Here is a 50,564-nt window from a genome sequence, read left to right on the forward strand (position 1 = left end):
CAAGCCATCATCAATGAACAACTTGCATATTTAGAGTGATAAATCTATACCTTTATGCGTTGTGTCTTGTGTATAATCCCAAACTGTGATCTGGAATGCGAGGTCAAAATTTGAATGTCATTGAAATAAACTCATTTTCCTGAAATTCTCTTTTTGTGTCGTCGCCGCTTTGCAGGTCGGGCCGAGCACGAGCGTGCTCAGGGTCCTTCAGTGTCGGGCCGGGCTTCCTGTCGGTAGGTTAAATCCCGGGCCGGGCGCGGGTTCGAAATTGCGGCCCGTGCACAGCTCTATTCAGAAACCTAATCACATTTCCTTTTGTGAAAAAAGAGCTGTGTGCAGAGTTTAAATGGTGCAAGTATGAAGCTACAATGAAGTCAATTACCAAACACATCGAAACATCAGTTGTGATGCCTTAAAAAAGATGTACTGCAACATATAAATACTTAAGTCTCGATAAGCAGGAATACTGAAGGGGAATAAAAACAGTTTTCTTTTGTTCGGGCTCACGCACCTGCTACAAACATATTCTTTATACATAGCAATAAAACTTGAAATAACTGTTTAAGAAGCCTTTTGGTCAAAGTATAGCTAAGTATGACTGAAAGGAGTCCGCAAGAAATGCACGGAAGCAGGCATGCAGTGTGACAGCGCAGCGCGACAGGTGCGCTTTTTAATCTCGCGCGCGCACTGAAGAACATGGGTTTATGGTTTATTGGGGTTTTAACGTCGCAAAACGAGTCAGGCTATGAGGGACGCCGTAGTGAAAGGGGTTCGGAAATTTCGACCACCTGGGGTTCTTTAACGTGCACTGACATCGCACAGTACACGGGCCTCTAGAATTTAGCCTCCATCGAAATTCGACCACCCCGACCGGGATCGAACCCGCGTCTTTCGGATCAGCGGCCGAGCGCCATAGCCACTGAGCCACCGCGGCGGGTCGAAAGACATGACGGGGACACGCCGAGGAGGCAACGCTGCAGTGCACGCTGCCTCCTCGCCTCTCGGCTCCTCGCGAGCAGCCCCGTCCGCTGACGAGCGGTGGCGGGGGAAAATCTAGGGAAAACATGCCTGTCCCCAACCGGACATGACGTCATTAAATATCACGTGACCTATGACGTCACGCGTATGACGTCATATTTTTTTGACCAATCAGCGTTTCCAGCCTGCCGTCCCGCAAACGCTTGTGTTTAGCATACCCTCTCTACCGTAAGCTTGGAGCATGGCTTGGAGGAACCGTAAGTCATCGTTAGGCGAAAATGAGTGATGATGATGTCAGATGCCCCAACATTAATTACAAACAAAAATACCCATGCATTGAAAGCATTTTTTTGCAGTGAGATGCTACGTGCACTTTAATCATATTTTCATCTGCACTACTTTTCCCAGGCCTCCCGGGAGGGAGCCGGTAGAACCGGTAGAAGGTCTTTTGGAGGTGGATTTTTCTTGCCTTGAGTTGCGGACGGTTGTTGACAGATGGCGCTAGCTACTTCCAGTGTGGGTGTCATGGAGGAAGGAAAAAAAGAGGAGAGGCCGTCACGTGACATTTTGTGAAGCCGGAAACAAGCTCGGCGCCATCTTACTCCGGCGGGCTTCTGTTAACAAGCGTTTGCGGGAAGGCAGGCTGGAAACGCTGATTGGTCAAAAAAATGTGACGTCATACGCGTGACGTCAGAGGTCACGTGGTAATTAATGACGTCATGTCCGGTTAGGGACACACGTGGTTTCCCTAGATTTTCCCCGTATTCCCCATGTTTTTCAGAGCGCGCGCGAGATTAAAAAGCGCACCTGACGCGCTGCGCGCTCACACACTGCATGCCTGCTTCTGTCCGGAATGGCGTCAGTGTTTCCTAACCAGGGTGAACAACAACCCGAGCGCGATGACCGTGATTTTCATCACGACGATCATGATCGACGTTGCAGCGTCTGCGACAAAGTCTTCACTCAGCGGAAGAACATGCTTCAGCATGTGAGGAACGTCCACAAGTTGGAGACGGATGGAGCATCCTTTCACTGCGATCAATGCAGCAGCCGACTGCCAACGCTGAAAATTCTGGTTCGTCACTACTGCGTGGTGCACCGATTCCCAGCCGAAAATCTGGAACTGTCGTTTGGGAACAATGAAGGTAATGAATCATATTATGCAACGCGACGTATTTTGCCTGTAACGCCTCTGTGGTATTTTTTTTTTCTGCTTTAACGCTCTTAGCAAGCTTGTGCATATATATATATATATATATATATATATATATATATATATATATATATATATATATATATATATATGTGTGCGCAGCAGGTAAATTTACAGCTTCTTCTGCGAGCTAATTCTCGTATTTCATGCTTTTATATAGTTCATTATCCCTGATCTGTGCTGTTTTTGAACTGCTGGTGAATTATTTAAGTCACAGCTAGGTATACACGTGAGGTTCATATGCAAGCAGCACGCACAACAGGATAAAAGGGAGCTGGGAGACCACACGAGCGCTGTATCGTCTCCCTTTTGTCCTGTTTTCTGCACTACTGAAGCATATATGAACCCATATCCCGGTCCTATAGGGCACTTGATCGTAAATGCAGTCACTCGACGGTGCACTGATAAGACAGGCAGGCGCCTTCGCGTGGCGTTGCATTATAATTTTTTCTTGTAATGTACATTGTATGGATTCATACAGTTCTGGAGAATGCTCGACTGAACTCCTAGCTTTAGTTAATTAGTGCAGAAATTTCGCACAAGAGTTTCAAAATTTGGAGGTCCGCTTTCGTTTACAAGACGTTTTGGACGGCATGTCTCTATAAACTCCTATTCGCTGGGATGGTCATACCTTTCGCAGTACTTAACGGCATGTAAATTAAAAGCTTAAATTTGCTTCAAGAGCTTGAATGAATTTAAAAGCTTCTGATTTGACTGCCAATGCTTTAAATAAAACAAGACTGTTCGCTTCACTAACTTGCGCACAAGTACTGCGTGCAATCATTCGCCACATCATTCGCAATTGGTGCATTAATTAGTGCACATTTATTTACGATCCATTCACTAGCCGCTAGCGGTAAAAGTGGGTGCTCACGCGCAAGTGAAAGCCGCGCGGCCTCGTTCCAAGCGTAATACCTGCAGCCGTTTTAGTGCGAACATTAAATGCATACAGGTGCATAACTGAAGCCGGTGATGTACCTTCTTATAGATGCTTCTGCCTCGATCCTGCCGTCCTATTTTCGTTTTTTGCGAATTTTTTTGCGAAATTTGGCCCCTTATATATTTGCTGTTTACTGCGAGAAGAGCAAGTTGCTGGGCTAGTTGGTGCTGTTGCATCGTAGTGGAGCAGCACATATGTGTACGTCCTTCCTTGTTTCTTGTGTCCCGTCCTTTGCGCTGCTCCACTACGATACTGCGAGAAGCTTTTATAATACATGACAGCTGCAGGCGAAGCTTATAGTTGCGCCGCCGAGCGCAGGCACGTGTACGTGGTTTTATTTCTGCGAACATCCCGTTTGGAATGAACTCAAAAGCGCGATCGGGAGTTGGAACATTTGCCGAAACCTGTAAGTCATCTTCTCTGCAAGACTTGTTTTTCAACCGAAAGTCACGAACCCGGACGACAAATCCACATTTCTCGAGCGAATGAAAACTGCGGATGGTCATACTCGGCCTGCAGCAGAATCTAGGCAGAAAAAGAAGGGAGGACCGTCCTCCTTTGACACAGTGCTGTGGGTATACTGGGTTGTTTCTTATTGTTTTTTTTTTTTTTGGGGGGGGGGGGGGGGGGCAGTACGGCACGACGGTGTTGCTGAGCAGAAAATTTTTAAAAAGCTTAGTATGAGGTAGCTCGCTACTGCGGGCACAGGAACAAAGGGCCATTTCCTTCTCTTTTTCGTCTCCACAAAGAATGCTAGAGTGGAAACAAAACCTTTTGGTTGTAAAACAAGCCTTGCGGAGAAGCTGACTTAGATTTCTGCAAATGGTCCGTTGCTTGTCCGGCGCGCTGCGGTGCGAGTCCCGATTTTGAAAATCGAAACCCTGAAATTTTTGTGTATGGCTTGTCGCTCTTCCGTCAGTAAATGTACCTCAGCTCTGGCAGCATTAATTGCCATAAGTTGTTACATAGTCCGCACGCATATATATTCCACGAAGACTACGCGGTGAACGCATATGCTCCGCCCATAAAAAAAAAAATCCATGTGGAAGCGCCGATCACATATAACCTGGATTGTAGAAGTAAAAGAAAAAAAACCTCTTGTTTCGATGTTAAAGGAAGACTCATCACTGCCTTCAGTATCTTTGTTGTTACTTTCTCCATCGGGCGCACACGTCCGCAAGCCAGGGACATTGCAGGATTCCAATACCCAGTCGCACACTTCTGCGCGAAAGTGGGTGTTAGATAGGAACTAGGGCCGTGTAGCAAACACGCGTGCAGATATTTCACTTTCTTTTCTCTATAGAGAAAATGAAGCAGGAGCTAAAGGGCCTGACAGAGGCTTTTGCCCCAGATATATTATAGCAAAATTCAGCATTCAGTGTACACTGGTCACAAAAATAATGGGCACAATGCTCACATAAATAGACATATATATGTGGTCTAAGCAAGAATCAGCATGATATTACAAATGAATACAAGAAATGCAAAACTACTAACCATTTACAATGAATTTTACACATAGAGAATGTAAAGAATAATATAATAAGGTGTTTACATTTCGGCTTGCCAGAAACGATAACAGAGAGCAGGTATTATGACAATGAAATGGGTTTGCTTAGCAAATAATTTTTCTCAAATTTCTTAAACATACGGGTTGTTGAAATTGAACCTCGATCGGCATTTAGAAAGTCAGGAACTTGGAACAAAGAAGGGTATTCTTCTTTGTTTGTGCATAATGTACTTTGATTTAAGAAGATCTGTTCTACTGTTGTGCAATTTATTCCTATTAATATGTTGTAATAGCTTGTAGTAGCTAGTATATATTTAGGTGGCAGGAAGCATCGCACATTTAATAAAGAGCTGTTGGAAGGTTGCGTAGTTTATTTGATAGTTTTCAAATATTCTTAACATCTTTTTTTTTGCAACATGAGTAACTTTTTGTAGTTTTGCACTGTAGTTCCCCACACTCGTCCACAATATGATAACTTGGAGAAGAAAAGTGCGGAATACAATGTTTGTTTTAACCATAGAAGAAAGAATGAGTTTACTTATCCTGTATATACAGCCCTGAGTTTTTCCTAATTCTGCAGCTATTTCATTTACATTCATGTTCCAGGACATATCATTTTGGAACAATACCCTGAAGAATTTTTGGGCTGCGACCTGATGTAATCGTGTGCTTCAATACAGTATTACAAAATTAGCACTAATTGGTTTTTTTATGGGTTTAAATATAACATATTTTGTTTTACTCACATTTAATTTTAATGCATTCATATGCAACCAGTAAGAAAGGTTATTTAGGTAATCATTAACTGATTTCTCTAAATGAGGTAGAGATGCATTTGAAAAGAACAGGTTTGTGTCATCTACATACAAGACTATTTGGGGTGAAGAGGGTATTGTGGGAAGATCGTTTATTTACAGGTTAAATAACAATGGCCCTAAAATTGAACCCTGTAGAACGCCATTTACTAACTTATCATGGCGAGGACTGATTATTAAAAGACACATACTTAGAGCTGTTGTTAGGTAGCTCTTCAAGAGATTATGGACATTCCCACGTACTCCATACCTATGTAGTTTAGATAAAAGAATGTCGTGATTAACACAGTCCAATGTGTTATGCAAATCTACATTTAAGTGTATTGTGTATAAAAGATTTTCAATGTTCTTCACTATTTCTTCATATTGAGTAGTGCAAGTTCACACGACTTTTCCTTCTGGAAACCATATTGTGCATCACTCGTCATGCTACATCTATGAATAAAGCTTACTAATCTTACATTTATGATAGTTTCAAACACTTTTGAAAAAATTGGAAGCATAGACGTGGCCAGACCTGTATGTAGTTATTTACTGAATTATCACTTTCCCCCTTAATGAATAGGACACTCTCTAGCTATTTTAAGGTTTTCAGGAGATAATCCTCTCTCAAGTGTACAATTCATAATATGAGTTAAAACTGGTGAAATAATGTCTGTTACATGTTTTATGGGAGCAGCCTTAATGCTATCAAATCCAGAGGCAGAATCATTTTTCAGTTTATTATTTTGCCTACTTCATAAGACGTGAGGTGGGGGACGGTACAAACGAGGTGACCATACTTGCAATTGGTGAGGGAGGAGAGAATGAATGTCAATAATTACTGCAGACATAGTTGCCACAACTATGAAATGTTCATTTAGTGCTATCAGTGAATCATTAAGATCCAGACTATGGTCTTGATGTAACTGTCAGTCTGTTCGTATACATTTGGAGCCAGGTGATGGCAACAGATGCATAGCGCAAGTATCACAAACCTTCAAGACATAGTTGCATTGGGCGTTGAACGCTGCATATTCTGCAAGGTGTGAAGTTTCAACTTTTAGGCGTGTACAGCATGCACCCCATAGAGCGAATTATGGTACACATAATCCACAATGTTTTTCAAACAGACATGCTTGATAAGCACAGAAGCATTGTTCATTTGTCACTGATACTGAGTGCCTTCAATTTTAACACCTTTCTAAAAAATATTTCCTATAATCCACTTTTATGCAATTTACAGAGTTCCATGAATGGAAAGAACAAGAGGAAGCGAGCCAGGTGTGCAAGTTTGTAGCACTTACAGGTGAAAAAAGGCTCGCCAACGGACATACAAGAACCTACTACACTTGCAACAGGTCAGGAGTGGCACGACCAGGTCGAGGGAACAAGACTCGTGCAATGAAAAGTCAGGGAAGCTGCAAGTGTGGCAAGACATGCCTGTCTTTTATGGTCATCACGAGAGAAGAGGGCACTGTCAAGGTCTCGTACCAAAGGACGCATTATGGGCACGATGCAGACATTGCACACCTGAGCATGACTGCCCAGGAAAGGGCAAGCATTGTGGATGACCTTCTGAAAGGAGTGCCTATGAAGACAATCTTGAAGAAAATAAGAGAATCTGTGACAAGCAGGTTAACTCCTCTGCATCTGACAAATCGCATGGACTTGCACAACATCAAGCAGCAATATAATCTCACAGTTCCTGAAAGATGTCACGATAATGATGCTGTCAGTGTAAGCATATGGGTGCAAGGCACGATAAATAAGGGGCAACCTGTTGTTCGCTTGTACAAAGAGCAGGGAGTTGTTGACCCAACGAATACCTTCAGTGCCAAAGACTTTGCTCTTGCCTTAATGACGGAGCCGCAGGAAGAGCTGCTGAAGGTTTTGGGTGCAGGAACAGTGTGTGTTGATTCCACGCATGGAACAACAGGGTACCAGTTTGAATTGGTGACTCTTCTGGTGCTGGATGAATACGGAGCAGGATTGCCTATGGCTTATTTCATCTGCAGCACTATAAATGAGAGAACCTTGACAGCATTCTTTGAATCCCTGAAGTCCTCCACAGGAGCCCTGTCAGCTAGAACTTTCATGACAGATGATGCATCCGAATACTTCAAGGCCTGGTCAACAGTCATGGGCCCACCTCAACATCGACTGCTCTGCACATGGCATGTAGATAAAAACTGGAAGCGAAGAATTACTGAGAAGATAAAAGAAAAAGAACTCGCAGCAGATGTTTACCATGCTGTTCGTACGCTGCTAGAGTGCCCCAAAAAGAATGAGGTGGTTGAGCTTCTGGAGTCATTTCTGGCCAACGAAGACCCCAGGCTTCAGGAGTTTATTCACTACTTCAGAGGGAACTATGCTCACCGCCTGGAGATGTGGGCCTACAGTTTTCGAAATGGGCTCGGCATCAACACTAACATGCATCTTGAAAGGATGCACAGGACTTTAAAGCATAGTTTCCTAGAAGGTAAGAAGAATCATCGTGTTGACAAGCTCATCTCTGCACTGATGGACATGACATACACCTCTCTCATGAACAGGCTAAACCACATTGTGAAAGGAAAGAGAACGAGCAAGATGAGCCGGATCGAGAAGAATCACAGATCTGCCATGGCAATTACTGCGCCTGCCAAGAGGAATGAAGATGGAACATGGACTGTGCAATCCCAGTCCACAAAAGGCCTCGCATACAGGGTCTCAAGAGTGAAAGGTGGTGCCTGCTGTCCTCTGAAGTGCAGTGTGTGCATGGTGTGTGTGCACAGCTACTCATGCGATTGTGAAGAGCACCGAATGTGCTTGACAGTCTGCAAACACATCCACTCTGTGGTCATCGCTAGCACACCTGAAGGAAGAGATCAGGAGATCCTGGAAACTACTGAAGAAGTGTCATCAAATTCAAAGACAAGCAAGGCTTTCCACATCTTGGAAAGTGTTCAGACAGCAGAAGCCTCCACAAGCATGAAAAACTCAGAAATGATCTTGGCCAAGATGGAAGTGCTCAAAGAATATGTCGCAGAGAAGGAAATTCCTCAAGAAGTGCACAACAAGGCCAGCAAGCTTTTGGACCCTGTACTGAAGATTTATGAAGGCACTAAGAAGCAAGAAATTCCACACGCATCAAGGGAGCCGGCAAACAAGAAAATTGAACTCCAAGTCAGGTTTCATTCTACGAAGAAGTCTAGGCTGTCCGGCACAGGGTCAGGTTTTTCAAAGCCAACTGAGCTTCAGAAGGAGAGCATAAAAAAGCAAATCCTTAACAGCAACGCTGAGGCTACTGTTATAATTACATCTTCAGGACATAACTACTTATGAAAGATGGAATGAACCCTATGGCACTCTTCTGGTCAGCATATCCTACCTACAAGTTCATCTGTGCACTTATAGACATCATCCATGAAGTACGCAGCTGTGTGGTACCAGTTGGATGGTGTGTGCGTTAGAGCGCGAGAGGCACCTCCATACTGGCCATATATGCTGCAGGTAAGTATATTTTCCTTTCAGCAGCAGCTTTGTGGTACCAGTTGGATGGTGTGTGCGTTAGAGCGCGAGAGGCACCTCCATACTGGCCATATATGCTGCAGGTAAGTATATTTTCCTTTCAGCTCAGTGTCTTGCATACTGAAACAACAACAGCACAATGGTTTTGCTGTATCTGGCTGAGCCAGACCATTTTTTTCTCTCGGCAGAACCTGACTGCTAGAGAGCGCGTCTCCCAGGTGGCGGATAGGGAGGCTCTAACCAAGCACCCGAGGTGTGCAGCTTGCAAAAGGCACAATAATTGGACCTTTAGGCACAATGAGTCGTATAAGCACAGGGTGCTTGGTTAGAGTGGTGCATGCACCCGCGGACCAACAGGTGTTTCACTGCCTTATCACATTTCTCACCTGCACATGTTTTCTTTTTCCTCAGGCAACCTGAAGCAGACATGTTCTGAACAACTTTACTGGGTGACAGATGGCACTACGTGTTAATTCAGTGGTAAGTGTGTGCAGAGCTAAATGCGATGACTGTTCTCATTTGTGCGGCTGTGATGTGTTTCAGGGGACACACAACCAAAGAGAGATGTGAAGACAACATTGGTGGCCTTTCATGATTGCACTCAAGATGTCATTAGTGCCAGTTACTGAAATACTTGGAAGATCACAACATATACTGTGCCTTAAATTTCCTTTAGGTCCTAGTATATTGCAGTTTGCCTGTAATAGCATTGAAATAAAGCTGCATTTATATTGTTCATGGAACTGTGTTGTCGTCCAATCTTTTTGCAGGCATGTGCATGTACAATAAACTGTACAAAGATAACAAGGATAAAAAAGCCTTAATGCTCATCTGCTGATATGCGCATAGAGTCGAGTTTAACGAGGCATAGACACAACATTTTTGCTTGCATCTTCTTTCAAATGATTCATTAGACATTAGTATAGATTGGTCATCTCAAGGTATTTGCCTACGACCGCTAAATAACTTGTAAGAAATTCTTCTTGACGCTGTTTCGGTTCTGGCATGTAACGTCTGTTTAGGTCACGTAAAGCATGTAAAAAGAACTGCAATATAATTGCTCATACATCATTCGTTGCAATTCCAGCCATTGAAGCAGGCTGGCTGAAGCACTGTACGTCTGTGATTATGCTGAACTTTTTTCATTCCTGACGTAACCTAAACACACCTTACATGTCATGGCCATCACAGAGTAGTTGAAACCAGAACTAAAAATGCATCAAGAAGAAATCAATAATAAATTATGCAGAGTTGGAAGGGGAATACTATTAGGTGATCCGTGTATACTAATGTCCAACACATCACTGTTTCGACACATTATCTTAAATAAGAAATAACAGAAGCCAAGAATGTGTCTACACTCCTTTAAAATTAAAAGGCCAGGTTGCTGTCACCAGAAAAAGCCAACATTTCAGTGAGACAGAAGCATGTATCAAAATTCTATCACCCATGCAATACTGCTTACTGGAGCATGCTGTTTCAGCAGCTACTGGCAGCTACTGGCACTTGCTGCCTGATGTCTGATTTTACTGATGCACACTTTCAGTGTTCAAGATAATATTGATATATTATACAACTTGCTTTCAGTTGACCCGTGTTTCATTTTATGCAAGAAGGTTGTGCAGTGGCTGTGTTGTTTTCATGGTATGTCATGGCACGATTAGTTTGTTGGCTTCTAGCACTGCAATTTGATCAACCACTCTTATTTAAAAATTATGCCATGGAAGCACTCTGCCAGTTTTGACAATGCAAAATCCATGGCACACAAAGAAAGCTTTGCACAGTGGTCATTTTGCTCATTTTTATTTAATTATTTATTCATTCAAAGTACCCCCAAAGCCCTCATTGCAATGGATATTCCAAGGAGGGGGGGGGGGGGAGGGGGGGAGGGATAGCTGGAGCAGAAAAACATGACTTAAATGTAACACAGTGAAAGTAACAGAAATAAATGGGACAAATAAGAGTTTTTCAGGTACAAAGAAACTGCATTTATGCGATGTAGTAAAAGTCTAACAGAGAAATAGTAACGTCAATAATGGCAAAGATGAAGCAGAATTGCAAGCTGCAAAATAAGGTGGTGTGCTAATAAAAGAGGAAGGTTGAACATGTGGTACGGCAAAAAGGGATGTGACATGTAAAAGCCAGACAGCATAAGTGAAACAAAAGCTTACTAAGGGAAACATAAGTCATGAGAATTGTTCCTAGGATATAAAAAATACAGTTTAAATGGCAACGTCTGAGCCAACGTGACCTTAGCATCACCGCTTCCTCATTGCTGTTGTTGCTGTTGATGACTATGGGAAACATGGCACATACCCAGATGAGGGTATTGGGAAAGGTTTTGGGCAAGGTTTGGTGGCGCATGCCAAGATGAATAACATAGATAACTGCTAGGAAAACTAAGGCATGAGGCAGAGAAGTAGAATAGTGAAATGAGGGAAAACAGAAAAGATAATAGTAATAATAATAAAATAATAATTTGATAAAAAATTAATCCGTTCTGAAGTTCCAGGAAGAGGAAAAATTTTGTATACTGGTAACATGGTAACCTTCGAGCTGCAATACTGTAGTCGTGAAGGCATCCGCAAACCCTACTTAATGTGAATCCCTTGGCGCTCACACCGAATGAACGAAGAACTGGGAGTGACGCAGGGAGCCTTAACCTCAAAAGAGGGACCTCTAGAAAAGCCTTTCCCTCAAGTGCGAACTGCCGGCAAGAGAGGAGAAAATGTTCTATTGATTCAACTTCCCCGCATGCGTCACAAAGTTTGGTCATAGCGAACCAGCATCTGCATAAACACCAATTTAGGTGGGAAATTCTGCATCGGAGAAGCGTCACTGACACCACACACAGCCACGATTTACATGACCAGACATTCCATGAGTACTCAAGTGCTAATAATTCGCAGTGTTGAACAATAGACCATGGAAGCTGGCTGAGACATGGAACCGCTGGAAGTGGGAAATCTGAAACAGAATGAGGTGAGGGACGGGATATATTACAGGGGCACTGAGAGCCGACCGAGCCAACAAATCAGCCATCTCGTTGAAATAGATACCCGTAGGACCAGATACCCGGACAATGCGGACCTCTCTCAATGTGCATGGGACAAAAAAAAATAAGGAAACAATTTAAAAGACCTCCTCCTGAAGTTTGCAGAGAGCCTAAACCTGAGAGGCAATCTAATGTGCAAGGATGACAACCTGTGATAGGTACCGCTCAGTAGTATCCTGCAGAAAGGAAATCGTCCACTGAGGTCTATGTGCTCAACTTGAGCTAACTACAGCGTCAAGTAAGGCAGGGATCAATTTTTTTAAGAAATGTGATTTACAAATTTGCAACTTGCACCAATTTTTCTGAGGGGAGAGGAAAGGATCGTAAAATTTATTGGAAAGTGGTCACTAGATGTGCCCGAGTCCTCTGTTTACCATGCAGATACCCCAACCACACAAGCAGCTAACGTCAAATCGATGACTGATTGAGAAGCTCCATGCATAAAGGTGACGGCGCTGGCATTGCAGCAGTGCATGGCACTCACAGACATCCATGACCAGAGAAGCTGGCTGCAGGTGTCTGAGCGGCTACACCAGACACCACGGTGTGAATAAAAGTTCCCTGAGAGGACTACACTGTTTGTGCCGCTCAGTAAGCTGCCCAAACAGTCTCTCCTGTGCATGCCTGTAGGAAAGCAAACCTTTGCAATAGTTACTATGGCACAGTGTGGAAGGGAAATATCAACCACCAAAAGTTCACAGTCAGGAAGCATAATCTTCTGTGAGATAGAGGCCCGGTAACATACTTGTGTAGAAATCATTTCCTAATGTGCCACCCCTGTCATTACTGTCACCTCCTCTGAAAATGCAATTTTTTTTTTATTAGAAAATATATATATATATAGCCACGTTTCTTGCAAAAGCACCATATCTGGATGATGCTTATGGAGAAGTTCAAGATTTCAAAGGGAAGAAAGTATGGAGCGGCAGTTGCACTAAAATTTTAGGCCCGCCATAATCATTTGCAAATGAAGGAAGCCGCAACAGCCTCTTTCAAGCACATCAGTCTGGGGGATGACTTTGGGGGTCCTTTCTTAGCTTGCGGAACAACAGATATTAAGGTTGGAGTGGAAACTCGCCACTTCTGGGTAGGGCACATAATTGAGATGTCTGTGGCACAGGTATCAGCACAACAGACACAGCGAGGAGTGCGGATGGCAGGTGGCACCTGGGATGCATCAAGAGTTGACATGGAATGGCTAGTATTAACTCCTCAAGTTGGGACAGATGCAGTCATCGTTGCAAGAACAGATTACTGAGAAGGCACAAATCAGCCCAGAGTAAGTTGACAAAGCTTTGGTAAATTAAACTATACAGCATATGCTCAACAGACACAAAATGAGCTAGTTCTACTGTTCACATTGTCGAAGCAGTCAAATTGTACACAATATTATCACCGCACATGGCTGGCATATGAATTATTATTCTGGTCAAGGAGGCTTACGCATCTGCTCTTGAGCATCGTTTTGCTTGGACTACTTCTAACAGGTTTCGTTCATAAGCTGGTTTTGAACAGTCAGCATCATCAGCTGAGCGGTTGCAGAGGCAACAATAAGGCTCACCGCTGTCAGCCACCTCCTCCACAAATATGGCAGCAGGTTGCTGATTTACATGCTCTGCCACTGTGACCGATCCGCTACGAGTTGCTGCACTGAAAAGGGCGGGGGCTGCATAGGATCCACATGGTTCACTATCGGCAATACTTATAGTTCTGAAGGACAGGAAGACCCCGCAAAAGTCACAATAACAGATTCTCTCGGCACCCGAGAACCACCAGCCTCCCTCGTATAGTGGTAGAGAGAAAAAATTCTAACACCAGCACTTTGAAAATCCAGCCCTCTTGCTGTTGTTTTCATCCTCCAGAAGATAATGGCGAGTACCCACTTCGCGGGATTGGCCAAGACATAGGCTGTGACTGACAGGTGCTTAAAACGTTAAAAATAATAATAAAACAAAACAAAAAACAAGAATGCAAATTTCATGACTGCAATTCAACAATCAAACGCTCTGAGGTTGGTGACTGAAAATGAGAACAGGGCTAACCGTGGCACTCCCATCTTCCTTCCTTCCCTTTCAGCGCAGTTCAGATGTCCACCAAGGTATGTGAGACAGCCTTGGTGAATCTTGAGGTGAATTTTAAACATGAGTAGCCAGAAGATGGAATTCAGAAAGATTTTAGGATGGCAGCTGTTTCATGTCTGAAAGGAAAGTTTGAATGGCAGAGAGCACATTCCTGTTGTTGCACCCAAGGGTGGAAGCACCAAGAGACAGAACAACCCCAGCAGACAGGATTAGACAGAGCTGTCGTAACGTAACGGGTGCTCTAGCAGGTGCCTCCGTAAAGAAAAGCAGCGGCAGGTCAACAGGAAGTCATCTATTGTATCGGGTTCCATGCAGCGCAGGCACAATGAGGAGACCGAGAGACCAGACCTATGTTGGTAGAAATTTAAATGAGGCACACAACAACGTAGTCATGTGAAAGAAACCTCAAGCTTGTGCGATCGCCATCCTTTACCGCACCCCGGGGAGAGAAGGTGATGGAAGTAGGGAGAGAAAGTGCTGATGCTACAAATTCTTTCAAGAGCAGATACCTGCGAAGCCTGGCCACTGTAATATATGCGCAGGGCGCAAGGAGAGAGATGACTGGGCCTTGAAGAGATGCCTTTGGCAGGGTATCAGCAACCTCATTTAAATGAATTCCATGCAACATAACCGTAATAAACATGCGGGGTGGTACGAACCACTTGAGTAAGCGGAGTGCCTGTGATCCCGTAGACTCGGTGAGAGAGGAACACAGGCATAGTGAATCCATCATAATTATGACAGAAGGCAGTGAGCTGTTTAACTTGCACAAAGCCAGGACTACTGCTAAAAGGTCAGCCAAATAAATAGGGGTGAAGTCAGAAAGGCGGAGTGAGAATGAGCAATCGAGAGAAAGAGAAAATACCCACACCAGTCTTTTCTTCACACTGTTAGGTGTCGGTCGCAATGAAACCAAGAGAGTGAAAGTACATCAAGCAATCTTGCAATAAACTGTTCTGCAAATAAATAAATAAACAAATGGAAAGGCATAAATTATGCATGGCTTCAAAAGATGTCAAAGACAATACGAATAGATGCAGAATTGGCACACACCGGAATGATGCCCGAAATGTGGACATTTCGGGGGACAAGGAGAGGCTGCACAAAAAAAATTAGTAGAGTATGAAATCGAGACCTGCTTTCATTGAAAAATGTCCTAGGCTGATGAAGAAAGATCAAATTTGAGGCATGAAGTAACGAATATAAATATGTGCAATATTTACAAACGTTCAGGCTGTTAAGAGCCGAAATCTTGAAGCAGTGATGAAATCCGAGCCTCCAGGTGCAAAACAAAGTTAGCCACAAATTCTAGAAGGCCCAGGCAGAGACGCAATGCCTCCTGCTCTAAAAGAAGAACAAGACACAGCCAAACTCTAATACTGGATGGACACACATTCTATAAATCATCAGAAGCAAGTGCCGCCTTCTCATGCTGGAACGAATGTTGCCGAGGTTGCGCAGAAAGGCAACCGCTTGGGCTCCCACTGGGAAAAAAAAGATCATAAATTACTCCGAGATATTTGATAGTTTCCATTTGAGGAATTACATGGTGTCGATAAACAATAGAGCAATTAACTGAATAAGAAAGTTGGAAAACCAATAATGCACATTTACAGATTAATGTCGCCTAAGCATTGGTCCAGGACACTGAGGCAAGACTGTCAGGACTGGCACAGAGAATATATGTCATTCTCGGAAGCAATAAGGGCGATGTCATCTGTATAAACATAGGTTGACACCTTATGAATGCAGGGACTACTGCTAAGTAAGATGCTGAAAAGAACAGGGGAGAGGACTGCAACTTGGGGCACTCCTTTTGCTTGTCAAAATCTGCCAGAGGAAACACCATTCTGGAAGCAGAAAAATTCCCTGCCAGCCAGAAATTCAGCAACCCATGCCACAAAGTAGCTTGGATGTCATACAGCCTACAATCTTTGCAACAGCGTCCAGTGCTCAACATTGTCATAAGCCTTCGATACATCTAGAATAAAAAGCGGCGCATTGCATACATTGCTTTTGAAGATGAGCTAATTGTATGCAGCTCTCCAGGTCAGTATGAGCACACCATATTAAACATCCTGGCCTGAAACCTACTTGGGGCAAACCTATTTGGCAAGGCAAATACCCATTTTCTAAAATGACACATTATTCGACCATGCAACACACTTTCAATTAACTTTTCGAGATTCGAAGCTAGAGAGGTTGGCTTTATACTGTCTAACACGTAAAAGTCTGCTTGCTTTTTAAATACAGGGATAACCTTCACTAAATGCCACTCATTTAGAATCCATGTCCCTTTATGAGAGTAATTTAAAAGCACCATAAGGTCGTCGGGACATTCCTCTAACAAAATTTTAATCATAAGTGACACCAGCAGGACCAGAGGCTGCAGGTGTAAGGCGGGACACAGTTTGCGAGAGCTTACTGAGGATCACCTCCTCAAAATCGTCCAATGCACTGACAAATCTTGGAGGAGAAGGAACAAGAGCTAAAAACCGATGCTCAAGGCCCCTGCCTATCCCTTCTATAGAGACTTAGCAAGTTCCGCGGGTGTCTGAACTAGGGAGAGCTGTGTTCATGGCGGTCAGGATTAGTTTCCTCGACTTCAGGCAATTACCAGGTTTAGAAAGAAATTCGTAGTGTTGAGTATCATACAACTCTTTTGCATGAGATCCGGAGCGCTTAAATGTAGCCACAATGAACTTATAATTGATTCAGTTTTTGGGGCACTGATTATGTAGAAGTTTCTTCCACGCAGCCTTTCTTCGCCTATAATCTTGAGCACAATCTGCGTTCCACCAAAAACATGGCGACGTTCCCTTATTCGTCTGGACCAAAAACTCGAATTTCTGAATCCCTTCACAATGGCGTCCCTCATAGCCTGAGTCGCTTTGGGACGTTGAACCCTCCACAAACCAAACCAAGCAACTAACACAACACAAAGGGTGGGAAGAAAAGACAGTCAACAGGTTTTTTTCGAGCTCCGTCCAAAACAGAACAAATGCGGAGGACACTGTCCCCACAGTTAGAAATATATAATGCTTGAAGATCTGATTTCAGGATATTTTTAAAGCTTTTTTAATTTATGAAGGTGCACCGGCGGCTGGTAGGAGCGGACAACTGGCACGCAACCTGGGAACTGATTGGAAGGTGATCATTATTAGAGGCACAGTCAACTGGCCCAAGAGGAGGCAGTAATTTCAGGGGAGGAAATGTTAGGTCTAACGCTGAGCGAGACTGGACTCTGACAAATGTGGGGAGACACGAATTTAGACAGAAGAGGTTATTTTCACAAGCTCAGTACGCCAAGTGTGTACCACAGCGATCTGTTTTAGACCCCCACGAAACATTAAGTTAGTTGAAGTCTCCAACAATTAGAACTTGTGCCCTGCAACAAGCTAAATATGAGTCTAGAGGCCGAATATGTCATGCACACCTGTGGGAAAATATACATCAGCTAGAGTGAGTGGTTGGTATGCAGAAAGATTCAGTTCAACAGCCTGAATTTCACGCCGACTGTCCATATATTGAAATGATACAATTACCATGGGGCAAAATTTTGATATGAACAACAGCAGGCCACCACCTCTTGTCGGCTGATCTAGCCTGAAAGAGCAATAAGTTTTTAGAATGTACCTTGAATACTTAGTGAGCCAAGTTTCCTGAAGAGCAAATGAGTATAGAGTTAATTTGTTGGTTAAACAAACTAAATCTGTTGAAGTGGAAAGAATTGACTGGCAGATACACGGCAGTACTTTCAGCGACCCTATTTTGCTGAAAGAGCCACAGTGGCGACCGCCTGTTGCAAAATATTGTTTTTGGGTCCCAAGTTGGGGCAATTCCTTTGTCTTCGTCAGAGGGCAAGACGGACCAGCAACGCCAACCAGAGACCCATTGTGCTTTTGAGCTCGCATCTCAGCCTCCATGTGAATACACTGTATACAGATACTTCTGCCACACTGTGACTTGGATATCCAGTTGGAGGAATACACAAAAGCTCTGACTGAGTTTGACGTAGTGGATTTGTAGCCACGGGCACAGAAGTTTGGGAAAGAGCAACCAAAGCTGAAGAGATTAACAGGACATCTGAGCTGCCATGACCTTCGAAATGCATGCACATAGATTCTCTACTATGCGATCCATGGCACTCGCCATTGCTTTCTCCACCCGCCACAGCTTTCACTTGCGACTAGGTGGAATCCACAACAGTTGAATGCCGCGCTGCCACACTGGAATAGCCAGATGCCCTATTCTTTAAGGCTGCAAATGCCTCTCGTCTTGTGCACCTGTGCTTGTCAATTAACTTCAGCACTTGAACTCCTTCACCATGCTCCGGCCAGTCAGGATGGCTTGCTGTGTGGCCCCTACCACACAAACAGCACTTCTCGTGCTCAGAAGGACACCCAGCGGGGTCGTGGCTTTCTCCGCACTTACAGCAACGAAAACTCAATTTACAGGCCTTGGCAGTATGGCTAAATAAACCTCCAGCAATTGTGGTACTGTAGGGCCCTAGATGTGAACTGATAAATACGAAAAATCAATGGCCACACCTTAACTTCAGATGGGCAAGTCAGACGTGCAAACATAGCTATAACTGTCTCGGTTGGTACCTTTGTCCCGTCAACTATTTGGCTGCAGCAGTGAATGGCGATCATGCCAGCCAAAGTTAGTTTCTCTAGCGTCTCAGACGCGCGCAGCCGTGGGTCTTCACCGTGGACTAACCCTTTAGAACACGCCAGATCAAGAGGTAGGAACACGCTCACCGGGTGATTGATGAAGGAAGTGCATGTGAGTAGGTCTGCCACATATGCCTGGCCTGGCGATCTGCAAATGATTCCACCACGGCTGAACTGCCAGACATCAGTGATCCACACGTATTGCAGGATTGTTTATTTCAGAGCTGCCTGGGCAGCCTTGGGGTTATTAAGTCTGATGGAGCCCCCGCCCGCGGGGACGAAAGCAACCGGGATGCTACTTACAGCGCCACAGAACAAGAAATAAAGCGGCAACTCAGGAGAGTCAGGCTGACCAGGGAGAGCTCCCCTGGCCTAGACAGCTTGTGGGTATTAGCCCACTTTCCTACATTCAGTCACCCTGGAAAACAGGAAAAGAACGCCGGAAACGAAGCAGAAATTGAAGAGCAAATGCAGCACTGCCTGGTACTTAGCCACAACCCAACAGGGATGGTTCGGGTCTAGAAGCCTGCCTTGCGCCGGGCATCATGCTCAGCTCCAGAGAGTTGTTGTCCTCAACAAGCTAATGGCGCATGCAAACTACAGGGGATCGGCCAAACACAGGCGGCAACTGACAGGTGCTCAAAACATAACAATAATAATAATAATAAGCAGAATGCATGTGCACGAGCAATTCTACTGCGTGTTCTGCCTCCTCTTCTTTTATGGGACAGCCAGGAACTTCGCTCACTTCGTTCTTCTTCCTCTCCATCCTCTCGTGCTTCCTAGACGCTGGCATACTTTTTGGAAATGACCAACTTCCTTGCATTTGGAACAAACCTTATTTCTGGCCTTCTGTAATTAGCGAAATTGGCGAAATGTTGACTGGAGCAGCAGGTAACAGCAACGTCCACCTTCACTGATTACGCCCCCGAGCAGATGGGGGCACGTGAGCAGCGTCCGGAGTGAGTCAGAGCTACATGCATGCGGGCACGTCCCATGTCCGAGAGGCGCTAACTTGCCTTACGTATTTGCTTTAAGCCGTTAGAGGAGGCTATTTCATGCAAACTTTTAAGTGACTCTTCGTAGTGGCACGCGACTATAATAAAATGAGCAATGCAGACTTCTGACAGGCTCACCGGGGCTTTGTAACGTTTCTTGAATCGGTGGTGTTCGACGAGCACGTTCGTCGTGGCTGAGAACAGACGGGCAAGTGTTGAGCGCGGTTTCACGCATCTTCGCCTTCCGTAACTTCACTTGAGGTTGCTCCTCCGTTTTGAATTTGCGCTGGCGTGGCAGGAGCGGGCGCGTTGCGGTACCGACGCTGATCTTCGACGCCGAGCGAATGCAGAAATATAGCTTTGCGCCGGGATGCAGCTAACTCGGAGGCGCCAGATGCTTCTACATGTAAGTAGGTAGAAAACAGTGCCTTCCACAGGTTCCAGGGTATTGGTGGCTAGCCACGGGTTCCCAGGAATGAACGAGGGCGACGTAAAGGTTTACCTCGTTGCCACGTTGTTGTATTGTAGGTGGAAGATCAAATGACGCACCGCAACGATGTTGTGCTGACGCCTTGTTTTCTGGGGCCTCCCCTCTTTTTTTCCTGCGTCACGTGTCAGCAACAAACTATGAAGAAGCGAAAGTGAAAGTAAGAGAAACGAAACTGAACCTTCCACAGGTGCTGCACAACAATATTACTGGAAATGAACATATTTTACCAGCTTATAGTGTTGGTTCTGGTGTAACACACGAATCATTTCAGCTGAAGGCATGCGTGTATATGTCAGAAACTATATTAGTGAAGCAACTTGAAACTGCTTCTGCATTTCTCATAAAAAAGAAGAAAAAAACATGATCTTGTTTTCATAGCATATGCGTGTCATACATCACATGTGATTGTTAACTGTAGCTGTAACTTGAAATGAACCATGCTGTCTGTGATCAAAGCCACTTTTTTATTATTCAAGAAACCTTATTATTCATCGCTTTCATGAAAGGAATGAAATGCTTCACTTATATCGGTATACAGGTATGGTTCATTGTGCGCTGCAATATATTCCCTACGGGACCTCGTGTTTCGATTGCCGGGCGCCTAGTTTTCGCCTTCAAATGACCTCGACCTTTGAAAGCAAAAGGAAAGGCGCCTTACTCCCCCCCCCCCCCCCCCCCCCCCCTCCCTTCCACCTTGGCTCTAGCTCTCGCCGGCGACTATTCTCTCTCTCCCCGGCAGGAAGAACAGCGAGTGGCTCCTGCCTGGTAGACGGTCAAGAGAGAAGGCAGTCGCCGCTACGGTTCGTTACGTCTCATCGTTCCCTTGGCTGGATGCCGACAGCGGCACGGAAGGCAGACTTTACTTGCCAGAGGATAAGCCAGCAAATAAGCGGAACCACGCCGGTCTCCTGCGAATGCCGATGTGGCCGCGACGTCCCTTTTTGTAAATAGTGTACAAAGCTCTCCCCTGTCCTTTCTTGCTGTCGCTCCCCTCTATACTTCTCCTCACTATCCTCTCCCTTTCCCTTTCATTTCAGCCGGCTGCAGCTCGGGTGCTTAAGATATTAGATAGCAATTGCCGCGGCCGGCAACACTCTTTTGCTTCACTTTTTTCGTTTTAAATAAACCACTAACCACCACCATTCCTGCCGGGTAAACGGTCAAGAGAGAAGACAGTCGCCGCTACGGTTCGTTACGAGGAGTCTTTCCGAGAATGGCACCGCGAAACGTCTCATCGTTCCCTTGGCTGGATGACGACAGCGGCAGGAAAGGCAGACTTTACTTGCCAGAGGATAAGCCAGCAAATAAGCGGAACCACGCCGGTCTCCTGCGAATGCCAATGTGGCGGCGACGTCCCTGCTTCTGCTATTCAAGGGCAGGCACGGTGCACGTGTTCACTTCACTGACAAGCGATTACAGCGGAACACAACAACCAAGCCTGCGCCTGGATAGTACGAGCCATAGTGGAGGCGCCAGTCAGTGGCGTAGCCAGCAATGTTGTTCGGGGGAGGGGGGGGGGGGGGGGGGGGGGGGGGGGGGTAATAGAATGGAAAGTTGGACGAGTTGGTATACGTTCATTTTGGATGGAAAAACAGCGCGAAAGGGACGGAAGACAAAGATGAAGGAAACAGCGCGGCCTCCTCATAAAATTCGTGGAGGGATCAAACGCAAGAATAATAACTGCATTGTCATTGACAATGCCGTTGTGTATTAGATAACGCTACGCACTGCCTAGACAAATGAAGTATGTATTTTTTAAAATAAAAGAATGTATTAATGTCTTAAAAATCGTGGCAGACATAACTTATACCAATGCTTCCAAAAGTTCTTGAATTGTCCAGTATTCATCGATTTCACTATGGAACACCTTAATTACCTCTGAATATTAAAAACTCGCGTTCAGTATTTAATTTTAAACAGACCTTAAAACAATTCTTGATAGCAGGCAGTTGACTATTAGTTTCTGTTTGTTTCTTTCTTTTTTCTTTTTATTTTCTTATTTTTCCGTTTTCTTTGGAGTTTGTGGTCTTAGTCTACAAACGTATGTATTGTGTCTTAATTCGGTATCACCTTTCATTCTTAAAATGCTGCGCATAGTTTACTTAACTCAATGTTGTTATGAACAGGAGGTCCCCTTTCTGTCATTCGACTAGCTGTACCTCCTCCTGCCTCTCATTGCATATTGTTCAAATGATTGACTAATAAAAAAAAATCTGATTCCATTTTTTGCGTATTTAATCAGTGAAGAAAATATCACATTAAGTCTAGAACTATATCAGTCCGAAACCAGCAAATGCCGCTGATATGAAAAACGTAAAGGCCATGAAATGAGCAAGCAAATATTTTAATGAATCTTTTTCGTTCAAGAGCTTTTTATTTTTGTACATATGCAACGGCTAGGGAAAAATCTCAATGAGTAGTAGTAGTGTTTTTTTTTTTTTGCATTGAATATGGAAGGCAAAAGAATTTTTGCTACCCTGACATCTGCTATCGCGGCTGGAAGCACCTGAGCTGGGGCAGCGGAAATAAAGGATAGCAGGCAGTGCGTAGAAGTGAAAAGAAAGAGGGGAGGGGATAGTAGAAAGGACAGGGGGAGGAGTACACTGACAATTAATCTATTTACATATATACATGATACATATAAATATATACAGGTCGCACGCGCGTGAAGGTCTAGTAGAACACAGTACACACACACGCGCACGACACAAACACAAAACAGCTGGAGTGGGCACCCCCGTCCAGCTGTTCATCGTCCGAGGTAGCACACGCGGAGCGTTCGGTCACTGCACGTAACTACCTGACGGAGAACAGGCGGGACGTCAAGCCCGTCTACTCGAGGAATGCACAGAGGCTCACCATTGTTCGCTCACGGGTGCGCGCACTGCCCTGCGGCCACAATAGCGTAGTAAGAGCGTCTGGAAGAATGCCCAGCGCCCTGTAAGCCGCAAGCATGTCGCGACGGGAATCAGCGAACGCGGTGCAGCGAAGGAGCAAGAACTCTAAAGTTCCTGCCGCAGCGCATCCGCTGTTCTTCGTTCCAGTGTACTGCGCAGCAGCAGCTGTCAACGGCCATGTATTGGGAGTCATTCCAGCAATATGCGTTGTGGGGCTAGGTGGTTCATTCTCAGAATTCTTTTTTTGCGCACACAAAGACGACACAATGAGACAAGGGAGACAGGACGGAGCTCCGTCCTGTCTCCCTTGTCTTATTGTGTCGAACTGCACCGAAATTTTAGTCGCAACAGCGAGCGCATCTATAAACGAGGAGTTCTGAAAAATATGCAAAAATATATTCAAAATCTATGAATAATAGAATAATCGAAGTTCCCGATTTGAAAATCTAGAGCACTACTTTTGAAATCTCAGTGCAGCTTTCGCGTCAAAACTATGTATGAACTTTATACCCATTAAGTTTCGGAATCGAAATGCATGGCTCCGTAGACGCCGCGAGATGCCCCGGCGAGCCCGCTTGCATCGATAGGCCCTTGAAAGTTTGCGCTAGGATGGGGCTCCTTGCGTTACGTGACTCCAGGTGCGTGGGCGTTGCCACGAAATCCAACACGAGTTAACAACGTTGGCGCCGAAATGTCTTTTCTAGTCTGAAAAAGACATTGCAGGTGGCAAAATCCATATGTCTTCCGGCGCCGGTGGTTGTTTTGATGAGCGGCGCGTGACAGTTGGAAAAAATTTCGGGGGTGGGGGGAGGGGGAGGTGAAGCCCCATAAGCACCCCTGGCGCCAGTGGCATCCTTTTACCGGCATTCATGTGGTGCCCCCCCCCCCCTCTTCCACCTTGGCTCTAGCTTTAGCCGGCGACTCCCTTGCTCTCCCCTGTCCTTTCTTGCTGTCGCTCCCCCCTATACTTCTCCTCACTATCCCCTCCCTTTCCCTTTCGTTTCCGCCGGCTGCAGCTCGGGTGCTTAAGATATTAGATAGCAATTGCCGCGGCCGGCAACACTCTTTTGCTTCACCTGTTTTCATTTTAAATAAACCACTAACCACCACCATTCCTGCCGGGTAGACGGTCAAGAGAGAAGACAGTCGCCGCTACGGTTCGTTACGAGGAGTCTTTCCGAGAATGGCGCCGCGAAACGTCTCATCGTTCCCTTCGCTGGATGCCGACAGCGGCACGAAAGGTGGTGGTAGTGGTTTATTTAAAAAAAAAAGTGAAGCAAAAGAGTGTTGCCGGCCGCGGCAATTGCTATCTAATATCTTAAGCACCCGAGCTGCAGCCGGCGGAAATGAAAGGGAAAGGGAGAGGAGCTTTAGACTTTACTTTTGGAGCCCCAACTAGCTTTTCTTTGCTTTTTGTTAGCGTTTGTACTATCCTCCCGTCCTTGTACATTCCCTCCTGGATGGTGTAGACAAAAAGCACAATTCCTGTTTTGCATGCAAGTCGCCCAGCGCATCATGACATGCATTTTCGCACTTCCGATGCATGCTTTGTCCAGCTTAGAGCCCTGGGGGTTTGGTTCTGAGTAACACCGTATGGCTCGTAATGCATTCGCACCAGGCAGAAGTAAGCACCAAGCAGAATTAAAATATCAGAAAATTAATTGCAAGCTAATATTTCCTTGCATTCGCCGAGTAAATCACTTCTATGCTAACTCCTCTCCACTGAAGTGACCAAAAGATAAAACAACTCAGTCTGTAAAATGGTGAATGCAAAAATGCGCCAATTTTGTGCAAACTTCACAGGAAATACACTTAAACTGGCACAAGTCCATGGCCAATTAAGGAAAAAAAAAACAGCGCAAAGGACGGAGGCACAGCACACGAACACAGGGCGACGCTATGTTATGTATTCCTGTATTCTGTGTCTGTGTTCCCAGTTCTGTGCCCCCTCCTTTGAGTCGGTTTCCTTTCTACGATCATTCACCAATTAACTCGCCCAGCTCTCTACTGTACTGGACTAATTAAGACATCAAGCTTCACAGGGCATTAGTGTTATATCTTACGTTACATATTCTGGAACTGTTTTTGCTTCAAGAGAGGTGTAAGAGGTCAGCATATACACGTCTTTCGTTTACTTAAGAACAAAAGGCAGCGCAGTTAAGAAAGTTACTCCCTCCTGCCAGCGAAAATTTAAAAAAAATGCGGTGTTTTTTTCAACACCAGTATAAAATCCTTACATGCTGACAGCATGTTGAAATTTTTGTTAATGCACCATAGTAATTATCTCATGAAGGCCCAGCTCTTGTGGCCCAGGACGAAGAGTATAATGATTTATGGTAATATTTGAAGTGTATTTATGAATCAAGTTCTTAATGCTCTAACGTTCTCCTAAGCAAATAAAACTGGCAATTTCGATAATTCTGATAATGCCTTTATGCAGCTAATACCATCGGGAAGTGGTAAATAAAAAAAAAGTAAATTCTTTGATAAAGACCTGTACGCTGCACTTGTGCTGCTCGTTTATTTCATGCTGTACGTTTTCTTGCCTTCTTTGCTAGGCATATTTCTGGCTCGTTACATCCTTTGCTTCGGTTCACAATCCTTGTGTTAGCTACATTTCATCCACTTTTCTGCCATGATCTATATTCAAACGTAATTTTTGTATGGACATTTTGTTTTGTACGTGCTCCTGTAATGCCCTAGTATATATGAATGGTGCTGAGACCTGTTTCAAGCTGTTGTACAATATTTCAGTCTAACCTCCTCAATCACGATCACCTAAGCCTTTCCCTAGCTGCTGTCATACTTTTTTATGGAAACACTTAAAAACAAAGCACCGTGATCTATTTCAGTATGGTTTTCTTATTTGGCGATTTCAATTTTTCAAACATAACATGGCATTCCAACTCCCCTTTAATGTCCCCGCTCTCGTCTCAAAGCCGCGAATTTCGATACCAAGGGAAACAAGCCGATGGCTGAGATATCCCGCCACGGCATGTCCACGAAGGTCAAAGCACTTTGCCCGGACATTTCCCCAGTGGGATTAGCGGCCGTCATTACTCAGTTCTGGGAAGGGGCTCTGTTCCGCCCTCAGTCCCCTCCTTCAAGGCGGCATGGTCGGCGCTCTTTGTCAAGCCAACAAAAGGGATGATCCCCCCGCTGGCGTCGCTGTGTCTCATGGTGGGATAAAGACATGAATGGGTGGCTCCTTTACGCCCCGACGAGACTGCTAGCCACCGCAAACACAGGTGAATGGCACCGCTGTCGCCGTGGTCGCCGCGCCGGCGCCAAGGCAAGACGACGGTGGGGGCACGGCAGGAGCACGATACCTTGACAAGCACTGTGAATTGTGCTCGTATAACTACCAACGTGTCGAACGTGGAATTGTGTGGAATTAGACAGCCGCTAACACGGCGAACGTACACAGTAGGGGACTACTTGACGCCTAATTAACAGACGAAAAAGCTTTACAGTTCTAAATCAAAAATTTCATCTGGCCCTAGAGCCCGAAAACAGACGTTTTCGGGCTCTACGGACGCAGTGGCCGCTCGCGCGCACTTATTTTCGGACAATGCTTGGACATTAGCGCGCGAGCGGCGCGAACTTGATTACTTTTGTTTTTTGTAAATAGTGTACAAAGCTCTCCCCTGTCCTTTCTTGCTGCCGCTCCCCTCTATACTTCTCCTCACTATCCTTTCCCTTTCGTTTCCGCCGGCTGCAGCTCGGGTGCTTAAGATATTAGATAGCAATTGCCGCTGCCGGCAACACTCTTTTGCTTCACTTTTTTATTTATTTATTTATTTTAAATAAACCACTACCACCAAAATGTGCAAAGGCTTTTTTTTTTTGGGGGGGGGGGGGGGGAGGGGTGGCGGCGACCACCCCCTCCGCATTTCCACTCACATGTAACCCAATGTGAAAAATTCTGGCGTGCCATTAATACTTCCACAGACGATAGCTTTGTTTTATGTGACCCATCAGGCGACCCCATTCCTTCCGACATATCTGCGCCACGATTCTTAACCGCGCGTTCACTGACAACTTAGCCATATATCTGATGTACATATGCCTACAACTCACCACTTCAACTATGTTTTCATGCCACCTATAACTGTAGCTCGATAAGCTTATTGATGGGCTCACTGTTCATACCGCTCCGGGTTATGACTGCGTTAACGCAAAGTTCCTAAAAAACACTGCAGGTTTTTCGCCCATTATACCAACCAAACTTTTCCAGCAATCACTTGACCAGTCAACACTGCCTACTGAGTGGAAGACCGGATAGGTGGTTACAGTTAACAATCCGGCAGCGAAGCATCCCCTGGTAATTATCGTCCCATGTCCCTTACTAGTACTGGTTACAAAATGCTCAAACATATAATATTCACCAACTTTGATATCCCTTACTAGTACTGGCTACAAAATGCTCAAACATATAATATTCACCAACTTTGTTAACTTCCTTTAACTGAACTCCTTTTCAACGTCAGCGCAACATGGTTTTCGAAAACTTTACTGTTGCGAAACACTGTTTTTTATTTATTTATTTATTTTATTTATAGATACTGCGATCTTGTACAGATCATAGCAGGGTGGGACAAAACAAAATACAAGCATATAAACACACACAAATTCACAACATTTACAGGCACTTTTAAAACAGAAGTAAAGAATTTGGATTAACAGTCTCGCTATTAAGTTTGTTCCAATCAGTAATTGTCCTCGGAAAAAAAGGAATATTTAAAGCAGTTATTTCGCGCGTTCAAAGGGGTGATTGTTAGTGCATGCCTTTGTCTCGTGTTATAACCTGAGGAGTAAGAAAAATAATTAGAGGTATCAACTTTATAATGTCCTTTTATAAGCTGGAAAAAAACTTTAATCCACAAACACGATTGCGCTCAGTGACGGGGGGTAACCCACTTCGCCTCACGAGCTCACTTATAGATGCACGGCCATATGAGTTAAAAACAAATCTAGCCACTTTATGCTGTATTCGCTCTAATTTATGAATGTTTGTTAACGTGAAAGGGTCCCAAATGATTACGGCATATTCTAGTAACGGACGGATGAGGGAATTGTTCGCCAATAGACGAACACTAGGTGGGGATGACTTTAGGGAGCGCCTCAAGAAAAATAGTTTCCGCATTGAGTTTGCTACTACAGCGTCTATGTGTTTTGACCACGAAAGGTTGTTAGTAATCCATAGGCCCAAATGTTTATACTCTGTCACTTCTAATAATGATATGCTGTTAGTACCGTACACAAAATGAAGAGGCATTTTCTTGTTTGTAATTTTCATGAACACGGTTTTTTCAAAATTAATGCACATCTGCCATTTGTTGCACCACGCAACCACCTTCGCTAGGTCATTATTTAGACGCACCTGGTCGTCAACTGAAGACACCATTTGATACAGGATACAGTCATCCGCGTACAGCCTCACGCGAACTGAAAGATCTGCCACAATGTCATTAATAAACAAAAGAAATAAGAGTGGTCCCAGAACAGATCCCTGGAGGACGCCAGACATAACCCGGACACTGCTAGAAGAAATATTGTTCAGAGTGACGAACTGACATCTGTTCGAGAGATAAGCTTTAATCCATGCAAGTATCCTGTCGTTTTTAATGTAATAACTTAATTTATGAATTAGTTTGTTATGTGACACCTATCGAATGCTTTACGGAAATCCATGAATATTGCGTCTGTTTGTTTTCCCTGGTTCATCGACTGAGCAAAGTCATGCACAGTTTCAACTAACTGTGTACTTGTGGAAAACCCACGCCTGAAACCATGCTGAAAATCGGTAAGTACTTTGTGCTGTTCCAAGAAACCTAATATATGTTTATGAATTATATGTTCTAAAATTTTACGTGATGTGGAAGTTAGAGATATGGGTCGGTAATTCTCGATGTGTGCTTTCTTTCCAGTTTTGTGCAGAGGTTTAATCGCTGCTGTCCTCCAGTCATCCGGTAAAGATCCGTCATGTAAAGATCTGTTGAATATTACTGTCAAGTACTTTGCGCACCACTCCGCATAGCGCTTCAAAAAAGTGTTTGGTATGTTATCGGGACCTGCTGATTTTTTGACATCAAGGTTCAAAAGCAAGTTACAAACACCAGTCTCTGAAATTGCAACATCAGATATGGCAGGGAGTGCTGCAGAAAAGTTGGGCAGGCATTATCCTCTGTGAATACTGACTGAAAAAATTTGTTGAACGCAGAACAAACAACAGCCTCATCACGCACACATTTGCCGTCTACTATGAATTCGTTCGTGGAAGAAGATTTGGGCGTGATTTGGCGCCAGAATCTCTCGGGAGACGTTTTAATGAACGAGGGACGGAGCGTTCCGTAATACTTTTCTTTGTCGCAAATTATTTTCTGCTTAAGTTCCTCTGAAATTGCTTCCACAATTGGTTTTAATGATGAATTCCTGCTTGATTTCTTTTTTAACCTTTTAAGCCTTCGCTGCAAGCGTAACGTCTCCCGAGAAATCCAAGGATTGCGGTACACAGACTTTTTTGCAATTTTGGGAACGAAACGGGCAATACAATGGGAGACGATCATTTTAAAAGTAAGCCATAGGTCATTCACACTATCAGTGCTATTCCTAAAATTCTCATAACATGAATCAAGCATGTCCAGAATAGATTCGTCTTCCGCACGCGAAAAATTGGGAAAAAATTGCACGCTAGTTTGACGATCTGGGTACACATTTGACAAGCTCAGCAGCACAGCTTTGTGATCGGATATTCCGTTTGTGACTTCACAGGCTACGAAATTGCGGATGGCACCACTGACAAAAAATAGATCTAGAATTGATCCCGCGGCTCCTTGCATTCTCGTAAAATAATTTACTACTTGCAGCAGGTCAAATGTGAACACAATGTCGAGCATTACAGTGCAGCATTATGGGCAGAGAATGATGAAAAGGTGTTCCAGTCAATATTAGGCAAGTTGAAATCACCTGCCAGTATTAGTCTATCGTCTCTTTTTACATGGCATTGTAAATATGCTCTTAAGTTTTCCAAGACCGCAACAGGCCTGTAAAAAACACCAAGAACAAAGCGAACCCTGTTGATGTATGTTTTGCAAAATATGACTTCATCGCTTACAAAATATCGCTTACACATGCATTGCATCATATTCTAGACCTATCATCACTAGCTGACTGTATGCTTCTAGATTTTTCAAATGCTTTCGACAATGTATGTTACAGACTTTTGCCTCACTAACTAAAACAACTGAATATTGACTGCAACTTACTTGAAATGCGTTAACACGTTTTGGCGGGCTAGTTGGATTGAATGTCTTCTTAAACGCTAACAATTTGTTTTTGCTAACGGTAATAACACCATTTTTACTGAGGTGTCTTCTGGAGTTCCACAAGGTTCAGTTCTTGGACCCCTACTGTTTCTAATTTACATTAACGATCCCCCCCCCCCCTCTTGTGGATCCTCGTATTCACCCATTTGCTGATGATTGTGTCATTTTTAGAGAAATAACCAACGCTAACAACATTACATTACTTCAGTCAGACTTCAACACAGTAGGGAACGGGTGCAAGGAATGGTTAATGCATATTAACGAATTCAAAGTCATGCGCATATCTAGAAAAACTTCCGCCCCACCTCACTGCTACATCGATAACATTTCGTTGGAATCAGTCTCGTCATATAAATGCCTCGGCGTTCTCATTACTTTACTAGTCTCTTCATACCGAGAATATCAATGAAAATGCTAATCGCATGCTTCGCTAAATACGTCGCAACTTTTTTAACGTTCCTTTTAATTTGAAACTGTTGCTTCTAACACGATCCCAACTCGAATATGCAATACCTGTATGGCACCCTGCTCATGAGCTGGTGCAAAATAACTCTGTGCGTTAAACCTTGCTACTACAATCGCACAGCGAGTATAACTACTATGAAGTCTAATATCTGCCTCCAATCGCTGACATCGCGTAGAAAAGTTTCGTATCACACTGTCCCACAAGTTCTACCATCATCCCGCTCTTCGTGATCACCTCATCCCCCAGCCAATTTCTGTATCCCGCCGTATTGATCATGATCACAAAGTTGGAATTGTGTCATGCAACACGAAATGCTTCTCACAGTCATTCCTGCCGCGAACCTCATGCGACCGGAGCCACCTTCCCGCAGAAGTTGCACACATAGAAAATTATGAGCAGTTCCGCGTAGCACTAGCTAACTTTGTATATTCAGGTGCGATTTAACATTCATGTATTCAACTGTATCTTTCAGTTTTTGTGTATTTACCACTCCCCCTCTCTAATGCCACTGGCCCTGAGGGGCAACGTAAATAAATAAATACAGAGTAATATGCAAGCTTTGCACACAAAAATATTCATTCACTAATACTTTTTTTTTTCGTTCTGTGAATAACGCTTTGCAGGCAGCCTAAACACTCATATGGCACTGACGTGAAGGTTCATTTTTCACAGTCACACAGTTCCATTCCGTAGAGCGCAGGATAGCGCTTGGCTTGCATCGTTCTTCCGCTGTGTTTGTCATTGTAGGCGCTATATTGTTTGCTTTCTCAAGTACTGTGCACCATCTATCCAAAACTGAAGTTCTTTTCTAAACCATCTTTGACATTAACAGTTCCAAGTTCAAGCCTTCTGCCGGACTTGAAGGACCTATGCTAATATTAGCACACAGCCGATTTTAGTCCGAAGGAACTGAGGACTCATTTTATGCATATGTATATGCAAACAACTAATCTATCTGTATTATCGTAACTTGCATTTTCTATTTTACCTTAAGTGTTATTCTTATATTTCGTGCCACAGTGCTGAATGTCTTAATTTTTGTATGTATTATAGCGTAAATTGATACTGTATATCTGCTGTCAGTGTTGTTTCTTTTTCTTTATTGTAATGCGATTGTAATGTGTACCTCTGCTGTTGGTGTACCTTTCATGCTGCGTTAAAGTAGCGACTTGTTTTTCTTACGTTCACTACTGTCATGGTTTGGTCCCCTGGGCCTTGTCAAGCTGTGTGCACAGCTTTTAGCCCAGGGTGACCATTCAGATTTTTCTGGCAAATTAAGTGCATTGACTGATTTATTCATTGATATGCAACTTTTGGAAATGAGGTGAACATGTGTACGGGGCTTTCAGCGCGCGGTATGCCAGGAAACACTGAGGTGGCCCTGAGAAGGGCCTTTGGGTTCTGATGTCTGGCGCTGATTTGGACAAAGAGAGGGAACACGGCCGCGAGACGGGATGCCTGCGATCTGCCAGGAAGCAATGAGGTGGCCCTGAAAAGGGCCGTTTGGAGGAGCAGCTCAACGTCGACGTCGACCAACAGCGGCGTGGCGGCGCGGTGAGCAGTAGGCCCAGCAGCGGTCCGTCTTGTGCCCCTTTGCTCCGCACCGACGACACCGGTCCACGACGTACACCTCTCCTGGTGTTGCCCTTGAAGTCGAAGCGATCCCTGGTCCGTAGATCTTGACCAGGGCAGCGACGATAATCTTAGATATCTGGTCGATGCCCCGGCCTCTCGCTACATGGTAGCGGTCTGCGGCGAACAAGGACAGCTTCGGCTTCCGAGAAGCATCCAGGAAACGATGCTGCAAAAAAAAAGTTACGTTACAAGCGCCGCAATCTGGTGAGTCCTCAATGCACGAGAAAACTTGCGACAATGTAGTTCAGCCCTTACCTCGGCGTTGAGAATGCGCACGCCCGACAAGCGCGTGGGCGTGGCTGTCAGACGGCGGTTCAGCTGGCGGCGCCGGCGGTCCTCAAAAAGCGCCCGATGAGGATCCTCGTAGTGCCGCGGCAAAACTTTGAATAGCAGCACGACACTTGCCACGAGCTCCTGCAGCAGCAGAACGAGGTCCTGTAATGCACGAGGCAAGTGGGTAAGAGGTACAGCACTTCATGAAGCGAAATTTGAGATGATGATGCGTGTTTTACACAAAATACGTACCTTTATGTGGCTGGCGATTTCTCGCGGGTCATCTCCTCTGTCGAGGTCGTTGCCGCCAACATATAAGACGACAAAATCGGCGCGCCGAAAGCGCGTCTCTTTAATCATTCCAGCTAGGCTGACAGCGTCGTGGCCGCCGAAGCTGAACGTGCATGTTCTCACTAACGGCGAAAGCCGCAAGCGAGAACTGCCCAGAAATTTCAGCTGGCTGTCGCCGACGAGCGCACCACGCACGAAAGCCATAGCTGGAACACGTCGCGAAACGCGCGCGCCGAGGTTCACGAAACGAATGCCCCCTCGCCACGCACGAGCGGCGCGGCGGGAGCACCTAGCGATTCCCTAGGTGCTCTAGGGACAGGCCGAGAAAGGCGCGCTGACGCCACGTCCGGTTGAGAGCGAGGGCGAAGTCAAAAAACGTCACGGAGAAGCGCATCCCATCGACCAATCAGCGTTTCCAGCCTGCCGTCCCGCAAACGCTTCTTCTGTTATAGTGCCTAGAATATACACAAGCGTTTGCGGGTAGGCAGACTGGAAACGCTGATTGGTCAAAAAAATATGACGTCATACGCGTGACGTCATAGGTCACGTGATATTTAATGACGTCATGTCCGGTTGGGGACAGGCATGTTTTCCCTAGATTTTCCCCCGCCACCGCTCGTCAGCGGACGGGGCTGCTCGCGAGGAGCCGAGAGGCGAGGAGGCAGCGTGCACTGCAGCGTTGCCTCCTCGGCGTGTCCCCGTCATGTCTTTCGACCCGCCGCGGTGGCTCAGTGGCTATGGCGCTCGGCCGCTGATCCGAAAGACGCGGGTTCGATCCCGATCGGGGTGGTCGAATTTCGATGGAGGCTAAATTCTAGAGGCCCGTGTACTGTGCGATGTTAGTGCACGTTAAAGAACCCCAGGTGGTCGAAATTTCCGAACCCCTTTTACTACGGCGTCCCTCATAGCCTGACTCGTTTTGCGACGTTAAAACCCCAATAAACCATAAACCCATGTTCTTCAGTGCGCGCGCAAGATTAAAAAGCGCACCTGTCGCGCTGCGCTGTCACACTGCATGCCTGCTTCCGTGCATTTCTTGCGGACTCCTTTCAGTCATACTTAGCTTTACTATTGACCAAAAGGCTTTCTTAAACAGTTATTTCAAGTTTTATTGCTATGTATAAAGAATATGTTTGTAGCAGGTGCGTTGCCTCCTCGGCGTGTCCCCGTAGAAGCGTTTGCGGGACGGCAGGCTGGAAACGCTGATTGGTCGATGGGATGCGCTTCTCCGTGACGTTTTTTGACTTCGCCCTCGTTCTCAACCGGACGTGGCGTCAGCGCGCCTTTCTCGACCTCTCCCTAGAGCGCCTGGGGAATCGCTAGGCTAGGTGCACCCGCCGCGCCGCGCGTGCGTGGTGAGCGGGCATGCCGCATTCGTTTCGTGATCCTCGGCGCGCTCGTTTCGAGGCGTGTGCAGCTATGGCGTTCGTGCGTGGTGCGCTCGGCGGCGACAGCCAGCTGAAATTTCTGTGCAGTTTTTGCTTGCGGCTTTCGCCGTTTCCCCACGAGCACGTGGCTAGTGTCGTGCTCGTATTTAAAGTTTTTGCCGCGGCACTACAAGGATCCGCATCAGGCGCGCTTTGAGGACCGCCGTTTGACAGCTACGCTGACGCGCTTGTCGGGGGTGCGCATTCTCAACCCTGAGGTAAGGACTGAACTACATTGTCGCAAGTTTTCTCGTGCATTGAGGACTCACCAAATTGCGGTGCTTGTAACGAAACTTTTTTTTTTTTTTTGCAGCGTCGTTCCCTGGATATGCTTCTCGGAAGCCGATGTCATTGTTCGCCGCGGACGCTGGGCCTACTGCTCGCCGCCACGCCGCTGTAGGTTGACGTTGAAGAGCTGCTCCAAACAGAAGCGTTTGCGGGACGGCAGGCTGGAAACGCTGATTGGTCGATGGGATGCGCTTCTCCGTGACGTTTTTTGACTTCGCCCTCGTTCTCAACCGGACGTGGCGTCAGCGCGCCTTTCTCGACCTCTCCCTAGAGCGCCTGGGGAATCGCTAGGTGCACCCGCCGCGCCGCGCGTGCGTGGTGAGCGGGCATGCCGCATTCGTTTCGTGATCCTCGGCGCGCTCGTTTCGAGGCGTGTGCAGCTATGGCGTTCGTGCGTGGTGCGCTCGGCGGCGACAGCCAGCTGAAATTTCTGTGCAGTTTTTGCTTGCGGCTTTCGCCGTTTCCCCAGGAGCACGTGGCTAGTGTCGTGCTCGTATTTAAAGTTTTTGCCGCGGCACTACAAGGATCCGCATCAGGCGCGCTTTGAGGACCGCCGTTTGACAGCTACGCTGACGCGCTTGTCGGGGGTGCGCATTCTCAACCCTGAGGTAAGGACTGAACTACATTGTCGCAAGTTTTCTCGTGCATTGAGGACTCACCAAATTGCGGTGCTTGTAACGAAACTTTTTTTTTTTTTTGCAGCGTCGTTCCCTGGATATGCTTCTCGGAAGCCGATGTCATTGTTCGCCGCGGACGCTGGGCCTACTGCTCGCCGCCACGCCGCTGTAGGTTGACGTTGAAGAGCTGCTCCAAACGGCCCTTTTCAGGGCCGCTTCATTGCTTCCTGGAAGATTGCGGACATCAATCTCGCGGCCGTGTTCCCTCTCTTTGTCGAAATCGGCGCCAGACATCAGAACCCGCGCTAGGCCTCGTTGCAGGGTTAAACGAGTGCAGTGTGGCTTTAGAGAAGTTATGACTTGCGCTTAGTCTATCTATATCATTCATTCAGTGCAGTGTGCCTTTGCTTCTTTAGCGACTTCTCACGCCTTGTCGAAATCGGATTTAAAGCTCACGCCACGCCTCGTTGAATGGGTTAACCGAGTGCAGCGCCTAGCTTTGTTTTTGTGTTCTAACCTGTAAGCAGTGCACCTTTCTTCGCTCCTTACTTTTGTTCTTTTCAGTCGTTTCCTGAATCCGTCGAAAGAGCCAGGCTTGCCGGATGGTTGTTCGCCGTGAATGGAACCACGAGGCGATCGCATCTGTATACACAGCACGACTTTGTTCCCTCGTGTTTTTTTTTACCAAGGATTGCTTCGACAGCTCGTGCAAAACGAGGACTGCGCACGCCGTGTCGTCGCTGCTTAGTGAAGAGGCACAAAACGGATGTCGTCCTTACTAAAGGCCCTTCTCGGGGCCACCTCAGTGTTTCCTGGCAGACCACGCGCTTTCCGCCCTGTGCACATGTTCCCCTCATTTCCAATCATTTGTAAGTTGCATATCAATGAATTAATAAATCAGTCAATGCACTTTATTTACCAGAAAAATCTCGCTGGTCACCCTGGGCTAAAAGCTGTGCACACAGCTTGACAAGGCCCAGGGGACCATTAGATGACAGTTTTGAACGTAGGAAAAACAAGTTGGTACTTTAAAAGAACATGGAAAGTACACCAAACAATATAAGAGATAAACATTACAATCGCGCATTACAGTAAAGAAAAAGAAAACACTTTGACAGCAGACATACAGTATCAATTTACACTATAATACATACAAAAATCACGACATTCAGCATTATGGCACGAAATATAAGAACAGCACATAAAGCAAAAAAGAATGCAAGTTACAATAGTACAGATAGATTAGCTGTTTACATATGCATAAAATTAGTCCTCGTCTCCTTGGGCCGCCTTCAAATCCTGCAGAAGGCTTGAATTTGCAACTGCTAATATCAAAGAAGATTTAGAAGAACTTCAGTTTGGGATACACGGTGCATAGTACTTGAGAAAACAAACAATAGCGCCTACAATGACACACACAGAAGAATAACTATGCAGCACAAGCGCTATCCTGCGCTCTACAGTATGGAACTGTGACTGAAAAATGAACCTTCACGTCAGTGAAATATGAGCCTTTAGGCTGTCTACAAATTGTTATTACAGAAAGAAAGAAATATTAGTGAATGTTGTGTGAGAGGCTTGCATATTACTCTGTTTATTTATTTATTTACCCCTCAAGGCCAGTGGCATTACACAGATGTTAGGGTGGGCTTGTCTAAAAGGAAAGTAAAATAATAGAGCCCGGCCCGCACCGCTTAGAGCACAACGGGCTAGTGGCATTACACAGGGGGAATGGTAAATATACTAAAACTGAGAGAAAAATACAGTTGATTACATGAACATTAAACAGCGCCTGAATATACAACGTTAGCTAGTGCTACGCGGAACTGCTCGTAATTTTCAGTGCCGGCAACTTCTGCGGTAAGGTGGTTGCAGTCGCATGAGGTTCGCGGCAGGAATGACTGCGAGCAGCATTTTCTGTTGCATGACATACTTCCAACTTTGTGATCATGATCAATGCGGCGGGATACAGAAATTGTGCGGGGGATGAGGTGATCACGAAGAGCGGGATGATGGTACAGCTTGTGGAACAGGGTGATACGAAACACTTTTCTACGCGATGTCAGTTATGGGAGGCAGATATTAGACTTCATAGCTGTGCGGTTGTAGTTAACAAGGATTAAACGCACAGAGTTATTTTGCACCAGCTCAAGATCATTAATGAAGTCATGAGCAGGGTGCCATACACGTGTTGCATGCTCGAGTTTTTATCGTATTAGTGTTTGATAAAGCAGTAGTTTCAAATTGGAAGGAACGTTAAAGAAGTTGCGACGTAAGTAGCAAAGCATGCGATTAGCATTTTCAATTATGTTCTCGGTATGAAGAGACCAGTTAAGATAATAAGTAATGTGGACGCCGATGCACTTATATGATGAGGCTGATTCCAACGAAATGTTATCGATGTAGTAGTGAGGTGGGACGGAAGTTTTTCTAGATACACGCATGACTTTGCATTTGTTCATATATAGCTGCATTCACCATTCTTCGCACTGAAGTCAGTGGCGGTCTCGTCAAGTAGTCCCCTGCTTTGTACGTTCACCTTGTTAGCGGCTGTCTTATTTCACACAATTCCACGTTCTACACGTTGTTAGGTATCGTGTTCCTGCCTTGGCGGTAGTGGTTTATTTTTTAAAAAAAAAGGAAGCAAAAGAGTGTTGCCGGCTGCGTCAATTGCTATCTAATATCTTAAGCACCCGAGCTGCAGCCGGCGGAAACGACAGGGAAAGGGAGAGGATAGTAAGGAGAAGTATAGAGGGGAGCGACAGCAAGAAAGGACAGGGGAGAGCTTTGTACACTATTTACAAAATACAAAAGTAATCAAGTTCCCGCCACCGTTGTCTTGCCATGCCGCCGGCGCGGCGGCGACGGCGGTGCCATTTACCTGCGGTTGCCAACAACCTCGTCGGCGGGAGGGGGGGGGGGGAGCCACCCATTCATGTCTTTATCCCACCAGGGACACAGCGACGCAAGCGAGGGGACCATCCCTTTCTGGCTTGACAAGGAGCGCCGACCAGCCGCCTTGGGGACTGAGGGCAGAACAAATTAAGCCACTTCCCAGAACTGATAAATGAAGGCCGCTAACCCCACTGGTGAAATGTCCGGGCAGGTGCTTTGACCTTAGTGGACATGTCGTGGCAATTATCTCAGACGTCGACTCGTTTCGCCTGGTATCGAAATGAATATTGCTCGCGTAAGCGTTAACATTCAAAGATTGAGTAATGGTATAACGTCTATACCTTTCGCCATTTATTTTTCAATAACAAAGCGCAAACAAATTTTTGTGCAAATAAAACGAAAAATCGTTGTTTCTATTTTTTCTTTTTTTATATACAGCAGTCTGTCCGCTCCCCCTAAAACCACTCTCTGTGACCGCCACTGACTGAAGTAATGTAAGGTTGTTAGTGTTGGTTATTTCTCTAAAAATGACGCAAACATCAGCGAATAGGTGAATATGAGAATCCATAAGAGAGCGGGGATCATTAATGTTAGATCAGGAACAGTAGCTAGGGTCCAAGAACTGAACCTTGTGGAACTCCGGAAGACACCTCTGTAAAACAGGTGTTATAACCGTAAGCAATAACTAATTGTGAGCGATTAAGTAGACATTCAATCCATTTCAATAAGTTACAGTCAATATTAAGATGTTTTAGTTTGTGAGCCAAAAGGTTGTGACATACATCGTCGAAAGCCTTTGAAAAATTCAGAAATATACAGCCAGTTACTGATGATAGGTCTAGAATACAGTGCAATGCATGTGTAAACTATATTAACTGTGTTTCGCAAGAGTAAAGTTTTCGAAAACAATGTTGCGCTGACATAAAAAGTTGTTCAATGAAAGGAAGTTAACAAGGTTGGTGAATATTATATGTTTGAACATTTTGGGTCAAGTATTGGTAAGGGATATGGGACGATAATTAATAGGGGATGCTTTGCTGCCGGATTTGTAGACTGTAACCACCTTTCCGATCTTCCACTCAGTAGCAGCGTTGACTGGTCAATGCTGGAAAAGTTTGGTTAGTATAATGGGCGAATAAGCTGCAGTGCTTTTTAAGTAACGCAGTCATAACCCGGAGCGGAATGAACACTGAGTCCATCAATAAGCTTATTCACACCAGTAGGAGCAACAGTTATAGGTGGCATGAAAACATAGTTGAAGTGGTGAGTTGTAGGCATATGTATACATCAGATATGGGTGTAAAGTTGTCAGTGATTACGCGGTTAAGAATCGTGACGCGAACGTCGGAAGGGATGAGGTCGCCTAACGGGTCAGATAACGCAAAACTATCGTCGGTGGAAGGATTAATGACCCGCCAGAATTTTTGACATTGGTGGTTACATGTGAGTGGAAGTGCCTTTAGCGCTTTTGAGCGCCTGAACATACATGTTGGAAGCCGCTGAATACGAAGTCCGATCGCTCACTAGTTGGCGAGAACTTTGCGATGCGGTAGAGGCTTTCTTTTTGTTAGATAAACGTTTAATGTGATTATTACACTAGGGAGCTATTGAGTGGGTGGTAGCAGTGCGTTCAGGAGTGTATTGTTCTGTGAGTTGGGTGATTATAGCTGTGAACATGCTCCAGTTGGTTTGAATGCTGCGGACACCAAAGCTATGGGAAAGCATCGATAAAAAAAAATAGTTCATTATTTATCGCCTGAAAATTTGCTCCATTGTAGTCTCGTATTATTATTTTTTTTCTTTTTGTTAGTGTTCGGAGTGGCTAGATTAATGTCATAGTGCATTAGCAAGTGGTCGCTGATGCCTGGCAGGTATGTAATAGGTGAGACTATGTCAGATCGATTTGTCAGGATTAAATCTAGCGTATTAGCCGCGTTGGCTGTTATAGTCCCTTGTGAGCACAAATGCACTAACGAGAATACTGAGCGCACATCTAAAAATTCGCGACTTCGAGACGAGAACGGGGACATTAAAGGGGAGTTGGTATCCCATGTTATCTTCGAAAAAATTAGATCGGCAAATAAAACAATACTGAAATAGATCATGGTGCTTTGTTTTTAAGTGTTTCCATAAAAAAGTATGGCAACAGATAAGGAAAGGCTTAGGTGATCGTGATCGAGGAGGTTAGACTGAATTATAGTGCAACAGCTTGAAACAGGTCTTCACATCATTCATATATACTTTTGCATCTGAGCCTTGTATTTATTGCTGTATTTTGTGTTACAACTTGTATTTAACATTTTTCAATTTTGCTAAACCTGTTCTTTTTTGCATATATTATGTATTCGCCCCTCCTGCTTGGGCCTACTGTAGGCCTGCAGTATGTTCTAAATAAAATAAAAATAAAGAGAACATTGCAGGAGCCCGGACAAAGCAAAATTACACAAATTACGTTTGAATAGAGATTATGGCAGGAAAGTGGATGAAATATAGCTAAAAGAAGAATTGTGAACCGAAGCAAAGTATGTAATGAGCCAGAAATATGCATATCAAAGAAGACACTGCACTGAGAAAATGGACAGCATGAAATAAATGAGCAGCACGTACAGGCCTTTATCAAAGAATTTATTTTTTGTTTATTTACCACGTCCTGGTAGTGTTAGCTCCATAAAGCATTATCAAAATTATCACAATTTTCAGTTTTATTTGCTTAGGAGAATGTTAGAGCATTAAGAACTTGGCTCATAAATGCACCTCAAATATTGCCATAAATCATCGTACTCTTCGTCCTGGGCCACAAGAGCTGGGGCTTCATGAGATAATTATTACGGTGCATTAACGAAAATTTCAACATGCCGTCAGCATGCAAAGATTTTATACTGGCGCTGAAAAAACCGCATTTTTTTAATTTTCGCTGGCAGGAGGGAGTAACTTTCTTGACTGCGCTGCTTTCTTCCTAAGCAAATGAAAGACGTGTATGCCGAGCAAAAACAATTCGAAAATATGTAGCGTAAGATATAACACTAATGCACTGTGAAGCTTGATGCCTTATTGGTCCAGTAGAGTGGAGAGCTGGGCGAGTTAATTGGTTCACGATTGTAGAAAGAAAACCAGCGCAAAAGACGGGGACACAGAACTCGGAACACAGAATACAGGAACACAGAACACAGCGTCGTCCTGTGTTCCTGTTGTGCGTCTCCGTCCTTTGCCCTTGTTTATTTTTTTCCTTCATTGGCCATGCACTTGTGGCAATTTAAGTGCACTTCCTGTGAATTTTGCACAAAAGTAGTGTATTTTTGCATTCACCTTTTTTACACGCTGAGTTGTTTTATCTTTTGGTCACTTCAGAAGGGAGGAGTTAGTATAGAAGTAATTTACTTGGAGAATACAAGGAAATATATCTTGCGATGAATTTTCTCATATTTTAATTCTGCCTGATGGGAATGCATTACGCGCCATACGGTGTTACTCACAACCAAACGCCCAAGGCTCTAAGTTGGGCAAAGCATGTATCATATATGTGGAAGTGCGAATATGGCTGTGGTGCGCTGGGCGTCTTGCATGCAAAGCAGGAAGTGATTTGTGTCTAGACCATCCAGGAGGGCATGTACAAGGACGGGAAGATAGTACAAACGCTAAAAAAAAAAAAAGCTAGCTGGGGCTAGAAACGCATTTTTCGTTCTAGCAAGTACCAACGTTGGGGCAAAGCAACCAGTTTTGGGCGCCTTGTAAGAAGAAAGGATGGTTCTGGGAAGCGGAGGCAGGGCTGCGTACGGCGCACGCGAGGTCGCGGGGTCACGGAGTAGCGCTGCAGCAGCACATCGGGAAAAGGTTAAATTCTTCCACTCGCCACTCGCAGCGCACCGCAGAGCCGGCAGCCTTCTCTCTTGTCCGCCTACCCGGCAGGTTCCGGCCGGGGAGACGGACAATAGTCGCGGGCGAGAGCGAAGGAGGGGGGGGGGGGGGGGGCCACCACATGAAAGGCATTAGAAGAATGTCACTGGCGCCTCCACTACGGCTCAGCTTGTACTATTCTGGCGCAGTGCTGCGTTTCGCCGTAATCGCTTGTCAGCAAAGTGAACACAGCACCGTGCCTTCCCGTGAATAGTACAAGCAGGGACGTCGCGGCCACATCGGCATTCGCAGTATAGCGCCGCCCTGTCGCTTATTTGCTCGCTTATCCTCTAACAAGTCAACAAGTCTTCCTGTTGTGGCACGCCATCCATGGCTTACGACACCACGTCTGTCATTCCCCTTCATACTTCAAGCGTTTCTCTTGCTATGGAAGTATTAGCCGTTGCGGCCACCAATTCAAGCAGCGAGAAAAATTTCAGCGCCGCAGGATTCGTAATGAAAGAGCGCCGCTCTTGTTTCGATCAAGCCATCATCAATGAACAACTTGCATATTTAGAGTGATAAATCTATACCTTTATGCGTTGTGTCTTGTGTATAATCCCAAACTGTGATCTGGAATGCGAGGTCAAAATTTGAATGTCATTGAAATAAACTCATTTTCCTAAAATTCTCTTTTTGTGTCGTCGCCGCTTTGCAGGTCGGGCCGAGCACGAGCGTGCTCAGGGTCCTTCAGTGTCGGGCCGGGCTTCCTGTCGGTAGGTTAAGTCCCGGGCCGGGCGCGGGTTCGAAATTGCGGCCCGTGCACAGCTCTATTCAGAAACCTAATCACATTTCCTTTTGTGAAAAAAGAGCTATGTGCAGAGTTTAAATGGTGCAAGTATGAAGCTACAATGAAGTCAATTACCAAACACATCGAAACATCAGTTGTGATGCCTGAAAAAAGATGTACTGCAACATATAAATACTCAAGTCTCGATAAGCAGGAATACTGAAGGGGAATAAAAACAGTTTTCTTTTGTTCGGGCTCACGCACCTGCTACAAACATATTCTTTATACATAGCAATAAAACTTGAAATAACTGTTTAAGAAGCCTTTTGGTCAAAGTATAGCTAAGTATGACTGAAAGGAGTCCGCAAGAAATGCACGGAAGCAGGCATGCAGTGTGACAGCGCAGCGCGACAGGTGCGCTTTTTAATCTCGCGCGCGCACTGAAGAACATGGGTTTATGGTTTATTGGGGTTTTAACGTCGCAAAACGAGTCAGGCTATGAGGGACGCCGTAGTGAAAGGGGTTCGGAAATTTCGACCACCTGGGGTTCTTTAACGTGCACTGACATCGCACAGTACACGGGCCTCTAGAATTTAGCCTCCATCGAAATTCGACCACCCCGACCGGGATCGAACCCGCGTCTTTCGGATCAGCGGCCGAGCGCCATAGCCACTGAGCCACCGCGGCGGGTCGAAAGACATGACGGGGACACGCCGAGGAGGCAACGCTGCAGTGCACGCTGCCTCCTCGCCTCTCGGCTCCTCGCGAGCAGCCCCGTCCGCTGACGAGCGGTGGCGGGGGAAAATCTAGGGAAAACATGCCTGTCCCCAACCGGACATTACGTCTTAAATATCACGTGACCTATGACGTCACGCGTATGACGTCATATTTTTTTGACCAATCAGCGTTTCCAGCCTGCCGTCCCGCAAACGCTTGTCTCCAAACGGCCCTTTTCAGGGCCGCTTCATTGCTTCCTGGAAGATTGCGGGCATCAATCTCGCGGCCGTGTTCCCTCTCTTTGTCGAAATCGGCGCCAGACATCAGAACCCGCGCTAGGCCTCGTTGCAGGGTTAAACGAGTGCAGTGTGGCTTTAGAGAAGTTATGACTTGCGCTTAGTCTATCTATATCATTCATTCAGTGCAGTGTGCCTTTGCTTCTTTAGCGACTTCTCACGCCTTGTCGAAATCGGATTTAAAGCTCACGCCACGCCTCGTTGAATGGGTTAACCGAGTGCAGCGCCTAGCTTTGTTTTTGTGTTCTAACCTGTAAGCAGTGCACCTTTCTTCGCTCCTTACTTTTGTTCTTTTCAGTCGTTTCCTGAATCCGTCGAAAGAGCCAGGCTTGCCGGATGGTTGTTCGCCGTGAATGGAACCACGAGGCGATCGCATCTGCATACACAGCACGACTTTGTTCCCTCGTGTTTTTTTTTTTTACCAAGGATTGCTTCGACAGCTCGTGCAAAACGAGGACTGCGCACGCCGTGTCGTCGCTGCTTAGTGAAGAGGCACAAAACGGATGTCGTCCTTACTAAAGGCCCTTCTCGGGGCCACCTCAGTGTTTCCTGGCAGACCACGCGCTTTCCGCCCTGTGCACATGTTCCCCTCATTTCCAATCATTTGTAAGTTGCATATCAATGAATTAATAAATCAGTCAATGCACTTTATTTACCAGAAAAATCTGGCTGGTCACCCTGGGCTAAAAGCTGTGCACACAGCTTGACAAGGCCCAGGGGACCATTAGATGACAGTTTTGAACGTAGGAAAAACAAGTTGGTACTTTAAAAGAACATGGAAAGTACACCAAACAATATAAGAGATAAACATTACAATCGCGCATTACAGTAAAGAAAAAGAAAACACTTTGACAGCAGACATACAGTATCAATTTACACTATAATACATACAAAAATCACGACATTCAGCATTATGGCACGAAATATAAGAACAGCACATAAAGCAAAAAAGAGAATGCAAGTTACAATAGTACAGATAGATTAGCTGTTTACATTTGCATATGCATAAAATTAGTCCTCGTCTCCTTGGGCCTCCTTCAAATCCTGCAGAAGGCTTGAATTTGCAACTGCTAATATCAAAGAAGATTTAGAAGAACTTCAGTTTGGGATACACGGTGCATAGTACTTGAGAAAACAAACAATAGCGCCTACAATGACACACACAGAAGAATAACTATGCAGCACAAGCGCTATCCTGCGCTCTCCAGTATGGAACTGTGACTGAAAAATGAACCTTCACGTCAGTGAAATATGAGCCTTTAGGCTGTCTACAAATTGTTATTACAGAAAGAAAGAAATATTAGTGAATGTTGTGTGAGAGGCTTGCATATTACTCTGTTTGTTTATTTATTTATTTACCCCTCAAGGCCAGTGGCATTACACAGATGTTAGGGTGGGCTAGTCTAAAAGGAAAGTAAAATAATAGAGCCCGGCCCGCACCGCTTAGAGCACAACGGGCTAGTGGCATTACACAGGGGGAATGGTAAATATACTAAAACTGAGAGAAAAATACAGTTGATTACATGAACATTAAACAGCGCCTGAATATACAATGTTAGCTAGTGCTACGCGGAACTGCTCGTAATTTTCAGTGCCGGCAACTTCTGCGGTAAGGTGGTTCCAGTCGCATGAGGTTCGCGGCAGGAATGACTGCGAGCAGCATTTTCTGTTGCATGACATACTTCCAACTTTGTGATCATGATCAATGCGGCGGGATACAGAAATTGTACGGGGGATGAGGTGATCACGAAGAGCGGGATGATGGTACAGCTTGTGGAACAGGGTGATACGAAACACTTTTCTACGCGATGTCAGTTATGGGAGGCAGATATTAGACTTCATAGCTGTGCGGTTGTAGTTAACAAGGATTAAACGCACAGAGTTATTTTGCACCAGCTCAAGATCATTAATGAAGTCATGAGCAGGGTGCCATACACGTGTTGCATGCTCGAGTTTTTATCGTATTAGTGTTTGATAAAGCAGTAGTTTCAAATTGGAAGGAACGTTAAAGAAGTTGCGACGTAAGTAGCAAAGCATGCGATTAGCATTTTCAATTATGTTCTCGGTATGAAGAGACCAGTTAAGATAATAAGTAATGTGGACGCCGATGCACTTATATGATGAGGCTGATTCCAACGAAATGTTATCGATGTAGTAGTGAGGTGGGACGGAAGTTTTTCTAGATACACGCATGACTTTGCATTTGTTCATATATAGCTGCATTCACCATTCTTCGCACTAAAGTCAGTGGCGGTCTCGTCAAGTAGTCCCCTGCTTTGTACGTTCACCTTGTTAGCGGCTGTCTTATTTCACACAATTCCACGTTCTACACGTTGATAGGTATCGTGTTCCTGCCTTTGTGGTAGTGGTTTATTTAAAAAAAAAGGAAGCAAAAGAGTGTTGCCGGCTGCGGCAATTGCTATCTAATATCTTAAGCACCCGAGCTGCAGCCGGCGGAAACGACAGGGAAAGGGAGAGGATAGTAAGGAGAAGTATAGAGGGGAGCGACAGCAAGAAAGGACAGGGGAGAGCTTTGTACACTATTTACAAAATACAAAAGTAATCAAGTTCCCGCCACCGTTGTCTTGCCATGCCGCCGGCGCGGCGGCGACGGCGGTGCCATTTACCTGCGGTTGCGGTGGCCAACAACCTCGTCGGCGGGAGGGGGGGGGGGGGGGGAGCCACCCATTCATGTCTTTATCCCACCAGGGACACAGCGACGCAAGCGAGGGGACCATCCCTTTCTGGCTTGACAAGGAGCGCCGACCAGCCGCCTTGGGGACTGAGGGCAGAACAAATTAAGCCACTTCCCAGAACTGATAAATGAAGGCCGCTAACCCCACTGGTGAAATGTCCGGGCAGGTGCTTTGACCTTAGTGGACATGTCGTGGCAATTATCTCAGAGGTCGACTCGTTTCCCCTGGTATCGAAATGAATATTGCTCGCGTAAACGTTAACATTCAAAGATTGAGTAATGGTATAACGTCTATACCTTTCGCCATTTATTTTTCAATAACAAAGCGCAAAAAAAATTTTGTGCAAATAAAATGAAAAATCGTTGTTTCTATTTTTTCTTTTTTTATATACAGCAGTCTGTCCGCTCCCCCTAAAACCACTCTCTGTGACCGCCACTGACTGAAGTAATGTAAGGTTGTTAGTGTTGGTTATTTCTCTAAAAATGACGCAAACATCAGCGAATAGGTGAATATGAGAATCCATAAGAGAGCGGGGATCATTAATGTTAGATCAGGAACAGTAGCTAGGGTCCAAGAACTGAACCTTGTGGAACTCCGGAAGACACCTCTGTAAAACAGGTGTTATAACCGTAAGCAATAACTAATTGTGAGCGATTAAGTAGACATTCAATCCATTTCAATAAGTTACAGTCAATATTAAGATGTTTTAGTTTGTGAGCCAAAAGGTTGTGACATACATCGTCGAAAGCCTTTGAAAAATTCAGAAATATACAGCCAGTTAGTGATGATAGGTCTAGAATACAGTGCAATGCATGTGTAAACTATATTAACTGTGTTTCGCAAGAGTAAAGTTTTCGAAAACAATGTTGCGCTGACATAAAAAGTTGTTCAATGAAAGGAAGTTAACAAGGTTGGTGAATATTATATGTTTGAACATTTTGGGTCAAGTATTGGTAAGGGATATGGGACGATAATTAATAGGGGATGCTTTGCTGCCGGATTTGTAGACTGTAACCACCTTTCCGATCTTCCACTCAGTAGCAGCGTTGACTGGTCAATGCTGGAAAAGTTTGGTTAGTATAATGGGCGAATAAGCTGCAGTGCTTTTTAAGTAACGCAGTCATAACCCGGAGCGGAATGAACACTGAGTCCATCAATAAGCTTATTCACACCAGTAGGAGCAACAGTTATAGGTGGCATGAAAACATATGGTGTCTTCGGCTGACGACACTCGTGGAGTTTTCTACGCACTCGTGCGGTGCCCCACGTTCGGCTGGATGCCACTCGTGCAGTGCCGTACATTCGGGTGGGACGAGCACGACACGCGTGCGCGCCACCGTGGAGACCGACGGTGGAGCGCGATGCAATCCCGTCGTGCAGCGCGCCCTAGCAGACGACGCTTTTCACGCTCGTTGGTTGAGGCAGCATAACAAGTGGGCACATTTTAAAGAAATGTTAAATATTATAGCAGCTGCAATACATTTATTCGCGCTGCAATCACGCAGCCACCGGCCGGCGAGCCGTGTGCCTTCCATTATGAGGAAATTAAAGGTTTGTCAATATTTTTAGTCTTGCAAGTTCCGCCTTAGCTCTTGCAGTGAACGGCATATGCTGTTCATCCGGCATGCCTGCACTTTATAACATCCTACTTTTTGCCAACGTATGCGCAGGTTAAAGGATATCAATAAAGCGACAATATATGGGGCGCTTAGTGGATTAAGAATCACCCGCTGACATTTTCGGAAGTTACTCTAGCTGAAGCTCTAAAGGCGTATGCATCGAAACCGGCGAGCATAAACGCCTTGGTGTGGGGTCTTACAAACCTGCGCCCCCATAATTAATCGCAGTATCTGACTAGCAGGCTCGTGGGTCCCGCGTTTCCCGCCGATTATATCAACGCCTGGTTACAAGCGCGGTACTGCACTGTTCTGCGGAGGCTGTTGCTAATTTACAAACTGCGCTCGTTGGCGTCGGTCGCTCGTAGGAATAGCCTCTGAGATCGTCGAGGGTCTCGGAGGCCTCGGTTAACAGACGGCAGAAAGAGCAACGGCACTCTGCGAGTGTTTCGCACGTTCGGCTGATGTGCAAGGAGACGTGCCACTCGTGTAGTATTTGACGTCACTTCCGGCGCACTGGCACGGAGGCCGTGCGTGTCAGCCGAAGACACCAATAGTTGAAGTGGTGAGTTGTAGGCATATGTATACATCAGATATGGGTGTAAAGTTGTCAGTGATTACGCGGTTAAGAATCGTGACGCGAACGTCGGAAGGGATGAGGTCGCCTAACGGGTCAGATAACGCAAAACTATCGTCGGTGGAAGGATTAATGACCCGCCAGAATTTTTGACATTGGTGGTTACATGTGAGTGGAAGTGCTTTTAGCGCTTTTGAGCGCCTGAACATACATGTTGGAAGCCGCTGAATACGAAGTCCGATCGCTCACTAGTTGGCGAGAACTTTGCGATGCGGTAGAGGCTTTCTTTTTGTTATGGTGTCTTCGGCTGACGGCACTCGTGGAGTTTTCTGCGCACTCGTGCGGTGCCCCACGTTCGGCTGGATGCCACTCGTGCAGTGCCGTACATTCGGGTGGGACGAGCACGACACGCGTGCGCGCCACCGCGCCACCGTGGAGACCGACGGTGGAGCGCGGCGCAATCCCGTCGTGCAGCGCGCGCTAGCAGACGACGCTGTTCACGCTCGAGCGTTGGTTGACGCCGCATCGACGAAGAGGGAAAACGGACGAAGCATTACAAGTGGGCACATTTTAAAGAAATGATGAAATCATAGCAGCTGCAATGCATTTATTCGCGCTGCAATCACGCAGCCACCGGCCGGCGAGCCATGTGCCTTCCGTTATGAGGAAATTGAAGGTTTGTCAATGTTTTTAGTCTTGCAAGTTCTGCCTTACCTCTTGCGGCGAGCGGCATATGCTGTTCATCCGGCATGCGTGCACTTTATAACATCGTACTTTTTGCCAACGTATGCGCAGGTTAAAGGATATCAATAAAGCGACAACATGGGGCGCTTATGTGGATTTGAGACTCACTTGCTGATATTTTCGGAAGTTACTCTAGCTGAAGCTCTAAAGGCGTATGCATCGCAACCGGCAAGCATAGCCTTGGTGTGGCGTCTTACAAACCTCGCCCCCATAATTAATCGCAGTATCTCACGAGCAGGCTCGTGGGCCCCGCGTTTCCCGCTGATTCTATCAACGCCTGTTACAAGCGTATACTGCACTGTTCTGAAGAGGCTGTTGCTAATTGTACAAACTTGCCTGCGCTCGTTGGCGTCGGCCGCTCGTAGGAATAGCCTCCGAGATTATCGAGAGTCTCGGAGGCTTCGGTTAACAGGCGGTAGAAAAAGCAACGGCATTCTGCGAGTGTTTCGCACGTTCGGCTGATGTGCAAGGAGACGTGCCACTCGTGTAGTATTTGACGTCACGTCCTGCGCACCGGCACGGAGACAGTGCATGTCAGCCGAAGACACCATTAGATAAACGTTTAATGTGATTATTACACTAGGGAGCTATTGAGTGGGTGGTAGCAGTGCGTTCAGGAGTGTATTGTTCTGTGAGTTGGGTGATTATAGCTGTGAACATGCTCCAGTTGGTTTGAATGCTGCGGACACCAAAGCTATGGGAAAGCATCGATAAAAAAAATAGTTCATTATTTATCGCCTGAAAATTTGCTCCATTGTAGTCTCGTATTATTATTTTTTTTCTTTTTGTTAGTGTTCGGAGTGGCTAGATTAATGTCATAGTGCATTAGCAAGTGGTCGCTGATGCCTGGCAGGTATGTAATAGGTGAGACTATGTCAGATCGATTTGTCAGGATTAAATCTAGCGTATTAGCCGCGTTGGCTGTTATA

The 50,564-nt window shown here is 45.5% G+C and overlaps 1 protein-coding gene, 1 long non-coding RNA gene and 1 pseudogene across 6 annotated transcripts; 1 reads left to right on the forward strand and 2 right to left on the reverse strand.

Annotated features, from left to right (window-relative positions):
* Positions 1–1,696: 1,696 nt before the first annotated feature.
* On the forward strand, positions 1,697–9,686 carry LOC149366536 (uncharacterized). Its single transcript, XM_089551360.1, has 3 exons — positions 1,697–2,123; positions 6,682–9,428; positions 9,492–9,686. The coding sequence occupies exons 1-2, from the start codon at positions 1,832–1,834 to the stop codon at positions 8,760–8,762; spliced, it is 2,373 nt and encodes a 790-aa protein (XP_089407486.1). The 5' UTR covers positions 1,697–1,831; the 3' UTR covers positions 8,763–9,428; positions 9,492–9,686.
* Positions 9,687–10,477: 791 nt separating this feature from the next.
* LOC149366537 (uncharacterized) lies at positions 10,478–20,695 on the reverse strand. Of its 5 annotated transcripts, none has more exons than XR_016283888.1 (3): positions 19,897–20,512; positions 18,848–18,908; positions 10,478–15,040 (listed from the first exon to the last, which is right to left on the reverse strand). It is a non-coding gene; the product is annotated as an uncharacterized LOC149366537 (long non-coding RNA). The 5 variants fall into 5 exon arrangements; XR_016283903.1 differs by having other exon boundaries at positions 19,064–20,459; XR_016283905.1 differs by lacking the exon at positions 18,848–18,908 and having other exon boundaries at positions 19,897–20,695.
* Positions 20,696–32,326: 11,631 nt separating this feature from the next.
* On the reverse strand, positions 32,327–33,371 carry LOC149366538 (uncharacterized; annotated as a pseudogene).
* Positions 33,372–50,564: the final 17,193 nt, after the last annotated feature.

Source organism: Amblyomma mixtum, chromosome 1 (assembly GCF_055824585.1).
Source record: "Amblyomma mixtum isolate Tamu chromosome 1, ASM5582458v1, whole genome shotgun sequence".
NCBI classification, from domain to species: domain Eukaryota; kingdom Metazoa; phylum Arthropoda; class Arachnida; order Ixodida; family Ixodidae; genus Amblyomma; species Amblyomma mixtum.

Coding starts and splice junctions, on each gene's coding strand:
- LOC149366536 (XM_089551360.1), top strand. CDS start 1,832: ATGGCGTCAGTGTTTCCTAACCAGGGTGAACAACAACCCGAGCGCGAT. Junction 2,124..6,681: donor GTCGTTTGGGAACAATGAAG/GTAATGAATCAT, acceptor TGCAATTTACAG/AGTTCCATGAATGGAAAGAA.